Source organism: Perissodus microlepis, chromosome 1 (genome assembly GCF_051167445.1).
Source record: "Perissodus microlepis isolate ML-2025 ecotype Zambia chromosome 1, ASM5116744v1, whole genome shotgun sequence".
NCBI lineage: Eukaryota > Metazoa > Chordata > Actinopteri > Cichliformes > Cichlidae > Perissodus > Perissodus microlepis.
This window is the reverse complement of record NC_140461.1, coordinates 11,164,275-11,236,363: the sequence shown is the minus strand read 5'-3', so window position 1 is coordinate 11,236,363 and position 72,089 is coordinate 11,164,275. Positions and strand designations below refer to the sequence as shown.

The 72,089-nt window shown below is 39.2% G+C and overlaps 1 protein-coding gene across 2 annotated transcripts; it reads left to right on the top strand.

Moving 5' to 3' along the window:
• Positions 1-21,350: 21,350 nt before the first annotated feature.
• On the top strand, positions 21,351-65,626 carry insyn1 (inhibitory synaptic factor 1). 2 transcript variants are annotated; one of them, XM_084929893.1, is made up of 3 exons: positions 21,351-21,956; positions 22,457-24,064; positions 64,682-65,626. In XM_084929893.1, exons 2-3 carry the CDS (start codon positions 23,921-23,923, stop codon positions 65,498-65,500), a joined length of 963 nt encoding a protein of 320 aa, XP_084786019.1. In that variant the 5' UTR covers positions 21,351-21,956; positions 22,457-23,920; the 3' UTR covers positions 65,501-65,626. The 2 variants fall into 2 exon arrangements, with proteins under 2 accessions (XP_084786019.1, XP_084786022.1); XM_084929896.1 differs by lacking the exon at positions 21,351-21,956 and adding an exon at positions 21,963-22,198.
• The last annotated feature ends 6,463 nt before the right edge of the window (positions 65,627-72,089 follow it).

Genomic DNA, 72,089 nt, shown 5'->3' with positions numbered 1-72,089 from the left:
TTCTGCTGTTATTTTAACTGAATTATGAAAGTTCATCAACATATTATCACAAATAGACAAAAATGAGACAACTTGACCCCATTCAAATGCAAACTGACAGCAGACTAACTCTATCTTACTGCAGTTTTGTCTCCATTTTGACCACTAGTCACTTTGAAGATGACAAACAGAAAAGGTAAAAGTACAGACATTCTATTCTTTAGTGGAAGAGAACATACTTATATAATACTCTGGTAAAAGTTGAAGTACTGAGTCAATTCCTTTACTCAAGTAAAAGACAAAAAGTACAGCCTCTGAAATGTACTCAAAGTAAGAAAGTAAGAAGTAGCCCATTTTCAGTTTCTACCAGCTACTTCTGTACAAAGCAAACAGAACCGTGTGCTACATTAATACTGTAAAATATATTAACATTTGCATTCCCATGTATTATTTCAAATGCACTCTGCTTGAATCAGCTATATAGAATATGTGCAGTAAAAAAGAAGGAGACATTTTAAAAATAGCTCTATTTTCTGTTGCCTACATTGTAGAAAGTGACTTTGCCTCCACACCTAAACAGGAAAAAGAGTACAGTCAGGGGTTAAAGTGGGAATCAACAGGTGGGGGGACCCTAAAATCATCTGTAGTGGCTCAGCCGTGGCTCTCAATAATTTCTATTGTAAGCTACAGCAGATTTTCTTAGTGTGTAGTGATCAGTTAACTGTCTTTACACTAGACACTATAACGTTTGTATGAAGTTGGAATTAAGTGACTGAATCCAAGTATCATCAGCTAAAATTCATATTAATCTCTGCTACTCTTAATGTAACCTAACTCTGACCATGAAAACCACAACCACTATGCACAAGTCCAACACACTTTAAATCCATCACATTACTGGAAGCTAACCTGTTTATCCTGCACTAAACTGCACAGTATTTTCAGTGCTCCCTTTATGCTCGCTCTTCTTCTATAAGGCAATCTTGATGCTGAAGTACCGCAACAACAACTTATGAACATCTGCACTTATTCAAAAAAATGAGTGCAAAAAAAAAAAAAAGAAAAAGCCTGGCGTTAACCCCTGACTATGGCGCTATAAATGATGCATAAATTATATGATTTTTACCTCTTTCATCTCTTGATTTGCAATAACCCCTGGTGATTGATACACCATTAGGATTGCCTTTAATGCATTATTGTTTAGGCTCAAATCGGTTTGATGTTCAAAGGCGCGCAGTGCTGGGAAATAAAAGCTTCCATCAACTGTCTCAAATCAAAAGTGACGTGCCTGTTTTGAAAATGTGAGCAGTAGAAAGTAATGATATTTGTGTTAAAATGTAGGGAGTAAAAGTAAAAAGTAAAGAAATGAATACTCAAGTACAGATACCTGAAAACTCTGCTTAAATACAGTAACAAAGCATTTGTACTTAGTTACTTCCCACATCTAAAGGGCAGTGACAGTGAGTGGTTGCAGACCTTGCCCTGTCTTTGAAGCAACAATTTCAAAGGCAACAAGATTGCAACTCCATCGTCACACCGTGACAATAATGCCGCAATCTTAGTCTTTGTGAATGTGTGAGTGCATTTTAATGTGTTTGCCTTTAATCAATAATTAGTAATGTTAAAGAGATAAGCTTAGCATACTGGTACTTTGCTTTGAGCAGCACTTATATTTTGTCTAATTGCTTTCAGTGGAGGAACTGAATTCTTGGGGGATGTTGCTAACTCCGGGTCCGATAACAGGCACCACACCGGGAGTAGATGTGCTCGGTGCTCGGTCTCGCAGCAAGCTATCAAATATGGTGCATTTCTTGGCTTTTAAAAAAATGTTATGCATCGCCAGGTGTTTCATCAGATTCGAGGTGTTACCTCCTTTGCACAGTATCACCTTAAAGCACTTGTTGCAGGCTGCTGAATTTGCATCTTTTGCTGTGAAGTACAGCCAGACTTTTGACCACTTTGCCTTGGGCATTTTTAATCTGTAGCTCTGCTCTAAAAGAACGTATGTACATGGGCCCGCCTACTATCCTTGGAAAGGTAAAATGATTGGCTAGAATCCAAAGTGTATGACATCACAGGGGGAAAAAAAGCACTGAAATAAAGCACCGAAATGTGCGCTGCTTTTCGGTCTGGTTACTACCGTTTATGTCAGAACATACCGGTACCCATCCCTAGTCAACAAACCTATGTTCAGTTACTAGAGTTAACCAGACTGTTACTACTACTGTTAATACTAAACAAACAAAATGTATTTTTTCATATGCAATAAAATGCATTATTAAATATCTAGCAGACCAGCATCTAGGGGAAATGCTGATGTTGAATATTAACATTAATTTCTTAACATGGGGGGTTGTGCAAGTTTTGTGCAGGCCTGTATGCACACATGCCTGTCTGAGGAAATTTGCATGTGGCTGCCTCAGTGTATGTGCATGTGTGCGTTTGTGGGTACGCTTCTATTTTGCATGGTGACTCAATTCCAAGGCTGTGGCTGAGCAAAGGGTTGTCCTTGGCTGTCACTTCTCATTATTTGCTGGTCAGTAAGACAGCTGAGCAGAGGGCATTGTATGAACAGTGAGGAGATGAGTGACAGGCTCTGGGATTGAATGACTGCGCCCTGTTAGAACCCCTGTTGTCTTCAAGGGAAACCTGACACTCAAGTGGTTTATAAAAGATGAAGAATAAAGCCGCACATCTATGCTACACATCCCCCCGCTTACACCAGCCAACGCAGAGGTATTTGACTGCATACATGTAAATTGATTCGAATCCATGCAGAGATTTACACAGCCACACACGTGCAGGAAAAGAAAGAAATGGATGTATTCACTTCACAAAATCCCCATGAACACAGACCCATACCATCACCACACACTGACAAACAATCACTCCGTTGTCTCCCTGCTATTGATATTCCTCACAGCTGCGGCCTTCATGCACTTACAAGTTATCAGGGGCTGCTTTCAGCCACCACATATAATGGAACTCAGAAGCACTTCATTTCTCTTTTTCTTTTCCCTCTTATGAAGGAATAAGAATGCATATATGAGCACAGTGGTAAATCTAAAAATGAAAACCAACTCACATTAGCAAAGCTTGAAGTACACACCCAGAAACTCATGTATTTAGCACTTCAGCAATACAATAAACCATCTTTAAACTGAGAGGAGCTTCAGCTAAAGAGTTCTGTGATTAATACTAAGCATATAATTCAGAGGGCATTATAATGAATGGCCCTTTTTTGGGATTATAAGACATGAGAAAAACTAGTTTTACCCTGCGTGTCAGCAAGTTTCTCTTCCAGCCCAATCTCTCCACAGAAAAACCATGTGTCATCGCTGAGCATGCTGTAATAGACGGAGATCTGTGAAAAGGAAAGGCATACATGCCTGTTGGAGATTCAGCTGTTAGAAGGCTGACAAAACAACAGCGAGAACATTCCAGAATTTACTGCATGTTCCAGTTTCAGATAAAGGGAGTAGTGCTGCTATTAAAATTTTATGATCCCTGATTCGTAAGCTGTCAGGTGCAGGAGAATTAGGTAGCGGATATTTTAGATACGTAAAACAAAATTGGATAATGTTATTCTCCTTTTGGCCATTAGTGGAAGAAAACTGAGAATTTCAGCATAACCTTGAATGCTTTTTACATACCGTATTCTTCAGACCATAAGGTGCACTGTCAATGAACGGGTCTGTTTTCATACATAAGGCGCACCAGATTATAAGGTGCATTAAGCGAAACAAAACACTCAGATAAGTCAAACTGTACTCAACTCATTGTTCTTGCTTCCTCCACTTCGGTACCATTGATTCATTAATGTTGAATTCTCTCGCAGCTGCTCTATTCCGTGTTTTTGCAGTATATTAATAACTAACCTCGTATTTTGGATGGATTATCTCAATTGTTCTCCTGACTGAAGTTTGATCCGTTTACAGCATCCTGCCATGCGATTGCATTTGTCCCTAATCATAGGGAACCCTCACGTCAAGTGGAAAAAAGTTAGCGTTCAGCCTCCAGCTTCACGGTGTTTATGTTATGCTAGCATAGCTTTGTCGCTAGCCATCACGTAGCACATCATTATATACCAGCTAGCCCAACTTCAGTAACCCTACAAAAGTCACTGCTGGTTAGTTTCCTGTCTTCATTTATGTTGGAAGTGATAGCAGAGCTGTACATTTTATTTTTTTCAGAAATCTCTTAGTCAGAACTAGGGATGGGTATCGTTTAGGTTTTATCCGATACCGGTGCCAAACCGGTACTTTTGAAACGGTGCCGGTGCTTAAACGGTGCTCAAACCGGTGCTTAAAGAATGGAGAACACCAACTTTGTCCAAAAACCTCTCATGTTCAGCTGTTTTTTTGTAAAAAGATAACAATGTTAGCCTTTTCTGCAGCTATGGGGCATATATGGCATCACTCTTGGCTGGAAGCAGTGCTTAAACAATGGAAAAAACACAAAATTTATCCAAAAACCTCTCATGTTTAGCTGTTTTCCACTTTTTCTTTGGTCATTTTAGCCTTTTTGGCCAGGGTGAAGGGAGCATCTGCCATCAAACAAGAAGACAGCCGCATGTAGCTATGATGATGTTTGCTAGTTCACCTTACATGCATTAATGTAATAACGTGGTTAGCCTACTCAACGTAAATTACACACGAACAACATTACGCTACTCACGCAGAGAAGAACGGCTCCTGCTGCCATCATCATCCGTCATCATTTCTGCTACACTGGCAGGGCTAGGGGCCAGGACTCTATTCTTCGGGTTTTTGGGGGATGTTGCTCCGGGTCCGATAACTGGCAACCCACCCGCAGTAGATGTGCACGGAGTGAGGTCTTGCAGCAAGCTATCAAATACGGCGCATTTCTCGGCTTTTAAAAAAAACGCTATGCGTCGCCAGGTGTTTCATCGGATTTGAGGTGTTACCTCCTTTGACAGTATCACAGTATCAGCTTAAAGCACTTGTTGCAGGCTGCTGAGTTTGCATATTTTGCTGTGAAGTATAGCCATGCATTTGACCGGTCCTCCTTGGGCATTTTTAATCTGTAGCTCTGCTCTAAAAGAACGTACGTACCTGGACCCGCCTACTATCCTCGGAAACGTAAAATGATTGGCTAGAATCTAAAGCGTATCACAGCTCAGGAAAAAAAAGCACCGAAATAAAGCACCGAAATGTGCGCTGCTTTTCGGTCTGGTTACTACCGTTTATGTCAGAACCGGTGCCATGATGGCACCGGATACCGGTACCCATCCCTAGTCAGAACATGGTATACCATGTTTAGGTAGAAACTAGCGAGCTAACGTCCTGCTAACTTCTAACTCCGTTAAATTTAATAAATTCTGTTTTCATGGATATCTGGATGTCAAACTTAATTGTTACACCTGGTAAAGTAGCAAAACTGATCATTTTATTAAAGATGAAAGAATTGTTTAACTCTCAGTGATGCCACGGTGTTCGTTTGACTTTGGGGCCTGAAGGCTCCTGACTACGGTAGCCGTAATGCTCTGACAATTCATCAAACGGTGCGGCTTTGTAGCTTACCAAAGTTGTACTAAAACAGTTTTTGACAGATTTCTGAGCGCCGTGTACCACATAAAATCAGTTTGAGGTCAGTAAGCACAACCAGAATTCATACATAAGGCGCACTGAATTATACGGCGCACTGTCAATTTTTGAGAAAATTAAAGGATTTTAAGTGTGCCTTAGTCCGAAAAATACGGTAGGTGACAATAAAACACCTTAAACATGTGACTATAATAATACTATAATTAGCTTAATGTCAGTGTGCCAAGACTTCTTTGTATATGTTTTTTAGCTAAATGTCATACTCTACTCTCCTTCCATTCAAAAATGTAATTGTTTTTCATAATTCTTTAGCTTTCCACACCCAAAGTGAAGTTTTTGACTGTGTCGGATGAGCTCTGCATAAACAACTTGATAAGTCACTTAATTATTCAGTCTGCCTTGAAATATGATTTATAAGTAAATAAGCAGACTGCCAGTGGAATGGGGGTAATGTCACCTTTTTAAATGGCATCTCAGTTGCCTCGAGAGATTTCAAGAAAATCTGACTTTAAAAATAAATCAAAACTGCAAGATTAATTTTAAGCAGAACACTGATAAGGTGTCCCTAAGTGTTTTATATGGCTGTCATTGTGCAAGTGGCACTGATATTTTTTGTGGCTGAAAAATTTCACCCCTTTCTTCATTTCTCCAACCCCTATCTGTATATCTCTCTTGACAATCTGTACTGTAGGCAGAGATAAATCAAATTGTGAAAGTGAAAGTACTCTACTTAACTTATTGACTTTGCTCAGGTCACAGCAAAAAAGGAAAAGGCCTTAAAAATTACTTGATTACAATCTTGCTTTTATCACTTTGCTCCAAAAATCTACTCAAAATCAGAGGATTCCTTCTATGTGGTTGTTGCAACTGACACGATAACAACCAAGAGACTGCCAGTGGTTCCATGTCAGCTTGTTATCAAAAAAGCTACTGTAAATTTTTGGATGAGTATTATAGATAAGAACAAGAAAAAGTCCATCCATTTTGCTTGAAGATTCTACTTTCCTTTCCTGGCTGCTACATCTTTCAGCTTTAACAGTAACATTCAGCCCCTGTTTTCTCCTTCTTATTGTCTATGTTATTCATGCTCTTATTAGCACAGTGCATGCAGGCATTAATGTCTTCTCCATGCATTTAGATATTTAAATTTTCAAATCCCAAAAGACAACACACAGTGGGTATTAATCTTTTTGTTTTTTTCCTTTGGTTACCCACTGAGATGTTGTGTGTGAGCTTTGCATGTGTGTGACAGAGAGCGAGCAGTTGCATTAGAGAAACTAGGTAGAGAAGAGCATGAGAGGTATTTGTTTTACAAAACTGCCAACTGAGAGTTTGTTAACTGCATGTTTTAAATAAAAATACATTTGAAGAGATTAAACTTGTTGCCAAGTTAGTAAAATATTTAAAGGTGTCACTACTGTAGTTTTAATGATGTTATTGATGTTAATGACGAAGGTAATATACACAAAATCGGTGCTATACATTTGTGGCACTGTACAGAATGCATGCAAAATATCTATTAGAAAGATAGATTAATCCTCTATAAATTATTTTGCAGGAAATTACATTCCCACGGGAGCATCAACACACACATAACACCACAGATCCCAAAAAGCAAAACAATATTAATACCTAATCAAGTTAAAATCATACAAATGGGAAAAACATCAGTAATTAACACTCGCAAATATGCAAACATAATCATTGTCATCATCATCATTATTATTATTGTTGTTGTTATTGTTTATTATGCAATAAACAGTCTTATAGCAGCTGGTATTGTCCACACACACAGACATACACACTGTTTTGTCTGTGTGTGTATGGGCTCATGTGTTTGTTATTCTATACTATTCTATATTTAAAAGAAGCCACACACCATAAAAGCATGCAGCTCAGGATGACAAATCTCCTCTCACTATCTAAAGCCATGCAGCCCTCCAATGCATAGCCGGGGCTATGTTTCCTAGTCTCTGACATACAAGCAAGTGGCCTGTCTGCTAAACTACCCCAGCTCCCCAAATGGAGTTCTCATTTTCAAGGGGAACGGCTGCATGGCATAACGCACTTTGTCTTGGGAATTACTTTTTCTCTGCCTGTGTGGCTCCCCTGGATGGACATGGCTGGCTGGCTCTAGGGGAGACAGATGGAGGCTGCTGGCTAGCCTGACACATGTTGAGCGGCTGTGATGAGTCGGTGAAGAGGGGCGGCAGGATAGAGGGGCACAGCACTCTGTCTATGTGATGTGTTGATGAGAGCAGGGAGAATTGGAGGGTGGAGGCCTCACTTGGCCTGAAATCAGCTGCCGACAGACTGAAGCTTCACCAACCTGTATAGTGAACGTTATTTGGATCAGACTAACTGCAGTTTTTATCACTACTGGGGAGATTACCCAACTCTCAGGATTTTAACTGATATTATTATAATGAATATATAATGAAAATATTTATAAAACACTCTTTCTTTTTTTAGTGATGTCTTTGGCAAATTCAACTTAATTTGATCTAATGACTACCTATACAAGCATGTTACTTGATGGTGGATTACTTCTACTTCCCGTGCTTCTTGTCATCTGTATGTAATAAAGCACTGCAGTAGGTGCCGACTCTTCTGACACATTCAGTAGGCACTGAATTGTTGAACCCAGCTGTGATGATGTTGTTGTTCATGGAGGTGCTGTTACAAGAGTCTTAAACATTAATCTCCTGTTACCAGTGGCTATAAGACTGACGTAAACATGTTGTAATTTCAGCTGGAAATTAGTTAATGACACTGACAAGGACACCACAGACAACACCAGAAAGATCAGTGAGGTCGTTTACATCAAGCATGATCACTATTATTCATTAATAACTACTTGTTTTCCAGTTATGATCAAGATACACATCAAAATATATACTATATATGCCTGGTTCCACTCCATTCAGTGAACATTGACCATTATATATTGTTATTATAAGCTTAAAGTTCAAATTCTAGCAAACCGCAGGTGTGAGCCTCTTGATTGCAAGACAAGAAAAGCCAGATAAAGAAATGAGAAATGTCACAGCAACATGACAATTCTGTAACAATCTGTAATCTTGTAGTTGAAACAATTGGAGATATTTCATATGCCCCACAGATGCGTCAGATCAACATTATTCAGAAATATTTTAGCTTTTTTAAGCTATGTTTACAGCTTTGTAAAGCCTTTACAAGAAAACTGCAACCATGTAAGTCCAGCCAAGGCAAAGATAATACTGATGTAAAGGAGCATATAGGCATTACTTTGCTTGTGAACATCATTAAGAAAAAACTTTCAAACAAAAGATTTTCCATGAAACCATAATGAGGCGGAGTGCGTGAGTAAAAAGTGAATTTGAGATGATAATGAATCCACTGATCCACTGTTCTACTGATTAATGTAATTCATGGCTGCCTGCAAGCTAACAGTGCAAATGTTTATTAGAGGATCACACTTTTGGTGGTGTCTGGTGTTTCCTGCTAGATTCCAGACCATGGCAATGAGAGAAAAACTTGGGGTGCCTTAGGCCATGAAACAAAACTGGCAGTAGACATCAGGGTTGAGCTGAATAATTTAGCCTCACAATACATTTTCATATTCACATTCATTTTCACTGGCACGTTCACTTGAGAAGCTACCTCCTCTACTGCCTGACTGCGTCTTTCCTTTCAGACCCAAAATAGCTGAATTAACTGACTCCTCTTGAGGAATAGAAAAGGCACCACCTAAAGGTTTGGTGTGATGTACTGTGAGGACTTTGTTGATGCTGATTAGGAAAACTGTCTCAGGGGTTGATCTGTTAGAGCAAAGCCATTAGTAATGACACCAGGTGCACATTTAATTTACAGCATTTCCCTGTGCACTTGTGCTTTGCTGAATAGTGCCAGCAAATTATTATTGCTGATATAAGACAAAGAACAACACAAAGTCAGAAATTCTTTAGCAGTTAAATGGTAATTATGGTATTTCAAGAGATCAGTGAGGCAGATAACACAATTCTACTGAAAAAAAAACCCCTCAAAAAGCCAATAAATACAATAACACTGGACGAAAATATAGTTTAATTATCAATTAATATTTTCTGTCTATCTACAATTACTAACAAAAAGACCTTTTAAAGTTTGATGCTAATTCTGTAAGCTTCAGATATTCATACTTGCAGTGGTGAGAAGTAATGAAGTGCAAATACTTTCTCTTATATTGGTAAGTACTTTTAAATTTTATTTAACTTTTTACTTTGAATCCCTAAATTTTAATATAAATATTTGTACTTTCTACTCCTCACATTTTCAAACAGGCTTGTTACTTTAGGTTTACAACATTTAAGGGGAGGTATTATTTCCCAACACCTCACCCCTTCAAACATCAAACCGATTTAAGCCTAAACAGTAACACATGAAATCAATCACGTGGAAAAAGATGAAGGAAGCAAAAACATATAATTTATGCATAATTTAGAGCTACAGTCAGAGTGAGCTGGTGGCTTTTTTTATTTTTTTGGCACACCACCAGAAGGAGTGCAGATGTCCATAAGTTGTGGTTATGGTACTTCAGCATTTAAGGTCCTACTACAGAAGAGGAGCATAAAGGGACTAATGTTTTTAAGTGGCAAGTAATTTCAAATGCAGCGTTTCCATCAGCTTAATAAACATCAGCAAACACACAAACTGTTTGTGTGCAGTTTGTTGCACACTGTGTCTACTAGCTAAATGTACAGCTGCCGTGTTCACTAGGAAGAGAAAAGAATGAGATATGACTTCACTAAGAGATGGAGTAAGATGTAAGTAAGACAGGAGAGGAAGAAGAGAGGTTATAGTTAAATGAAAGGACTGCCCTGCTCAGTGGTATTTGATCAAATGGAAATGTAAAGCTTACACGCAAGCTCTCATTTATTAAATCGGATATTGGATTTATATATGATGAGAAGTTATGTTTTTTTAATATTGGGAACGGTCCTGCAAAACAAACTGAGGCATACAAACTTTGTGTTATTCAAATGTTGAATGTCAATGCTCTTCAGTTTAGTGCAAGATAAATACTATAGGTTAGCTTTCTGTACTTGGAGGAATTTACAGCAAAGCACTGTGTTGGACTGGTGCACAGCTGCTGTGGTGTTCATGATACGAGTTAGGTTAGAAATGATTTTAATTTAAACTGCTGATGCTTAGATTCATTCATTGTATCTATCTTAATAGCATCTAGTATAAAGACAGCATAAACAGTATACTGTCAGTGTAGTGGAAATTAGCCAAGACAACTCATGAAACATCTGCTTACGTCGAGTTGATTCAGTTGAGAAAATCCAGAAAGAGCGGTAAACCTCAGAGCACCTCAGTGTCCTAATATTATTTTATTAATATATTAATTTAGCAAAAGGTTCAGTTAGCTTTGCACAAAACACACATATCTATACTTCTAATAACTGCAGATGCAGTGGTCCAATTAGTCAAATCTGTTTATTGGCATAAAAAAAATCTGAAAACTCAAGCTTGATCTAGAAAAAAAATATCATCTTGTAAGATTACACAGTCAGAATGGCAGCATTAAGAACAGGTGAGTCTGAAAAATATTTTTGACGCACATAATATTTGCACAAATCTTACACATCCAGTCTGTAACTCTTAGATAAGACAAAGACTGGACTATTTCCAAATAGTTCACAATGACAAGAGGTAGGTTTGGAGGAGTAAAAGTAAGGTTTTCAAATCTTAATCAGACCTCATTTCATTCTGTCCCTTAATGCAAAGGATAAAAGATCAACACTGTTCAACACTTTTTTCCTACTTTTTATCAACAAAGATATACCACGTTTGCCACAGCAGCAGTGCATTTCTATTACACAGGTAATGTCTGAATACCTGGAGGGCAGAGAGGATTCAGTATGTTGGACAACAAATCAAACAGATCAAACAGATACGACACAAGAAAAATGACAGCAGTTCTCTCTCCTTCTGTTGAAGCTTTCCCCCCATAATATCCTACTTCAGAGCACTCTGTTTAATTAAGCTTGCTTGAACAGGTAACAAACACCTAGTGAGGATAGTGAGGATTATTTTCTCTTTGAGTGAGGTAGATTTACACAAGAATAATATTTGTCTTCTCAAGTCTTTTGCAGCAGTGAGACAAAACATACTTGTCAAATAGGCAAACAGGTGTGCAAAAAGAAAAGTATGACGAGGAAAAGGGAGAGAAGGAGGGGCAACAAGGAAAATGTGGAGACAGCAGAGATGACCCACATTGGTGCGAGTTGTTATGAATTCACAATGATGCTGCTGGGCTTGTTAGCACACGGCTGGGGAGCCAGGGGTGATGGGAGATGCACAGTCGGCTACCTCGGCTAACCCCTCTGCAATTCTATTACACTTGTTTATAGCTCTTGGCAAACCGAACACCAAAGATACTTTAGCTTCTCAGAGAAGGGCAGGGTTAAAGGGGGATGACTACTTAGCATTTCACAAGGAGACACAGAGGGCATCCTGAGCAAAGTGAACACGCGGGAGAAGTGAAGAAAGACTAGAAAGGAAGATACAGATAGAACTGGGCTGACTTTTATACTGATGCATGATAATAGGACAAAACAGTGAAACAAACATTATGGGATTAAATATTACTTTGGCTTATGTTTTCTTCTAAGCTTTCTGTAAATTCGGGCCTTTATTACGTATGCTGTGAATGTTTTGGTAAACATGTCATTGGTTTCCATGAACACAATGTTTTTGAATGACAAATGGTCATCCAGTTTCTGTGGACGTATGAGAGATACCAGCTGTCACAGCTAATGTAAGTGTTTCTGGGCAGCAAACTGGGGATGAGAGTAGCACCTGCAAATTAGCAACTCTTGTCATACACATATGCACACACACAAAAAAGTGTTTTTTGTCTGTTTACATCTGCAGGTGTCAACAGTTTTTCCCTATTAGTTAAACTGTGGCAGTTTCTTTACATTGCAAATGAAAGAAAATGACAAAAAATACTTTGCTAGATTAAACAGCAATTTAAATGAATGAATGTAAATTGCATAACTTTATATTCAAGGTATTTTGTATGACCTGTAGCTTTGAATTCCTCTCCTTTAGATATCCCATTCATCTTTTGGATCACAGACAAAAGACAGACAATGGTTTGACAAGACATAAACACATGTGACAATGTAAAGTTTTAACACCATCAGAAGTGCAAGATGAAGAAATTTTCTACTGTTTTGCTAAATTGCTCAATTCTACATTTCTTAGAAACTCATTCAAAACTCACTTTACAATTAGTAAAAGTAAGTAAAATAAATCAAAGACAATCTGCTAACACAAGAAAAGATGAACCAAGAAACCTACCAGTTATCTGCCTTAACCCTTTAATACACTATTACTAATGGTTTCAACTGTGTATGGGAAGAATTTAGTTGACTAAACTGTAACTTTTACATGATTAAAAAACATCAAAACACCTAAACAAACAGGACCAGTCTGCACATCTCACATATAGATGCAACATGGATTTTCAGTACAGCAGTAAATACATTCACAAGAGATACCTCTAACCATAGCTGGACTGGCCATCGGGCATACCGGTTTGCCCGGTGGGCCGATGGTTTTCGTTTTTATGGGCCAATGGGTTTTTTTTTTTTTTCTTTTTTTTTTTTTTCCCGTAACGGTATAAACACTGAAAGGTGGTGGATTGGCCAGATGCTGGGAGGTGTGTAAAAATAACTCAATTGTTTGGTGGTGGCTATTGCGGAGCTTCCACAGATTCAGTAACATTAGCAAGTGGTGGAGGCCAGCAGATGCAACACGCTGGCAGGTGGATGACGGAAAGGCAGGAGGAGCAGAGACCCGAGGCAGTGAACTGAACTTCAGGTAAGAAGTTATGACCTGCAGTCTATCTGGGTCAGATATAAACCAAGTTTAGGTGGAGTTTATTTTCGTTATGCTGACTTTTTACAGTCAGTTACAATAAGTCATACTGCGTACTAGCTAGCATGACGGAGTTTCTATACTGCTGGGCGGGTGCTATGATATTATTGATGTTGAACTTGTTTTATCTTATTTTATTTGTAAGGTTAGTTATTAGAGTTTCCAACCGTCCCGTAAAAAACGGAATCGTCTTGTATACAGAGAAAATATTGCGCGTTTCGTGTTGAGGTGAAAAGGAAGGCAGTTTGTCCCGGACTTCAGCTACAATGAAAAAGACACAAAGCTGGAGTTATTCTGTGTCTTTGCTGCACAGCTGTCTCTTCTTCTCTCATTCTCTCCCTCTCCTGTTTCTACTTCAATCATGAAACTGATCAATGATCAGCTGATCGGCTTTTCTCTCGTTTGTTCATTGCTCACTTTGCGCCAGAAAGAAGAAACCAGCGGATGTCGCGCTAAACAACAGCAGCACGTTTAAGCTTGATCAGCTGTTGTTAGAATTTATTTAATATTAATTTCTAGTATCAGCTGATGTTTGCTGGAGCCACAGCTGTAAAAGCTGCTGGTCATGATACCGGTTTGGTTATCTGGTGAGAGGGAAACATGAAGATGAAACCAGGAGATGTCCTTACTGAATCATCAGAGCTGTGATGGAGAAACACGTTTACCTTTTAGGTGACATGAATGGGTTGAAGGGAAGTTATGAACTGTTTCTGAGAGACAAATAACACCAGGATCCTTTTCTAAGTAGCTGACAGCTGGTAACTGTGCAGGGGCGGGTCTAGCAAAGTTTTGCCAGGGGCCCAGGTAGGGCATTAACAGGGAAAGGGGGGCACAAAGAAATACTTTTCTTTCTTATTCTCATTTAAAATGTCTCGCTTTTAACAAATAATTATCTGAATCTTACAACAAACGTTTTCATCTGATGTAAAATGTATAGAGATCCATTATTGTACATAGTAATGTTTTTTAGGGTCCCATCAAATTTTCTTCAGAAGTAGCTAAGTACTGTATATGATGCCAGTATTTTCCCACATTTTCTAGATACTGTACCAATACTGGGTGTAAAATGCCATCAAAAAGTCAATTAAGTTTTATTCTTTCTCACCTGTCTTTCTGTCTCCTTTCACTTTTTAAAGGTTGTCATGTTAGAAAAAATATTTTGCCCTGCCATGCTGTTTATTGATGTGGCAAATGAATGGTTTATGAAAATATATCTAAATCTGTCAGTAATGATCATGTCTCACCTCTAGTCTTCTCTGTCTTAATTTCAGGTTTTCACCATGTGTTCTAGATAGTTCAGGAGGTTAACTCGACCAAGCAGTCTACTTTCGGGTACTGTTTAGAATACCAGAATAGGGAGGATGGTGTAGGTTTAAGTTTATTAGATTGATACATATATACCAACAAGACAGTGTACATCACTGTGACAACAGCGTTTGTTTTCATTCAAAGGCTTTATGGTTTTTCCTATAATACCTGGTGGGCCGGTCTCTAGTCAAAATGCCCGGGCCGATTTTTTGTCCCAGTCCAGCCCTGCCTCAACCAATGACAGTTACTGAAGGAAGAATACTGCAATCATGTTTTTCAGCGCATATGGCTTTCTATCCTTAAGGCAGTGAAAGCATATATAATGGAAGCCACAGTATGTCTCAACATGCTGGGCTCATTTCTATTTCCACTGCATCCTCACAGGAGGAGATAACCACAGTGACCCATAATAAGCAGGGAAGAACCATGACAGTCCCCATCCTCAATCGTGCTGTGTTCAAGTCACAGTTAACTGATGGGCTCGTCATGTGTGCTCATGCTCTTGTGGTGGAGTTAATGGGAGCTGAGCACTTTTTTGTTGCCATTTCACATTAAAAGCTTCAAGTACAGTTTGAGGTACTTTGGGAATTCATTTGATTTAAAGCTCAGAGGCAGATGTGGTACATTTCACTCAGCTACAGTTGCAGTCATTTACCACAGCGGTCCCCAACCTTTTTTGCGCCACGGACCGGTTTATGCCCGACAATATTTTCACGGACCGGCCTTTAAGGTGTCCCGGATAAATACAACAAAATAAAACTAGTACCGGTACCGAAAAAAGAAGATTTATTCATAACACACGTGAAAAGACCCAGAAAAACCGAGTTAATGATAAAAATGATAACAAAATAACGCTAAAAACCGATAAAAACCCTGAAAACCATACATTTCACACCTGAGCCTCAACTCTCGCGGCCCGGTACCAAACGACTCACGGACCGGTACCGGTCCGAGGCCCGGGGGTTGGGGACCGCTGATTTACCACATACATTTCTGTTCAAAATGTCACATAAAAACTTAAGATAAGCTTATGAAATCTAATACACTACTAAAGCCCACATCACAGAAAAAGCAATATGTAGCTGAGTTGTCATAATAGTTTATCTATAATATATATCAATACTTAACTTAATTTTCCACTTTATTTTCTGAAATTAACAGTAGCAACATTATCATATATTTCAAGAAATAAGGAACACACATTAATTTCAAGAAACCCCATCCCGCCACACCATGCCCCCGCCCGCCCCATGGCAATGTTTACCACTTTGTAGCATCCTTTCTTCTTTTAGCAACAGTCAGTAAATGTCTGAAAGCCAAGACCAGTTGTTGTTGTTTGGGAGGGAAATCCTGTCCCATTCTAGCCTGATGTACAATTATAGCTGCTTTACAGCCCCCAGGGCTCTTCTTTCTCCTAGTTTTGTTTCATGATGTGCCAAATTCTTTCAGTTGGTGAAAGTTCTGGACTGCAGGCAGGCCATTTCAGCACCTGGAGGCTTCTACTCCAAAGCCATGGCGTTTTACTAGATGCAGTATGCGGTTTAGCACCGTGTTGCTGAAATAAGGAAGGCCTTCTCTGGCAAATGTTGCTGGATCACAATTCAGTTCAATTCAATTCAATTTATACAGTGGCAAATCAAAACAACATCAGAAGAAGGCTTTTTTGCAGTGTGGTGAACCTCTGTTATCTTTACTTTTTAGATATTCCACCATTAAAAAAAAGCAAACAAACCCAGTAATGTTACTGACCTGTTGCCAATTAACGTGCTTAGTTGAAAATGTTCCTCCAGGTGTTTGTTTTTAGTACTACTTACATTTTAATCTTTTTGTAGCTCCAATCCCAATTTGAGACATGTTGTTGCCATCAAAATTAAAATGATCTAATTCTTTTCTCTAAATAGTAAAATGTTTCACTTTAAACTTTTGATGTGTTTTCTGTTTTATTGTGAATAAAATATGGGTCTGTAAGTTGCAAGCGATTGTATTCTGTTTTTATTTCCAACACAACACAACCATAGCATGCAAAAAATTTCATTTGCTTTTAGCATGAAATTTATCATTGCTGTTAATGGCCCCACCCCAGCCAAGCCACACTGTAAATAGTGCATGGCTATAATTAAATACAATTAACAGACATAGCACAATTGAAAATTTCAACTCCAAACGTGGCTTGAATATGAAACAGGGCTATGGTTTATAATGAGACAACAGGTTTTCTCTTGCCAAGGCCCCTAGTGTAGCTGCATGCAACATCCACACTTTAAATAAGAAAAATCAATCAAACACTTAAGCTTCATTTCACTGTATGAGAGCATTGCTCCATCACAGGGTTCTATTGTCTACATGCACAGTTCTGTAGATGGGGGAAGAAAAACAACAAAAAAAGACACACACACACAGACACACAACACATACACCCAGAGATAGAACACACACAGGATGCCAGATGAAATATCAAAAGGTCAGTAGACAGGCAAGAGGATATGGTGGTGCCACTGTAAGACAGGCTGGGTCCTAGCTCTCTGTCCCCGAGTGTTTGTCTGTTTGAAATCAAGGACAACACTGGAAATTGTAAAGAAGCCTTAATGTCTATGTTTATCCATGCATATTTTAGATGCCAGATGCGCCTTCCAATTCCTTAGATTCTCAAATCCGTCTCAGTCACCATAAAGCTAAAAATCCAAATACAGAACTATGATTTGCAGAGATTACATAGAAAAATACTTAAACCTCTTAGAGAGTGTGCAAATTATCAGTTGAAATGCTATAACTATACATACATTTAACAAAATTATGCTAGACACAAACTAAGTGCCAGGTGGTGCTTAATCCATGAGTATATGGTGAATGTGCACTGAAAGTTCCATTAATCCCCAGAGTTCGTGCATCGTGGTTTCATCTGATTTATTAACACAGTGGATGTACCCTGTAACAATAATTACTTCAGGTCATTAGTCAAAAAACAAGAAACGTTCAACTTTTTTAATGTCTGTCGACCATTTTAGTCTTTAATCAAGGCAAATAAAATGCAACATGTCACAACTGCACAACAGCGCCACACAATGGTCAGGAGAGGGAAAAGCATAATGGATAAGGATTAATTAAAGGAACAATACCTTAGATTGTAGCTTATCACTTGGCAGATGAGGAAGGAGGCAGTGTTTTCTCATATGTCTCCAAGTGATTAAAAATCTCAAAAATATTACAACAAATCTATCAGAGTAGAGTAAAACACCAGCTCGGGATTCATTTGATGAATGATCAGAATGGGGGGATCTCTACCAAAAGAAATCGATTGTTACTGCTGAGGTCCAACACACAAAGTAACAAACATAGTTGCTAAAAAGAGAATAGAATTCTGCTAGTTTATTTAAGCATCAAACCAGAAGGACCACTTTATTATGAATGGGCAGCTGCATAATTACATACTGTATTCTGAAATTCAATGGAATGGGAGAGGGACAATGTCGGCTACTGCTACGGTAAAAAAAATGAAAGCATTAAGAGTCGTGGTCCACTAAAAAGCAAGTTTTGTTTACGCACCTAAGACTTATGTCTTTGCAGAAGGCATGGCTCCGTATCAGCAGTAAATAGATGATAATTAAGGAAAAGAAAATGATTGCTAGGGAATGGAGGGTGTGCAATCAGAAGCATAGAGGGAGCACAATACCATACAGATCAACAAGGTGATACACAAAGTTACTTTTAAGATTTTTTCAGTATATGTATCTTTATTAAAACTTAATAATATGTAAATATATTTTCTAGTCAAAACACTTTGCCATCCAAGTTTTTGATGGCTTGATAGTTTTTTTGGCCACAACTGTTTGCACATCTGTTACCTTTTGGGGCAGTTTTCTCCGCAGATGTTTTTCATTATGCAACTAGAGCACTGCTGAAATGCAAATCTTTTTTTGTTTTTTAGTAAAGTATTTTTTTCCAGAGAGTGCTAGTGTTTTATCCAAGATGGGGTAGCCTATATGTACTTTAACGTTTTGGAGTTAGGTGCAGTATTATTGTGTAAAACTGTGAATATGAGAACAATTACAAGCCAGGAGAAAGTTTCAAACAAATATGGAAAACTGAGGAAACAGCTAGCCTACCTCTATCCAAATGACAGCAAGTTCTTGAAGTCTCTGCCAATTTCCTGGCAACCTCAAGGTGATGACAAGACTGCCAAGACTGAACCTGGCCAACAAAAAGAAACAATGCATTTGTTTTTTGTGGAAATCAAAGAAAGGAAAGACAACATATAATTTCTGTGGCACTGGTAGGTTGAATTCATTATTTTAGAATATAGCCAACCTCTCTGTTTCCTCCAGTTATATATTTTACTCCAAGATACTATAGTATTCCTCCTACCTAGACATCCAACTGTAATGAAGATATCAAATCCCCTCCACAGCCTGAAAAAAGCATCTTGAGTCTTTTAAATGAGAAATATTTTGACTTTACTGGGAGATAAACTTGTTTGGAAATACACAATGCAATGCAAATAAAATTTCTCCTGGCTTCATTCTTATGGTTGGAAACTATTACTATAGTTTCTCACAGATAACACCCACTCTGTTGTTTATATATGTATTTGGTGTGTACGTTTGTGGGTCTTCGCCTGCACGTATTTGTGTGTATCTCTGTGTATATACATCTTTGTGTTTGTCAGCCTGTGCCCAACTAGAAAAAAATTACGTTCCATAAAACGTCTCTATAAACAGCATGGCACAATAAATCCAAGGCAGAAATATTAAGTGGAACCAATATTTTGCTGGACTCACTCCAGATTTCTAGTAAAACTCACAACTTGTGATGATCTTAGCATTAAAAATATATATTTTACAGGGGGGAATAATCCAACTCCATTCCAGCCAAGGCATCATTGTCATGGAGCTATCTGCGTTGTGCACCTGTGCCTTTCTACTGAGAGGTCATTAGTTTACATTCTCTCTTTTAGGCACAGCTCTATTAAATACACCATGCATACCCAAGCAAAAAAGGATTTTTGCAATGTCACGAAGAAAGAAAATGACTGGGGGGGAAAAGTGCTGCAAACTGTTGCTGTGTTCTAAGAAGGAAGCCTCCCATATGTGCAGAGAAACGAAGCAGTGAAGCTACAAAGGAAACATGCTCAAGGACACCTGTTCGTTGCAGGGAGCAGTTTGTGAGAAGCATCTTGTCTGTGCAACACTGCATCAGTCATGTGTGAATGAAAAAAGAAAAGGAACAGGATCCACTCCCTTATCGCCACATGGAACCACAATGTACTTTTGAACGTGATGACATATTAAAAATTTGATGAAGTCCTAGGATGACACAGCGTGACTGTGTACTTAGGAAAGTATAATGCAGACTTTGAAGCATTTCTTTATGACATTATTTTTAAGCCAAACTAGATCACTTATTGATCAAAGAAAACAGCAAAAGATAATTAATACTGTAATTAGGATTACAGCAACAGCATAATGTCTGTGATGCTGGTACTAGAAACCACAGAGGACTTCAAAACAAATTCATCTGCATGAAAGACCCAAGTACCCTGAATCAACTCGGCATTTCCCATGACAGTTATACCAAAGAATGTGAAGCCATACGAGTATACTGAACATACCAGCCTATATATACCAGTATAGACTGAAGAAGTCACTTGGATGAGCGACAAAACGTTTCTTCCACTGAAAACGCTACGTCCAGATGAACAGAATCAACTTTTGGGGCATACTACTGTAGGTGGAAGTGATAGGGTTGAGTTGCTTGGTTACTGTAAGGCAGGTGTGTGAAAACAGTATCGACACTATGATTATGATGACTAAACTAACGTTATATGTTAGAGGTTACATTAGCTAGCTATAAAAACAAAAACAAAAAAAGATTGAGGGCAACATCATTGCATACATCTAATGTGGCTTAAAAATGCTCTGTAGACACTGCAGCTATTATCACTTTTTTAAATCAGCGTCACACAGTCACAGCTGATGATTTTAATTATTTTTTAAATATAGTTGCTCTGGTTGTATTTCCGTTCAGACCTTATGTCTGAACTCTAAAAACAATTACCAGACCTCTGTGACCACAGAGCTATATATCAGCATCTGCACAGAGCCTCTGTCTGTTCGCCACAGCTATCTGCCAAAAACTGCATTTTCAGGAAGCTGACATTTTCATTTGGCTTTTAAAATATTAGTTTCATTTTAGGTTGATTCTGGTTGTGTTATGTGTGGCTATGCATTGTGTAGAAATATAAATTTTGATAAAGAGGACAAGGGAGGGGGGAAAAAAGTCAGCTTGGTCCTCCCTTCCTATTTTTGTCTCTCAGCAAGATGAGGTCATCAAACACCAACCTGCTTTGTATATTAATGATGCAACAGCCAGGGTTCTTTGGACACCCTGTCCCTGGAGACTGCTTGTCTGGCAGCAGAGGAAGACTTCATCTTGATTTAAGAGAGATAACACCCTCGACAGAACTGTGACAAAGGCTAGATAGGCAGTGTGAGAGGAGATAGTGAGGGAGTGTCGACACCAGTAGAGAGGAGAAGACAGGACAGGAGGGAGGCAGAGGAGGGACTGTGTGATACACTGTGCCTTTAAAGCACCAAGCCCCTCCTCCACAGAGCCAAGCAGAAGAGCCGAGTGGTGCTGGCAGGAGCCTGAGCCCAACGATAAACTCTGGCATCAGCTTCCCTTCATCCGGCAGTGAGCGAGGACACAGTGAGGGCGTAGGGGCAGAGGGACAGGGATGGAGAAAGAGTGACAGAAAGAGAGGGAAGTGTGAGAGAGAGGCAGAGAGAGACAAACCAGGCCGATAGACAAAGAGGGAGAGGCTGTCATAAGAATCACACAGCTCCTTTTTCACAGTAGCAGCTCAGTTGATCTGTCTGCTGCCTCCCGATGCAGGCGAATGCTGAAGGGGATGACGGGTGGTGTGTTACGGCAGCATAGCTATCTGAGTGATGGTAGCGGCCGCAGCAGCATCACAATCCGAAGCAGGGGCTCTTCTTGCCACTCTGGCTCTTAGTCATCTTGGGCGTCCGCTCTCCCTTCTCAGAGTGCTATCAGGGCCATTCATCGTTCCCATCTCATGCCTCCTGCCTCCTCCTCCTCCACAGCTTCATCCTCCACTTCTACTCCTCCTCTGATGAGCCACAGCCTCAGAGTGAAATAACCCTGCTAATAGAAGCTTCTCCCTCTGTCAAGACAGTAAGTACGGGAGGAGGGGGGAGAACTCTCTGTGTGTGTGTAAGGGAGAGAGGGAGTGTGTCTGCGTGTGTAAGACAGAGAGGAAAAAGAGGGAGTGAGAACGGCAAGAAGGAGAGAAGATGTTGGTGTGTGCGACACAGGGACTTCTAAAGAACCAGCAGGTTGTGTGTAGCTTCAGTGATTCTGCTGTGCCTGGACAGTAAGCTCTGGGCATAGCAACAGCAAAGTGATGCACAGAAAAGGTGAGTAGGTGTGCGTCCCAGCGGATGTGTGTGAGCGTGTGTGAGCGTGTGGAGGTGAGGCAAGTGCTGCTGAAGTACGAGATGCATTTTAACAGAAGCAAGAAATAATCAGCGCAGTTAATCCCTGACCATATCTGAGTCTTATTCACCCGACTGATGCTGCTTTTCATGCTGCTATGATTTAGAGCAAGCTTTAAAAAAAGAAAGGAAGACGAGACATGAACGAATAAGTGATTGCTTTCCTTTCTGTATGACCAGGTGCCATGTGTGATTGGCCAGCATACCCTGTGGCAGTGGCATCGCCCTGGATTTGGCGAGAAGCTCTCCCCCCTGCTTGTTCTCTGGGGCTCCTTTGGGAAGCTTTCATGGGATTTATCTTGTCCTGCTGGATGGCACGGAGCTCTCTGCCTCTCTGAAAAGAGTCCACAGAGAAAACATACATTACACGGATAAGAAGTAAAATAATTATCCAATCACAGCACAAGCAGGCAGACCGGGTTCCCTTAGCAACAACTGAAGGAGACGAGAGAATCCTTTTCTCTTTCTGCTCCTTTGGTTTTTGGGCACACCCCTGTGGACTGCTGTGGGTCAGTCTTTTGAGAAAGGACTTCAAAAACATTTTTACATAAGACAAGCTATCACCGAAATTCCAGAGGAAGGTGCTCATTTGCCTTCAAGTCAGCTTGTTACTGTGTCTCATTGGCACAATGAGTTTTTTGTTATGCCTCCACAAATTCGCATCGCAAGTCACACCGCACTGGCTTAGAAATCACTTCATTTTGATCCCACGCCACCTGGAATGAGCCCTGCATTTTGGGGGAGATTTGACACTGTGTGAAAAGACCCACTTTTACATTTCTCCCTGTCATGGACAAGAAATGAAGGACAACATGATTAGGTCATCAACTGCAAAGAAAATGGATGAGAAGCAGAGTTTATTTTGATGTGAGTTTCTACTGAGAGTCTTTTTTTTTCTCAGAGGAGGTTACACCACACTTGACAGAGGAATAATCTCTTTTTTAAACAGGAGCTGTCCTTTCTGTCTTTTAAACAGTAGCCCTCACTAATGGACTATTTTTAGAAGGCAAATCTTGGCCCGCTACCAATAAAATAGAACACGATCATTTTGAGAATCGAGCCACTGCTGGGAGTTTTCTTTTTCTATTTCAAAAAGGTTATCGTGAACCCTTTTCCTGTTTTCACTTTTGTATGTTAGCCTGCCATTATGCCACTGTGTTTTACATGTAAAAAAGAGTGTTCAGGACAAATGGAAGGAAGAAAAAGTCTTTTCCCTGTATAGACAGGCATTTTAAATAGCATCTCCTTGAGAACAATTTCAAATATATACACTGACACATGAGATGAGTTGGCTCAACATGATTATGTAAGAGTTTCATACCAGCTTTAGCCCATGAATTTTCCCTCTTCTTTTTCGATGGATTTACAGCATTTGACTTTTCCCATGCTCCTTTTCTCTTCATTTTTGGAAGTGTCTTCAAGAAGGCATGGATGCCAGAGTGTGACCCTGTGCCGAGAGTGCTGGCGAGGCAAGGTGTTTTGGCTGCCGAGGTGCTTTTAAGATGTTGAGGTCTCCCTGCGTGGCCGGGGCCCCTGTTCGGATCAGTAGCACTGAGGCTCCTTGTAGCCAAAGACATGGACCCCGACTCGGCTCCCCCACGCCCTCAGCCTGTTGGCCACTGGCTCCACGTCACCCTGTAAAGGATGTCCCTCAGCAGAGCTCCGGCCCGGGACACCTCTGAGACCCCCAGCCCGAGAGAACGCATCCGCAGCCACATGAAGATGGTGATTGATCAGCTGGAAGGAATTCTCAAAGAGCTCAAGGATGTGGCCAAGGAACTCCGGGAGGTGAGCATCAAAATACGTTTACAAATATCAGGCTTTTTCATTTAGAGAGGACTATAGTAAGGAAGACAAGCAGGCAGGGAGATAACAATGGGTGCCAGGTGGGCGTGCTTCTCTTGTAAGCTGCATTAAATTAAGTGTAAAATTCTTTTTCTAGCATAGAGATATTGATTAAGATTTGACAGTGATGAGATCTAACTTTTCTGTGTGTTTGTAACAAAAGAATGTTGTTTATTACAACCACACCAAGGCTTTTCTGCTCTTTCAATAAGCCCACAAGAACACAGTTGCTTATGGGCAATTACAAATGTCCTTCATGTGTTCACTGGCGTCTTGTGGGAGGTACAGTAGATGTGAAAAGCTGCTGAAAAGCAGCAAAGCCAGGCTGAAAGGAAATACAGACACAGGCTTAGATAAGATACATGACTTAGCGCTGCAATAGTTACATAACCATTTTGTTAAGAATCAGCTGGATTCTTACTGTATTTTTGAAACTGCCATGGTAACACTGTAATATGTGCATTTTAGTGTGTGTGCGTGTGTGTATACACCACAAGGTCTGAACAAGGATCTTCAAAGAGACACTGTGAGTGTTGTTATATGCACGTACAACCACGTAGACTTAAAAAAAATCTGTGTGATGTTTGATAATCAGTAGTACATCTGTTTATGTGGGAAATCTCTGTAGGATCCTTCAGTGTCCTCAAAGATGTGAGCTCTTCTTGCAAAGCTCTTCTGCAGAAAGAGATTTAGGCAGATATAGACAGAGACAAATGAAACCTGAGTAAACAGTTTTGTCCGACCCATTCCATATCCTCCAAGCTCATGACATGATTAGCCTCCCACCTGCTTCTGGGATCGACACGTGTGTCTAAATGTGTTAAAAAGGCAAAATGGTGGATGTTGGTGCATATAATCACCTGAAGAAGGAGGGGTGTGGGTGGCTATCATAACTTAGTTCATCACCCCACAGGAACCTTTCCCCCCACATTCTCCCTGATTCCCAGCTCTGTCCTACTCACTACGCTCTACTTTATGTACTTGCACAGTTGGAGGTGCAAGGGCACCGCTTGCAGTGCACCTTCTCTCTGGTGAACAAGAGAAGTCGGCCCATGAGCAGAAGTGATTGATGGTTATGGGACAACTGCAAGTGGAATAATGCTGGCTGGAGCTATTTATAAACAAAAACACAGGCTGTGCCTCTGCCAGCTCCAGTGCATGTTACCATTCTTATCCCAGACCCCATTAGAGAAGGCTCTGCAAAGTGGCTCAAATGTCATTTTTTATTGGAAGAGCACATTCCCACATATTAAAATGGTTAAGGAATCATGTCAACTGAAGTAGCAACTGTGATACCGGTATAAATATCCTACAATTAACTGACCTTTGGGGTGGGAGTCTGTATCAAAGGGAAATGGAGAAATAGAATCAGTGTCGTGCTATCAGATGCATGGAAGCCTAATGTTCCATAAAATCTCTCATTCTTGGCCACATGAAAGGAACACTATAATAGACAACAACTGTCATATAAATAAATGATGAATTGCAGTGTGAATGTAGTGAAATAAATAACTCAGTGGAGGAGCGGTAATGACTGATTATCACCCACAAGGTCTTTGGGGAGCTGAAGATAGAGCTCTGAGGAGTTAAAGCTGGCATTCTAAAGGAAAAAGCTGCCCAGATATTGGGAACCTACGAGTGTGTTACTAAACTTACTTCACGGTACCGCTTTCAAAGCTCAAGATCACATATGTACCATGTCACTGTGCCAGCTGGTCAAAAGCTGAAACCAAGAAGCGATTAAAACATCTAATTTTAACACATTATTAGTCATGCTGCCAAAAAAAAAAAAAATCTACCTACATTTAATTTTCTTTTCCTCCATATTGCCTGCAGTGGTCATTTAGATCATTTAGTCAATGACGTTAAATGTCACATGAATTAAAACACTTACTTTTGGGAGGTTTTCTAATTATACTGTCTGGATTTTAGAGCATTATGTACCTACAGTTAAATAATGTATCCTCTGCGTTTTTAGTCGATTAAAGTAAAAAGGAGAACACTTTCAATACTCTATATAAAATAAGATTTAAAAAGCACCGAGGAAAATCCAAGACAAATTCTAAGGGGAATCTCTTCGAGAACAATATAGGTTTTCTTTTAAAAATATGTATCACTGCAGAATTGTAGCCTTCCATCAAGAGACGTCATCACTATCTAGGTTCTCAACTCAATATAACACTAGATAATTGGCACGAATAAACATCCATTAAATTGCTGTTTAAACCCAGTCAATGTGCTGTTATACACTAGGAAAATAAGGCACAGTTTAAAAATGACTCAGTGCTTTTCTTCACCTTCACTCAGTCTTCCCACGAGTGACTACCATTTCTCATAAAGAGAGAAAAAGACTTAACATAGGGTCACTTTTGGGTCTTACTGGTTTTGACTTTCAGACCTCACCATCCCCATCAATAAGCTTTCTTTCAACAGAGGATGTGCTCAACATCTTAAATGACAGCAAATATAGGCTCACAATTGTTGCTACAGTTTGAGCCCCCATACAGCCTAAATGAACTCACCAAGTTTAATGTAAATCTGTATTATGCAAATGTACAGTATAGTGAGTGCATGCCATTCAGATTTTTTTTTTTTATTTGTTATGAAAACAAAATATTTCTGGAAACAAATTTCACAAAGATGGCGCTATTTCAGGAAACTTTCAGGAAAGACTCAATGATTGCTAAATTAAAAAGCAATCTCAAGCAAATTTTCATATAAAGGCATGCTTCTACAAAATCTTCACACAATATACAGAATTCTTCTCCACGCTAGTCATTTGGCTCAAACATTAACACTACAATCACCTTTAATTCATAAAATAACATGGCAGCCAGTGAAAAAGCACCAGCTGCACACAGAACAATACATATAGTTCCTCAGATCTTGGTTTAAACATTTTAGCAAACCATGCCATATGGTTATATACTCACATAAATATAACCGATTATGATAATACTACTAAAACTACCCATAAGCACCTTCCATTATAACCGTGAACTTATCCAGTATAAATTCTGAATAATCCTAGTGTACATAAAAATGTGATTATGGTACGAATCTTGAAATTGGAAGAGTATAAAATATCAAGGTTTTCCTTTCCATGCTGCAGCAATGTCTCAGGCAGCAAATCTTCCTCACATGTTGAAGAAAAATGTAACACAGAGCACGGGTAGTTTTTCAAGATTGCTCCCTTCAAAAGCCTATTACTGTCAACTGCAGCCTGTCTTACTTGTGAATCCCATTAAGGCTCCATGACAGGTAAAATGAAAAGGACCTAAAGGAAGGACATTGGAAGGTAATATACTGATAAACTACTCCATTTGTAGTAATAATACTGGCAGGAGTGGCGAGACTAGAGGAAATAATTCATTTGGACATCATGTCAACCTTGGACTTTTTGCGAAAATGGCAGCAAACAGAATGCAAAGTAACCTCTGAAAGTTATTGAGTTCTTACTTTTGCTCAAATAAAAATTTAAAAAGAAAAAAAGGCAAATATAGAAATGCAAATGTTAGAGTGCACCCGTGATGGTTATTGGAAAAATTGGGAAATTGGAGATTAAAATTAAAAGAATTTAATGAAGTGCTACAGAAATAAAAAATGAGGCACAGGAAAAGTGTATTGTATTTGTTTTAAATGCACTTATGTTGGTACATGTATTTTGACTTTTGGTGCCATGACGTCTGCCATGAGTCACTCTTGGAAATTAGATTTTTTTACCTGGATAAATAAAGGACTAATAAAAAAGCACCAGTGGCATCAACTAACGTAAAAGGTTTTGGCAAATTATATTGAAGCTCAAGATATTTAAACACAGGAAGCTAATCAGGAAGAGAGGAGAGAATATAAGCTAGAAAAAAAGGCAATTATCAGAAGGATAACACATCCAGAGAACTGGCCTCGATCAGTCAGCCTTTTCAGAATCAGAATCAGAAGACTTTATTTATCCCCAAGGGGCAATTAGCAAACAACAGAGCAGCATAACGTTGAAGATAAGGACAAAAAGAACAGGCAATAAGAGTGATGGTAGCTTTTGGTAGCTTTATGCATATGTTCATGTAATGCTTAAGAGCGACTAACTACCCTGAAGGAGGAGGATAGAGGCAGCAACAAAAGGCAAGCGTCAGGTGAAATCTGTGTACTCCAAATGTCAGCTTTTTTTTCCCCCAGCGATGATGTATTGAGTAACAGTTCCATTAATGGGACTGGTCACTAAGCCGTTTCAGAATCATATAATAGAGATTTCAGTGTGTTATTAAAGGCTCCAAGTGACCAAAAACAAACAAAAACAACAACAAAAATCAGTCAGCACCGTTTTTCCTTGTGATTAGCACCAGCATCTTTTACTTTTAATTTTTGCTGGTTTTTTAACAAGAGAACTTGTGCTCAACAAGCTAAGTTTGCCTCTAAAAGGCAGATGCATGCGGCACAAATGGGTGGTCTATTTAATTTCTATTCATCACTCAATACCATCTGCATGATCCCTCTGGCCTGGCTGTCAAATCAAGACATCTGTGCTAAAATGGAGTCTGTCAAAGAAAACTGCCATGTAAATTATCTGATCGGGAAGGCTACTATATTGTTTTCATGTGCGAAGCATACGTAAATGCCATGTTATTAAAGCCTGGTGTGGATAGTGAGGTAACCAAGCACCTGGCCTCAGCCTCAGAGCCATCTGCCAAGCCAACAAGCCAGTTGTGTCTCCTGATCAAGTCTGAAACCAGTTATGACACATGTCGAAGTGGGGGTGGGGGCACAGTGCCCCTCTGCTGAAGCTACCATGCTCAGCGCTGAATGAAATCTGTTCCAAACCCAGAGGCAGCCCAAGGGAGACTCAAACCAAAATCAAAGGGCCTTTTTTTCTCTTTTTTTTTTTTTTTAGAAGAAGAAGCCATATCCTCTCCTCACTCTGTTCCCTCCCCTGCTGCTGCTGCTACTGCTGCTGCTGAGCAGAGCAGGGAGCAGAAAACTGCTTAGCAAGAACACTTCAACATTTAACCATAAGAGTGGCTCTTGCAATCACTAGCACTTTAACTCAGTGAGTAGAACAATATAGAGGACAGTGGTAAACACACTCTCATACCATAACATTGTTGAGCCTTTTACTAGAGAATATTTGCAAAATTTAAGGGCATAGCAATGGTATTAGGAAATCCCTGTGTGGAAAATGGGCCACTGCAGAGTGATAAAATAGATGAGTTCCATTTATTTCTAAATTTTAGATCTGACCCCAATTGACACGTGTCTAATGAAATATCTTTACAACAAATTAAAAAATATAGCCGTAATGATAAATTAAATCTTGGGAAAATTCAGGATAATAACTAAAATGTTTTTCTAAGACATCCATGCCATCACGCTGGACTTACTACAGAGCAAAAACCCAAAAAACAGTCTATTTCTATTAATACTCATGATAACTAATCAACTTGGCATGTGGATGGGATTCATTTTGTTTGTCCAAACAGACGCCTACACTAAGAAATTACAATGTAATAAGTCACAAAGCTGTGTTCTGATGTATCATTTTCCACAAAACAACCATTTTGACTTGGCTTACTGCATTGTGGATTTTACTGCCCAGTTAACCACAGTCCAGTGATCTCCACTGAGGATGGCCCAGCCTGTTCTCCACTACAGAATCCATTTACTTTAGATTGAGGCAGGGTTGGGCCAAGTCTCTGACATGCGAACATGCCGACCAGCTGCTCCTTGCAGGTCAACGATACTCAGTTGCCAACAGTAAAAGCTTAAAAACACACAGAGAGAAAAGTGCCCTTCAACCTGACATACCTGGGCCAAAGTGTTTCATCTTATTAAAAGCCATTTGGAAGAAATGACAAGTACCCGCCTGCTGTGTCTGTCAATTTGTTCTTCCTTGACTGACCTCTTTTGTGTGTGCAAATTAAATTCCTAAATTAAACTTGGTGACGTGCCTCCAGCAGAGTTCTCCTTGCTCAGGAAAACAAGAAAAAGCAGGTACCTTTTTTTCGGGCTGAATTCAGAACACCCTGCCATCTCCACATCTGTGTTGCTGCCTTGAGCTGAGCTCCCCATGAGTTTGTCCATTCCTGGAGGAAGCAAGGGTTCAATTACTCTCAGGACTGAAGAAATTGCTCTTTGGGATTCAGTGAAAAAACAGATCATCTGTTGATTGTGTTACGACCCGGCTCGAAATGACCGTAACAAGAGCGGGGTGTCCCGCGACTTCCCATGCCCAAACATACACAGCCACAGCATCGGACTTTTAACAATAATTTATTCACAGCAATGGCACTCAGTACACGGTAGTGGAAGTGTATGATTTCAGGGTGAGCTAAGGCCAACACAACAAACAAAACCCAACCTAGGCTTCGGTTCCCCTTTGACCTGTTCAAGGAAAAGAAAACAAAGAAATGACACAGTCTGACCTCCCTGGTCTAAGAACACAGGAGAAAAGAAGGTTTCCCAAAATAATCGGCAGCTCACCCCTACTTGCTCCGCACTTCACACACATGCCCGACTTTAACTAAGTAGCTATGGCTGCGGCTGCTCCGTCTGGACCTGAGGCAAGTGCACTGGAAGTTTTCCACAACCCCCACACCGCAGCTCTTCAGTCGTCCTTTTATAGTTACGTCCACAGCAGGAACCAGTTACGTCAGGCCGTTCCTTAGGTCCACCAATCACAGCCGAGCCCCTGCACAGGTGAATTTGCATACACACATTAAGAAACAAACCAACAACACACGCACGTAACAATTGGCTGATTTTAAATGAATTCGGATATGTCCACAGTTGTTAGCAAGTGACAAAAAGATCACTGCTTTAATAAAAGGACATTACCTTTTGTTTTTATTTTAATTCCACGATCACAATATTTAAAAGTAAGCGGTTTTGAGAACTGCAACGGGATCAAAGAAGGAGAGGACTAGTGGTATACAATGTGTTAAGACTTAAATGGCATCTAACCTTGAGAGCTGCGGAAAGAATAAAAACTGCACCACGCAAAGCATTCCCCAGAGACTCTTTTACCTAGCTCTGCTGTGGAGCTCCAGCATTCTTTCGGATGCAGGCCCAGCATATTGACTAGCCCACCGTGCCTATGAGACCCACTGGATTAGTTGGCCCTTTGAGCTCTGCCTCCCTCCGTGAACCCTGCACTCAGCACAGACTGTAATGAGGGCTTTAGGTTAGACCTCTGCTGAGATAAACACTCCAAAAATTGTGCTTGTTGTGTTCAATGATTTTTATCAGCTAACACACCTACTGTGGGCTAGTTACAGTGAAAATTTTTACCATGCATGTTTGTACTTTGTGATTCAGCCACAAACCCTTTTGCTTGTCCCAAGGCAAGGATAGAGCCGAACAGGATGAAAAAAGGGTGTTACAGGCAAAGCAAAGAAATACTGAGGGGAAAAAAGAGAGAGAAAGGGAGAGATGAAGGGCGGATGGAGATAATGGTTTCTCCTGCTGCACAGAATTGCGATAGACTGGGTGGAACAGCTTAGATCAATTGTTGCAATTGTGCTCGTTCGTGGGCGTGTTTAGGATTGTTTTGGCCTATCTCTGTGCTGTGAATAAAACCAGTAGACTGTAGTTAATGGTGTGAAAAATGGCATCCATCGAAGTGCACAAGCAGCCTCCAAGAATAGCTACATCATTTCATTGTGTCAAAGCATACTGTATGCAGAGGGACAGCTTTCTCTCCATTAGGCCATCAGATTGCATTTTACTAAGGTGTGGATATGTGATTTTATAACTGTTGAGATACACATAATGCAAAATAAACCGATTACTATTATGATCAGATTTTGAAGAGGCGCTATATTTTTCTCTATTTCCATTGCCTGTAAAAACGCTCAGGGCAGCATAGACCAACCCACTCACCAGCGGTGCAGCTTAATCCAGCTACAATCTTTGGAACTGTGTTATACTGAGGGATCATCAGGAGGCTTTTTTTGTCATTCCTTTTATTTTTAGCCATAGTCTGTGATGCATCGTAGATCAACCCAGTTTCGAATGAGATTGTTCAGTTTTCACTAGCAGAAATAGCTCAAGTTAGATGGCACACTACTAAGCAACTGGACCATTTCTAAAGCTTTTTAAGGGCTCAAGTCTTTACACATCCGCCCTGACACATAACACCAAACAGGTTCTCTCAGATAACACACAACAGGTGTTTTAGTGCTATTGATATTCAGCATTTCTGATATTTCCACCATAGGAAAATTATTGTGCATCTGGTATTTTGTTATGCATGTTAGAAAATCCTGCCAGAAACTGTGTGACAAGTTACAACAGTATGACTCACTTCTAATTCTGGCTTGGCATGTGTAATGTTGCACACTGTCTTAGTATAATTAAAAATGTGTTGTTTACAATATAGAGCCAGGATGCAGCTGTGACAATGCAATTGGGTGTTTTATTTTTAATCAGTATCAGCTATTAGTTTGTAAAGCTATCTAACTTGATTTTATCATGTGTACAAATATCAGAGGGACAGCTCAGGTTGAGCAATTTGGAAATCCAGTTCTGGAGACAAGACTGAGGTGGTTTGGTCATGTACAGAAGAGGGAGAGACGCCAGGGAGAAGGAAAAGAGGAAGACCACAGAAAAGAGTGATGGATTTAGAGAGAGAGGTACGTGCAGAGGGTTGGTATGAAAGAGGAGGATGCTAGGGTTACATGGCTGCTGTGGCAACAAGGTAAGTCAAGAAGAAGATCCCTACTTGACTTACTAATTAGTCCAAAAGTAGCATTTTGTACAGTGGAAAGTTTACTGAGCAAAGTTTTTAATTGTAAAGTGCTCGAGCAACAGCCCACTTAACTGTATCACTCAGAATGAATCATAATAAAAAGGATTCTAAAATTTGGCAGTAATTTGTCACAATTAAACAAATAAGGTCTTGCACAAAAAATAATTATATAAAGAAACATTTATCATATTCAGGGACAAGTCAGTGTTGTCTTTACTTCTTTCGCTCTTTTATATAGTTGATGAATTTACACTTTGTGAGTTTAAGAAGGATGAAAGTTCTCTGGTAAAGCCAGGTTTTATTCTCCATTATCCCATAAACACCTTTATGTGATAACTTGTACAGTTTTTAGTATCACAAAACACAAATGGTCAATTATTCTGTAAGAAAGTTATTGAGTTATACATTAATTTTGAATCTGGCCATTTTATTACCATTCAAACATAAGTTTCTGACAATATGTACTCAAGTGTATTTTTTTCCACTATCTTTTTGTTTTTTAGATTGCATATTTTTAATTTCATTACTCTTACACAAAATAACTTTGGATATGTGATGAATATAGGTACAGAACCTGTAGAGAAATTTCTGGGAATAAATGACGGCAGAAAAATTACTGCTTCAGTACTATGACAACAGAGTGTATAAAAGAGGCATGTCTCCTATCGAAGGCTCAATTTGGCTCTTGAAAAGCATTTTGCCAAGGCAACATGAGAACACTATGGGAGTAAAAAGTCACTGAAGACACCATGTGCTTTTCCTCAACAAAACTATCAGACCCATTTCTAGCAACTGAGTATTTAGAATAGAAATAATTCCTCACTAAACTATACAATTTAAAAATGCTACGTTACTGTGCAATACAGGCCTCATGTTCTTTTGAACATACACAAAGATCTGTTTCTTTTACTGGTACAAATCACAGCAGATGTGTACTATATACAGTCAAACAGATTACAAATACTATAAAAAAACTAGTTTAAATTCTTAATTCAGTGTCTGCTCAACAGGGAAATTAAATTACATCTTGAAAAATGTTCTCAGAGAAACACCCTTATCCTTTTTAATGTTTAAACACCTCAGCTACTTTATTTCCCCCAACGGCTAACTAGAAATGCAAATGTTCTTGAGGGATAAGCTTATGCCTAGTGTCATCCTGTTTGGTTCTTTCATGAAGTTCCTACCTAAAATGGTTGGTTTTAGTCGATGTTTGTCTCACTTTGGAAATGCTTTGTTTAAATTTGAAGTAGAAGAGCTTGTTAGGGGCTTTTCACAGTCTGCGAGTAGGTTTTTCTTTAGATCGGGATTTTAGTGGCCAGTTAAGTTTGTCTGGTAAGGTTGAAATTTAATTTAAGACTCGTTTTAAAAAATTTTTTTATATTGTTTCTACTGTTTTGGAAATGCAGCATAAAACTGACACAACTGTGTGTGGTGGCAAATATGATTAGCTGAATTTGCATTCAGTTCTGTGATTGCAAGATCACAGGCTCTGGGAATAATAGGAAATGCAAAGGTAACACACCTTGCAATGTGTGCATCGGAACTCTACAAATACCATAACATTAAATTCTCTTACTGGGATTATTTTGAATCCCCTAATTAATGCCAACTAGCCCAGGATCCATTTAACATTTAAATGTCATTAATTACTTCACGTTGTAAAGAGTTGATCTGTCTGAATATTTAAGCAGGTGGCCTACAATGTCTGATGCTATGCTAATCTCCATTGTGGACCTATGCAGAACCTTCTTATCAAATAAATCTTAATTTTTTGTTTTCATTTAGTATGCAAGTCAAGTTTTGTATTTCACAATGAGAAAGAATGCAGATGTCTACTGACCTTAAGTGATGTGCAGTTTTTGGGATGATATCATTACCTTCCAGCTACACAGTGCCTCAAGTACTACAGAGCCAACCATATTAATCATCACAAAAACAGTGAATCCTGCAAAGTTGCCTCATAGACATCTTTACTAAATCTATGAATCACAAAATCTAAGCATTCATATAGAAAACAAGCCAAGCAAAACAAAATGACACACAGATCTTCATCAAGGCGTAGCACCTGTCCACTCAGGGAGCCTTTTTGCATGCTGAGAGCCGAATGAATTAACAAGTACTTAAGAGAGTCTGTGTGTATGACTCTACATTCCTACATTAATGCGTTTTTTTTTTCTCTTTGTACTTCTTTGTGTACTACATCTTTAACGGTTTTGGCGAGGTGGCTAGTTGTTGGCTTGCATACCGGGTAGCTGGTATTAGGTTTTGTTGCGGATGGTATCCAAAGGGAAGCCATCTATCCAACATAGATTGAGGCTTGTGCCAGTAAGTGTTGGTGGAGCAGGTGCTGAGGCTGCAGGTGAATAAGTTGGCCATGAGAATGAGTTAGACTTCCAGAATAAATTCAGCTCTTCTGTGATAGAAGAAACACTTTGTTCTCTGAAAAGCAAGATGTAATGGCAGGTCATTACATCTCGGCTGTCTCATAATGTTGGTAATGTTAACACATACTACAGTCATTCTAAAGAACAGCACCTTCAAATCTCTTTAAATTCAATGCCTTCAAAAGCAGCTCTGTGTTTTTTGGAGCCTTCCTCTGACTCCGTTTCTCTCATTGCTTTGCACTGGCAGCTCACACTGACAGAAGCACGGCATGGATGGCTGCCACCACTGTCATTGTCAATAGCATGACAACACACTATCTAATGCAGGGCAGGCAAAAATGAAACACGCACAGCAGAGAGGACAGGCTAATTATTCAGACACACAGCTAAGAGCAGAAGGGGACATAACTTGTCAACAAACTGTTTGGGTGATTAATTTTTTTTGTCATTTGCGCAGTCACCTGTGTAGTTGGCGGTTTATGGTGATAAGATGACGAAGAATACGGACTTTTATGCAATGCAGCAAGGTGTAAGAGGGTAAAAATATAATGAGTCTTTAGTCTGCTGTTATTTTTAAGGATATTGTCTGGCGAGGGGACTGCAGGTTTGTGTGGGCTGTGAGGACCATAAGTTACAAGGTTCTGATTAGAGAGATAAACACTGGAAAAATACTCATTATGATTATGCAAAAATAGATTAAAAAATAACAATTATGTGTCTGCTCTATTTTCATAATTGTGCTATGCCAATGATATATTTTCATACATTTTTCATGTGAAAAAAAAACTATATATATTAATTCCTAGAAAGAGGTTAAAGTAACAGGAAGATTAAAAGAAATATCATTTTTCCTTGGTTTATATCCAGAACACAATTTTAATAAAATCGTGCAAATACTGAACCTCAGCCTTTTTTACATGGCATCAAGCAAACTCACATTTGTAATTATCCACAGACCCAATGTCTGCATTATGTCAAATGTTTGACTATAAATAAAACCGTACACACTAAAGGACAACAAAACCCCTTTTTGAGAAAGTTGGGCACAGTAATCATTTGTTGTAAGCATTTTTATTCTTTTATTTCGTGGACTCTTTTTTTGATACACTAATGCTCATTAATGCATTTTTATAGAAAATATCTTCTGTCTCTTGCCCTGAGCAGGATTCAAATGATCCGGCGCTTCATTTCAGTGTGAAATAAGTGACAGCTGTGTTGTAGTGTCACATAAAGAAACTGTTTATGGCCACTTGTCTCTCCAGTGATCACAATTTTTTTCAAATCTCTGGGAAGCCCTTTCTGTTGTAAAATTACTCTATTATATACTAAAAGGGGTTAAAATGCTAAATGCCCAAAATTAATCTCTTTCAGCCTCGTTAGCTAGATTTGTAATTATCAATTGCATGACCATCCAGCTATCTAAATTATTACTTAAACCATTAATGCATTTTAACATCTCTGAAATAAGGATTTGGAGAATATTAGGCATATAATCACTCAATGAGGTATCTTAATTTAAATAACTTACAAAGAAAGGAATAAATGCTAACGTTAATGAGAAGATGCTGATTAGTAGTACATAGAATGTCCCCAAACTAAATGTTACTAAATGTTTTACATGACCAAATGAATTCAATAAGATCATCTTGTGCTCTTGGGTACTCAGGTAATTTAAAAATATTTTTCCCAAATATTATATATTAAACTGAAAAAATTGTTGCTAAGTGCATGGGCTGATGTAACCCATGCACTTATGCATGCTCCAATAGAAAAAACAGTGAACCCTTAATAACAACAGCTGCATTTTAAGGTCTTCTGGATGACTAAGTGTACTGATTTTAAGATAAAAAAATAAACAGAAAAGCCACTTTAAGATTTTATTGATGTGATGTTCATCTTGATACCTGTCATTAAAGCTTGACTGACTGACTGATTAGCAGGATTGTACTGACCTCGTGTAATTAGTACTTTCATTTATTCTTTCAGCTTACACTGAAAATACATCGCACAATATAATCAAACCCTCCACCTTGCTACGGTAGTCCATGGTTAACTGTGGTCATTTCATTAGAGAATTCATTATGCATGACACATTCATATTCATAAACACCAACTCAGGTGTAAAGCCATACATAACACATACAATACATTCACTTTGACACAGTAAAATCTATATTTGCATGCTGTGTGTGGTAAGGAATGTAAAAAAAGAAGAGCCAAGTGACAGAGACAAGTAGACCCTCTCTCCTGCCCTCAGTTCAACTATGAGTCACAGTTTTGAGGCTTCTAGTGAGACATACAAATACAGATGGAAATCAGATGGTTGGTAGAGATACTAAGAATGACCTTTTGGCTGGAAGAAGATATGGACGGGTTTTGTTAAGTGTTAAGTTACTAAACCACACTTGTTGCTATGGTGACATATGACAATGAAGAAATGTTATATCCTATATTTAATCCATTCTGCTGTCTTTCTTGAAAATAAAAATGGTAGATTTATAGTTTAGTCATTAAAACAGTATGATTATCAATGTGTGGACCAGTGTAAAAAAAATCCTTACAATCCATGTGATCAAGGACTAAGGGTCAATCATGACTGGAATGACTGTCATACATTTTTTTGTACTACCACATAAATCGTAAAGCTCATTCTGCAGCTTGAGGTTTATTACCAATTCTGTGTGCATCTGTGAATTCCCAAAAGGCAAACTACGTGACTAATTGTCCTAATGTTTAGAGGCCGTCCTTGTTTGGCTTTAGAGCCATTGATATGGATTGTAAGGAGGTGGTGAGGAATGATGAAGCAGAGTTGAGCTGCACTGATGACCTCAGGAGCGGCTGCTAAGGTCATAGCTGAAATTATAACTTCTAGAATCAGCTGTTCATTTTTGCAAAGAGGGCAGCTTGATGGAGTGGTTTGCCCAAAGTCAGGACTTTCAGAGTCAGGTGAGGGTGAAGACACAGGTCACCCGTTGGTGGTTTTGATTGGGGAGGCATCTGTCAGCACAAAACAAAGAAGACGAGGATACAGAACAGCACAGCATCCGACGTCCAAAACAGACTGTATAGGGGTCTGTCTGTGGAGAGAAAATATTTACAGACTAAAAATCAAGAGATGAAGTAGAGAAGGCGGCAGTGTGAAATCGAAGAGGAGAGAGGTGGAGCCACAGACAGACGGGGGAAAAAGAAAAGAGAGACAGACACAGCGAAGGCTTATCTCTTGGCCTGCAGACAACAGTTCTTTTTCAGAGCCGCAGCTCTGAAAAAGGGTGGGGGTGTCTCTTTGGGGTGCATGAGCCAGAGGGTCAGCAGTTCATCCCATAATTCTATGATTGCAAGTCAGTTGCAGATGCTCAAAAAATAATAAGAATAAAAATAAACAGCTATCCATTTAACACGTCATTCCAGCTTCTGACAACTAGAGAGGCTGTTAATCAAAGCATATTTGCCAGGGTTCACAAAGGAGAAAGAAAAAATCCTCTTTACCCATCTGTGCACTTGCTTGTTTGTTTGTTATTAGACGTTACTTATATTTTAACTGATACTGGAATTCACAAGTCCTTTGCCCCCAAGAAGCATCGGATCCATCTGTCTTGCGTCACTAATGCTTTGCACAGTCATTTGTAACAACCATAAATAGCAGTGGTCTACATTTAGTCAATGACATCTGCTATGACCTAAATGGAGGAAATATTAAATGGGCTGCCAGTGGCTAAATTTATGATAGCGCACACACACTTTAAAGGGATCTGTGTTTTCTGTACGTTTAAATTACAAAGGACAATGCAAACACTAAAAAAAAGCATTTGAAGTCACAATGACTTTTACTGGAGATCCTTTTTTCCTTTTAATATGTGATATCTATAAAATAGTAGTGCATATAGTACATACAGCACTTAACATACAAATTTGTTCTGATGTATGTGCCCTCTCATTCTGTTTAAGATAAAGCCCCAACTTTGCTGAGCTGTCACTATGATGCTCTAAAATGTATTAAAGAAAGATAACTTGGTGCTAATTCTTAACTCTTTAATAACTTGTTACAAAGTGTTTTTTACTTTATTGTCAGGTGAAGTTCGGGGAAAGGCATCTAACCATCAGGCCTCATATGTAAATAAAAGAGTAAGAGACATGTTAAAGATTGTCATCTTAAACCTTTTTCTTAATGCTCTGCTTTGAAACAAGCTGGAGACAGGATGACCTTTGAACATAACATAGCTGTGAATGTAAATCTCACACAACGCGCTTTAACTCCACTAATTGATGCCTGGAGCAAAAAGATTTGTTTTTTTTAATTGCTACTTTGACGTAACCACATGAAGGCTTTGTGGCACTCCTGTACAAGTACACCTCTGAGAAACGTGCACTCTGTCAACATCCCTATCCTCCTTTGACCAGATGCAGCCCATCCAGACACCTGGAGGAGGGCGACACCATTACTTCTCCTCAGCCTAATTGCAGGGACATAGCATTGGCAGTTGGGCAAGGATTCTGAAGCCAACTTCTGCAGGAGAAGTAGCAGGGGCTTGATGGGCTGAAATTCATTCTGACAGTCACTGCCTGATTGACAGATTGCTAAAGGTTGACTGCGGCCTCTATGCGCCACAGGTAGATGGGCCTTTGCCCCACCACCATGGGGCTCCAGGGAGATTGGCTTTGGGATTGGGAAGCAGGGAACAGCTCAGGAAACATTTAGTGTTGGATTTGAATCTGGCTATAACTGTTGGTGGTCAGGCAATTAGATATACACAGTGCAAAACACAGCCTCATGCTGTTCTCAGCCCACTCCTGCCTGCCTGCCTAAGCCTATACATATGTATGAGTTTGTGCTCACAAAGTGGAAAGGAGTACCAAACCAGCCATAAACTATGGCTTTTCTCATTTCTGAGGCTGTCTTAATAGATAAGATAATCATGGTGGATGGATGATAGATAATGTAGAGGTGGTTACTATTACTGACACGGGTTAATAGTTTTTAATACATGTTTTTTGGCTTAATACTATTCATCGTACATTTCTTTCATACATATCATCTGACCTGTCATGCTGTTTGCTGCAAAAATTGCAATCTGAGTAATTACTTAAAATTGATTGCATCAGATTTTATGCACTTGGACACAAAAAAAAGGGATAAAGATCAATAAATGCTACTTTCACTTCACAAATGTACATCTTTTTCTTTTTTTAAAAATCAGTGAGCCTAGTAGAGGCGGAGGATACACTATTGATCTCTAACTCTCGGACACGAGTGGATATCCTTGAGGAATAAACTTTGTTTCACAGCTAAACTAAGCTACATAGCCTATCAAAACACATCATCTGTATGTGGGGCTTCAAAATGCGTTCTACCACATCCCTGAACAAAATTACAATTAAATAAATAATGGCATTGTGAACAGTTTATTTAAATAAGATATACAGAGGTTGCAAATTATTTGATTTTTTTTTACTAACCTCTGATCCAAAAAGATCAATGTACTGGATTTTATTTTGCACTCTCAATATGCATGTAACTCATCTTTGATAGACAAAGGGAAAAGCAGCAGATAATTTCAGTTTGATAATCTTAAAAAAGAAAAAGAGGAAAGACAAAAACAAACAAATGGAGGCTGCCTCGGGTATCATCTCATTGAGGGGCATCGAACCACTAAAAGCGAAAATAAGCTTCAAGGAAGGATGGAAAAAGGAGCTTTGGCACTGCTAACAACATTGCCACACAGCCCACCCACCCACTTCTTACCCTCCTTTCACACCACATTGTCAAAATAACTGTCAGAAGTGTTTCATTGCTCAGAACTGCTGGAGAAAATGTTGGCCTTTGCGGGTGGTGGTGTGTGCTCACAATATTGAGGGCAATAAAGAAAGAAATAATCTGACATAGCAGTTCAATTTAGCAACATCATTAATTTGATGAAAGGTGCACCACACTGCATCTAAGCAACTTCTTATAGTGAGACTTCGTTTTAAAGCAGAAGAGAATTTTTCTCATGACAAACCTGCTATAAACTTTTGCGGCAGCCAGTGGCTGTATTTTCCATCTATTTTATACTTTATTGGATTTCCTGCCTTCATCTGCTATTGCTGTATTTAGTGTTGATGATTTCCATTGTGAGAGGAAAAATAGGCCATCGAATTCTCTTAATTCACCACATACACTCTGGCCCCTGTCATTTAATTGATAGATGGAAGCTCTTTCTTTTTTCACTTTCTCCCACTCCCCACATAGCTCTCCATTTATCGCCACTTTCATTACTCGGAGCAGAACGGTAAGTTTCTGAGATCAGTGCTGGATATCTGGAGGCTAATGAGTTGGGTGGACTGCAGTGATTGCATGAGGATATGCCTTTGCTATCTGGCAGTAGTGACATGTTCAGGGTGACAATAGAAAGATGAGTGACTAAAAGCTATGGCTGCTCTGACATTACATAGAATACTCTGATTTCTTTTTTCTTGCATTTATTCCATTTGTCCTATTTGCGTACTGTTAGGATTGTATCAATAGATACTTCTCACTGACATTCTTATTGGTACTAGTCTAGACATCTCACACTAAGCTTAAACTATTTGGGGTGGGCACACACACTCTTGATTCAATAAGCCTAACAAGCCATTGCGTTTGTGTAAAACAGAGTAGCATTTTGGACCAGGTAACTATTTAAGCGCTATTGGGCAGGTGTTGTGAAAAAAAGATTTTTACTGGCCTTTTACTCTCAAAGATTTTTGTAAAAGGAGTAGTTGTTAAGACGTGAAGAATATCATTGTTGACTTTTTCTGAATTCATTTTTCTGAATGATTCATCATCTCTTCTATGCCTGTGATGTGTCAGAGAGAGGAAAATGATACCTGCAGAAAATGTCATCAATTAGAACCTTTCCGCTGGAAAAACAAATGTCTTCTTGAATATGTAACATTCTAACCCTAACAGATACCCGTTACTGTTGTCTAGGTGTTTATCAGCAATTTAGTGCAGACAAGTCTGGTACTGGAACCAATTTAAAATTGGTTATATACAATACCTATCACTAAGTGCTGACTTATTAATGGTTGCAGTTGTAAACACAAGTTTACCAATCACAATCGTCTGCATACTGGAGGTCTTGAGATACATTTTCAAGTTTACTTACTAATCAGTGTATCTCAATAATGACATGCAGCTTGAGAGAGTACGTATTTATTAATGAGCCATCTCTGAGCAAAATCCCAGCAATACAACAGTAGGATATGCTGGTGTAAGTGTGGGCCTGAAGCACCCTGCCAACAGCACTGAGGCATGTCATTAGAAGCACCCAATCCAGTCCAGATACAGGACTGTTGCTCAAGTACCGGAATTATGACCACAGGCAAAAAACACAAACACTGGTCCTCCAGCAGGTGTGGGAACAATGCAGGTCTGGTCAGCTCTGTTCTCTTAAAGATGGTGAGGCCAGTTCCTTATATTTTTCTGGTTAAATTTAGACCATTGTCCTCTGCTGCAGACAGAATACTAATAAGGCCAGTGCAAAGCCAAAGAGAGCTGCAAGAGACTCCGCTCCTGTATTCCTCCCTCTTTTTTACTGCATTAAAGCGTTCAGGCTTTCAGAACATCGTACAACTAAAGTAACCCGAACCATAAGTTTAACTGTAGCCCTGAGATATATTGACTCCTTCTCACACAATTATGAGCAGCTTTTGAAACACCTTAGGCATTTTAGCGACACATTAAAGTCACTTAATGGGATGCCGATTTTCACCACTGGACTATCCAAATAAAGTGTAGCCCATTAAATGAATATTTCATACGCATTTTGATGGGATCTATCAGACACTCTGCAAACATTACCTATTATTTATTGCTCCACTAGCATACTATGATTTCCTTTCATTTTGCATTAGATGCAGTGAACATTTCTGAAGCCCAGCCATTTGTTTGACTATGTAAATAATTGAGCAGATACAGTATAGTCACATACATCATTGAAGAGTTGCAGATGGAAAAAAATCAGCATTTTGTTTTTCCCGATCAATCGTATTTCTGAATGCAGATTTTTTTTGTAATCTAACATTTACAGACACTGCTGGTGTAGACAAACTTTTTACATAATAAAACTGGTGTGTTGTGATTAATGGTAACCCTTTGTGCATATTAAAAGACTTGTCAATCAAACATAGCATGTTTTAATCTTTGATTTTTAATAACATAAAATAACACATGGATAATTCATTCTACTCTAAGTGCTTGGATGGGAACCCTCGCTAGTTATTCGTGCAGCCTGAAGCCCATAGGACTTTTACTGTTCATTTCTGACCAAGGCCTCAGTTCAACACCAATACCAAGGCCTCAGTTCAACACCAATAACAAGAATACTCCAACAACTACAGGAAAAGCTAGAGTAACATTAGTGCCTGACCGAACACACCAACCCCCCATCTTGTTCTCTCTTCCTTCTTTTTTTTTTTTTTTTTGCTCTGGTAATGAGAGCAGATGCCAAATGAAACCACTAAGCTAAGCAGAGCAGTGCTGAAATAAGAAATAGCTGTAACCAGGACACACTGGGTGAATATTTAGAGCAATGTACATATTTTAGCATGCCCTTTCATGTGATTCCAGGTTAAAGCTGATCATGACTGTGCCTTCACTGATTTAACTCCAGGTTTGAGGGCAAGTGCAAGTATAAGTACAGTAGGACAGTGCCAAGTAAGCACTGTTGACACTATGTGTTATTCTTTTCAAAGATGGGACGTGGGTTATGAAAGGGCATGGTTTCTGCCTTCTGCAGTCTCTCTCATGCTCTGCTTTTCTTATTATCATGCTCTTTCAGTCCTTGAACTCCCCTGAGTCAACAGAGACACTCCATCTGGGGTCTGAAGTCAGGGAGCTGGTACAGTAGGATAGTGCCTACGTGTCAGCATGCTTGCTTCGGTCTCGGCTAGTGAAAGAAGGGTAAGGAAGGGTAGAATAAGGGCGAGACAAGAGAGCTGCAGACAGTGAAGGAGGGAAAATTCAGGGTGCTTCATCATCTTCAGCGACAACTGCACACAGAGGGAAGCAAAGTACATGTCCACTTACAATCTGCAACCTTATCCAGCAGCAGGCTGCCAGCTAGCGGTCACCTCGCAGATGTCTGGCCAAACCCATCTATTAACCCAGAACAGCTGGCCACTTCCCAGCTTGCAAGACTGTGCCTTTAATTGTGCTTGTGGTCTAAGGAGAGAAGAGTGGGTGGTCTGCAACGATTATATTCTTATTCCAATAATATATTGCCCAAGAGACTCAGTCTGACAATCATCCACAGACCACACGTGGAATACCTCTCATTCCAAAAAAACAAATAAAATATGAGACGAAAGTGTGTACTGTGAAATTTGATGTGTGCTTTACTGTTAACAACCTTAACTGCCTAACCTCCCACCCCATCCCTAATACCGCCGTCTCAACTGCTGAATCCTGCCGATGCTGCAAAATGAGCAGGCATCTACATAATACAACAAAACTAATTTCCTCATCTCCTGCTGTTCTTGAGTCCTGGGAAGATGAAAATATTCATTGCTGTTGTCCTGAACACAGCATAATCATCTAGGATTTACGCTTCTAGCTTGTATCAAATTAATTGTGCATGGAGTGAGGAGGGTCGAGAGAATATCTCATTGAAATGGATTTCACCACGTCATCACACAAATGTATAAAGTAGAACTATAGTCTTTGTTTTCTTGTCTTTGATCACAGCAGAGTGCACATGGTCGCTGCCTTTACTAAAACACGGAAAAGCAGAGCAAAGATATGATGCGGCATTGTATATGAGCTCGTTTCCAGGCTTGTCACCACAGAATAAATAGGGGTGGTATGTACAGTATTTACATTGAAACAGCTAAAAAGGCAACACATGACGAGACCACTGCCTTAGGATTATCTAGTGGCTTTGAAGTCTTCTGCTGATGCAGTGGTTACTTTTGCCTGAACACTTAAGCCCCTAGATGAAACTTAGCAGGAATTATTAATGGAGGGCTACTTGCCTTAAATGACAGAAACAGACTAAAAAAATGTGCATGTTGGTTTGATGTTACAAACAAATTTGTATGATTCAGAATCTTTATTCGCAATTGCCAATTGTTTGTTTTTCTGGGATGAAGAAATCAAAGTCTGAAAAAATATAGTTTAAGAAATATTGCTTTTCCTGCCAGTTTGCTAATTTATTTTGGAGCATAGACAGTAGGTATTACTCCTCATAAGGCATTTCTACAGTGACTGCACTTATTTATGGCCAACTTCATGTCTGCACCTTAGTTAAAGCCAGTCTCTGCAGGGCTTTTAAAATCCAAATTCCAAAAGAAGTTGGGATGCTGTTAAAATGAAAATAAAAACAGGATGATTTTTAAATGTCATAAACCCATATTTATTTACAATACAAAAAGAAAACGTGAAAGATTTAACAAGAACTTTTTGCATGAAAAAAAAATCTTATTTTGAATTTGATATAAGAAAAGCATTTTAGAGTCATCATCTAAAAAACATTACATCTATAAAAAATCAAAATCCAGAGAAATCTCTGCACATAAAGGCCAAAAAAACAATAAAACAGGCATGATTCTGTCATGGGAATCATTGCATAAGTTCGGGAACACTTGAAACACCAGATATCCCTGTTTGTGAACACAGTTCACCTGCATCCACAAATGCAGGTGAAAGCTCTATCATGAAAAGAACCCATACGCCAGCATCATCCAGAAACACTGCCATCCTCTCTGTGGGAAAGCTCAATTAAATTGAACTGAAGAAAAGTGGAAAACTGCTCTTTGGTCAGATGAGTTAAACTCAGAAATTCTTTTTGGAAAACATGGATAAAGTGGTGAAGGGCCCTCTCACTCAGACAGAACCTCTCATGGTACAGGGGTGCATTAGTGTCTATAAAATTGGCAGCTTTCATATGAGAAAAAGCACCATCAGTGTTGAAAGATGTATACAGGTATTAGAGCAATATATGCTCCCATCCAGGTGGCATCTTTTTCATGGAAGGTTTCCCATATTTCAGTGAAATAATGCTAAATCACACAACCCATGGCTTTTGCATTAGAAGAGTCCAGGTGCTGAATTGAACTCCCTGCAGTCCAGACCTTTTACCAATTTAATCAATTTGGAGCAACAAAAAGAAAATAAAAAAAATACAAAGAAGACTGTTGAGCAGTTAGAATCCTACATCAGAATGGGACAGCATTCCTCCTTGAAAAGTCCAACAACTGTTCTCTTTAGTTCCTAGACAATTACAGACGGTTGTTAAAACAAGGAGGGATGCTACACAGTGGTAAGCATGCCAATGTCCCAAGTTTACTGAGATGTTTTGCTGCCATCAAATTTAAAATGGCCTTATTTTTTTCTTAAACTTGTACATTTTCTTATTGTCAACATTTGATTTGTTTCTATATTCTATCGTAAATAAAATATGGGTTTATAAGATTTGCAAATCATTGCATTCAGTTTTTATTTAAATTTCTGCTCCCAAACTTTTTGCGAACTGTGGCTGTGCAATAGTAAACCTGATACTAAACAGTGACTTAACACAGATTATAAGGAAAATATCTTACTACTATAAAATGATAGCAGCTTTTTGACTAGAATTGCATGGCGCGAACAGTTTGTGCCATCATAATCTGCAGATCTGGTCATTTCTCAGCCATATAAGATAACAAACCTTATGTGCGGTTCCACTTAAGGTGCTTCTTCTATCTAGTATATGAAAAATGTGCAACTGAAAATGTCAATTTTACCACCACTTATTAATTTGCATTGATTATATCTGACAAGTGATGTTCACTGCAGATTTTAGGATTTGCAGCCTAAGGGAGCAGAAGCTTTACATTGGTGTCAACCACTCAAGTCCTCCAAACTGACTAACGAAATTACTGCCCTTCAGAACAACAACTATTTCCTGATCTGACACCCGTATTAACAAGATGACATTATTTGTCATCGCTGTTGTCAATCTCCATTTGGAAAACAAATACATATTACGATCTGCCAAGATGATAGTTACATTTTGGCTAGGTTTAGTTTGATTTAAAATGAATACTTCATTAAGGTTAGACCTACGTTATCATTTTTATTACAGAGTAATGAGAGAATTGTGGTTTTTACTGATTTTAAAGGGAAAAAAGAGGCACTCTCTTGTATTAAGGTTTAAAACGCTCATGAGAACCGTTAATGCATTATAAACTTTATTTATTAAGAAAATTTTCTACTATATCATGTGCAGATTAGGACATATTATTACGTTAATTTTGGAAAAGAAATGCTCAAACAAAGAAAAGGCAGTGTCAGTGGAGTGGCCCAAAGTGAAGAAGGAACAAGTCATAATGAAGGGATAGATAGTGTGGAAATAAAAGATTGGAAAGAGAAGATTGTGCCACATTCATAAGCCCAGAAAAAGGGAGGGGTTGACAGTAAACCCTGTAAATCCATTTGGTTTTTCAGACATGGATGGAGAACAGAACTGACAATAGCTTGAGGGGCTAGTGCTCCATGGAGTGAATACCAGAGCGGAGGAGAGCAAAAATAAATAAAGAATGTGTCACCTAGTGGGAGGAGGCACCAAGGCAGGATCTGTCAGAACTCTGCTGCTGTCTGCAGATTAGATCTGGGGCTATTTAAAGAGGGAGAGCACGCCAGAGCCCCCAACACCAATGTCCACACTGCACCTACCACCAGTATAACATTACTGGCAGCCATCACCTTTTGAGAAAAAATATGATTCATGAGCGATGACTACAAAGGGCCAAGGGATGGGGACATTTTTTTCTGTCGTGACTGACCTGATCACATTGCGTGTTCTCTGAGTCCGTGCAGATAAATCCAAGGTCACGTAAGAAGGGAATTTGCATGATGATGTCATAGATGCAGTCAGGGCTGCCATATGCATTTTTTGGGTTATATCTGGTCTATTAAAAAAAACATCTCAATAACCCTGAGGTCAGATTGACATGCTGTCATTCAAATAATCACCATTTCCCATCAGGATCAAAGTAACATGAGCCAGTCTGGCAGTCAGTCTGACTTGGCGTGCACTGTACATATATATATATCCGTTGTGCCTTTATGACAGTGTTTTTTTTTATTTTATAGGGGAAAAAAGAGCTAGTGATTGATGCATGTGTTTGTGTGGGTGTATGAGTATCTGCCAGAAGATATGAGTTTAGCTATGAGTATGAGAATGTGTGTGTATATACTGTAGTTTTGTTTTTGTTTTTTTGGGGGGGTGGGGGGTGTTGTGTGTGTGTGTGTGTGTGTGTGTGTGTGTGTGTGTGTTCTGTGAGTGCATGCTGTTTGTGTGTTTTCTGTCCTCCCACAGTAGATTGATTAGATAGAATGCTGCTGGCGAGGCCCTGCTGTGTGTTTGGTCACATCACTCTGACTCTGTGATGTTTCTCTCCTCAAATAAAGCAACATTAGCCCAGTCATGTTTGCCTCCCAAACATGAGCCAAGGATGATGAAGCTATGTGCACTACCAAACTGCAAGGCCTCATTTACCCTGTGATACCTTCTCCCTTTCCTGCTCCCTCTCATTCTTGCACTGCTGTCTCTTCCTCCAGGCTGCAGCAGACTGACTCTGTGCTACAGACTGAGTCATTCTCAGCCAGTCAGTTATCTCTCCATCCAGCCCTCAGATTTCACCACTCCTTTTGTTGTCATCAATCAAAGCTCGGCTGCAAGAAAGAGAGCGAGAAACCCATGAAAGGTGTCAAAACAGTGGCCAACTACGGACTTGCACTTGTAGGTTGGCGCCGCATTTATGCATGAACACAAAATCCATGGATTATTAATGAAGCCCCTTTTCAAATGTTTCCAGGAACCTTGTAGAACGGTGTGTGTGAAAAGCGAGCAGAATGCATCAGAAGGTGCTTTGGCGAACACCGATTGTTGTATCATGCAGAGTTGCAAACAGTAGATTTGGAGGATGGGATTTGCTGGCAAGCAAAGCATATAGGAGAGGGGGTCATGGACAAGTGCAGGTGAAGACAACAAAGCGACAAAATCTCAGTCAGAACGATCCTCAAAAATGTTTTCCACAGATGGCTCAACAAGGCCCTCGTACCATACCTCTACCAACTAATTACATGCTGCGCCTGACTTCGCACTCTCTCTTCCCTTGCCAAAGCCAAGTTTATTGAAAAGATGAATATGCTTTACGTAGAACAATACATCTCCATTCTTCACTCTTTCCAATTTGTGTCAACACAACAGTACAATGGGCCCACTGTTTATGGACTAGAAATTCAACGCATGAAACGGAGATGAAGTGAGAGGAGAAAATAATGGGAAATTGCCTCTCCTGTCGTTCACCTTCACTGTACATTGGTTATTTGTCTGCTGTAATTGCCCCTTTTAATGTCCCACTGCACTGTGTGTTGGTTTTATTAATACCACAGCAAAACCAGGGGCAGTATGAACGACTGACATAGCTACTGTGACATCACAAGTTGCTTTAAGCTTTAAGATGTGGTCACCATCTTGGTTGCAAAAAACTGCATGTGATAAGGTGAGGTGGGTTTGACTGTGAAACAATTGTGGTTGGCCAGTTGATAGCCAATGGACAAGTTGAACAATACCACTGTTAAGTCTCCATTTTCAAACATTATTAAAGATTTACAAAACATATTTATTTTTTTTATTCAATGAGGCTCAAAATGAGTGACTAAGACCAAGAACTCAGCAGGAGAGTTTACAGAGGTCAATACAGACAGCATTTCCCCCCTCAGACTTCAGAAGATATTTGGGTTGGGTAGCCGTGGATTTCTTGCCCCTAAACTGTCTACTATGCCGTATTTGAGCTTGACAGTCCACAAAGGGCACGAGGGCAGACTTCTGGCTTAGTATAAAACAAATAAGTCATGCATATATTAATTTTAAACTTATTCTTTAAATTTTTTATTTATTTAAATATGCAATAAAATACTGTTCTAGTTAAATATTTTCTTTCCTCTCACTTTTGTGAGATGTGTTTACCAGGCTCCTTTTGCCCAAAGGGGTTGTGTGACCGAGGTAACGCTTCTCCAAACACCATCGTGTTTCCCTGCCAACTCGGCAGCATATAATTATCAAGAGACACACACACAGAAAGAGATAGACACATTAAATCACAAATCAAGAGAATTGTTAAGTAGAAAATAGGCTGTGATATTTCTCCAAGGGGGACATATATGTATTCTTGCCTCATTTCAGGCACGTAATCAATATGTTTTTGGGCTTATGGGTAGTATTTCAATGTGTAATTAAAGGAACTGATCCATGCACATTGACTAATTGTTCTCTTGATGAGACGCCTGATAAAATCTATCCAAAACTGAGAGAGAGAGAAAGAAAGAAAGAGAGGATGTTACAGAGGCTTTTACTTAATGGGAAATAATGACAAAACATCTGGATTCTGATGACTAATTCATAGGCTGTATTTTACATTGGAAGTTGTTTAAAGTTCAGTATTGCTCTCAGATGATAAAACCTTGGATTAGGAAAAAAATAAAGGGGAGGATATGTGAAATGTGCAAATAAATACATGATAAAGAGTGCATGGAGGCAGAGAGAACATCTATTAGTCAGGATGAATTTTGCAGTTTTTATTTGCTTAAGTTCAATTACGTTTGACATTTCAGCATTCAATCAAAGTAGTACATTGCTGTGAGTGTCCTTAAAGCATTCAAAACGTAGTCACTAGGGATGGGTACCATGGCACCGGTTCTGACATAAACGGTAGTAACCAGACCGAAAAGCAGCGCACATTTCGGTGCTTTATTTCGGTGCTTTTTTTTCCTGAGCTGTGATACACTTTAGATTCTAGCCAATCATTTTACGTTTCCGAGGATAGTAGGCGGGTCCAGGTACGTACGTTCTTTTAGAGCAGAGCTACAGATTAAAAATGCCCAAGGAGGACCGGTCAAATGTCTGGCTGTACTTCACAGCAAAATATGCAAACTCAGCAGCCTGCAACAAGTGCTTTAAGCTGATACTGTGATACTGCCAAAGGAGGTAACACCTCAAATCCGATGAAACACCTGGCGACGCATAGCGTTTTTTTTAAAAGCCGAGAAATGCGCCGTATTTGATAGCTTGCTGCGAGACCTCACACCGTGCACATCTACTGCGGGTGGGTTGCCTGTTATCGGACCCGGAGCAACATCCCCCAAAAACCCGAAGAGGAGAGTCCTGGCCCCTAGCCCTGCCAGTGTAGCAGAAATGATGACGGATGATGATGGCAGCAGGAGCCGTTCTTCTCTGCGTGAGTAGCGTAATGTTGTTCGTGTGTAATTTACGTTGAGTAGGCTAACCACGTTATTAAATTAATGCATGTAAGGTGAACTAGCAAACATCATCATAGCTACATGCGGCTGTCTTCTTGTTTGATGGCAGATGCTCCCTTCACCCTGGCCAAAAAGGCTAAAATGACCAAAGAAAAAGTGGAAAACAGCTAAACATGAGAGGTTTTTGGATAAAGTTAGTGTTTTTTTCCATTGTTTAAGCACTGCTTCCAGCCAAGAGTGATGCCATATATGCCCCATAGCTGCAGAAAAGGCTAACATTGTTATCTTTTTACAAAAAAACAGCTGAACATGAGAGGTTTTTGGACCAATTTTGTGTTCTCCATTCTTTAAGCACCGGTTTGAGCACCGTTTAAGCACCGGCACCGTTTCAAAAGTACCGGTTTGGCACCGGTATCGGATAAAACCTAAACGATACCCATCCCTAGTAGTCACTGTGGACCATATCAAAATACTGCAAATGTCTAACAAGCTTGCAAGTGCACGTCTGTTTCGCTCTCAGTATTCTTTGCTCGTTTGGGAATGCACGTTCAATAACATAATGCCAATAATCAGAATGCAACCTACAACGCTTACAGAAACACTAATTGCTTTATTGATAATTCTGATACTTCAATGATGGTTGACAGCTGACTTCCAAAATCATCGCAAATTCTGCTAAAGAAAATCCAGAATACACAAACATTATATTATACACGGTACCTTCAGTTTAGGCGTTTCTGTCATTTTCACAGTTTGTCTCACGACTTAGAGCCAAGCTAAATATAGGAGAAGAGTTCAGATAATGACAAAGAAGGTCACTGCTGGACTTGCTATCTCTGCGAAGTCTGGCAAGAAGCCGGCTGCTTGTTCATTTCCATTGTTAGCGACAGCAGACTGTTAAGAAGATGTTATCCACACATTAAGGGGGAGATGTGTTGACATCTGTCACCCTGATGATTGATTGCCTGAAGGAATATCTACAGTTTGCTAGATTTTAGTTGCTGTTTTACAAGATGCATTCTTTGGGTGGGTGGACAGGAGAGTTCCTATAAATAGGAAACCCGGTGGTGGCAAGGGAGTGATGGAGGCAGGTATATGTGGCAGCCAGATGGTGCCTTGTGGGAAATGTCTCCCAGTGATTTTGTTTGCAAATAGGTCTCTGTAAAGTCACCAGCTCTTTTCCTCCAACTTGCCTGCTGTTATAGGCAGAGCTTTAGGAACTGCCATATCTGATAAAGGTGCTGCCAACTCAAAGATGTCCTGCCGCTTGCCAAAGAGAGAGTGAAAGTGACGCACTGTGACAGGTTTTGTCACTCTCTGAGGCGACCGCCCTACAGATTGTCACAGATAGAAATGGCAGAACCCTGGAAGCAATGACAAATTGTTTTGAGAGAAAGAGGTAGGAGAGCAAGTCATGCCAATATCTGTGGCCTACTTCATAACCACGGTGGGGAAGGAGGGGCGCTATCATCGTTCAGTCATAGCATGTGTAAGTGCATGGTCTTAGCTTGTTTGATTTCCAGCATAATGATGCTGCTGTTACACACCTGCAAGAGAAACACTGGGCTCTACCTTTGATGGTAAAAGTATTAAATGGATGTTCACAAGAACAATTCTATTATAAAAAATTATAGTCAAAACTCTCTCTAGGTCATCAAGAGAGCAATCATTGATTTGTTCCACTGGACATTGCGAACACAGTAACAGAAGCCAGGGTGATTTCACAGAGATATTGGCACATTTTCTGGTTCATAAGTGCTAGCACCTCAACAAGTAAAACTCATTTGGGTGTAAGAGCTCAAACAAACATTTTACGAGTACACAAATTTAATCTGCAGTGTCTTTCTTAATAGAGCAGGCACATGTTTTTATATCTTGAAGCCTTTAGTGCTGAGGGTTCTCTGCTTCAATCTGTGATTCAGGGGAAACTAGCACAATTATTAAAAAGACATTTCTTTTGAAAGATCACGTATTTACTGTGGAAATGTATTTGTACTAAATGAGATGTGTCTTTTTTAGATGTGTGTTTTTGGAACTATTTTAAAGTTGAGGATTATGTCAATAACACCTTTAGATAATATATATCACTGTAAATAGGATAGCATAGCGGTTATTGTGGGAAGGTAAGATACCACGCTTATTTTAAACACCTCACTCCTCCAGACAGTGAGTCACAGTTAAAGGGCTGCGGATGAAAATGCTTTGTTGATAAGAGGTCAGAAGAGACTTTTTTCCCCCAGGTAAACAGTGTAGCCCCCAAAAAAGAGTTGATCTACAACAGGAGTTAAAAATGTGGTCATAAGATGATTTGATTTATTATGATAGAGATTAGCAGGTTAGCGTTTGTCATTCTGGCAAAGATTGTCATTGTCCATATTGTATGAGTTTGCTTTCAAACAGCTGCAAAGTTTTCAGGAGCTACAAATTATTCATCCTTGGCTGGCATAGCAGTTGCACCTGAACATGGTCACACTCTTTTAGTAGGACAATGTACTATCTGACTAAGCATGTATCATTTCAAGGAAACTCCAGGTAAGCTTGAAGGAGGATGAATGAAAATGCTTCTCCACAGAAATGTGTTTCTGCCCACTAATGCACACCGCATCATCCTCTGTGGTATGGTTCTGAGTAATAATGCTGCCACAAACACTGGCTAGCCAATCTTCACTAAAGGCCAAAGAAGATGGAGCAGAAGTGAAACAGCAATTGAATATTCCTGAGGTCCATCATTGCTTCCATAAAGGCTCAGAGAGAAGGTTAAAATAAAAATAAATTGCATTAGTTTTTGGGGGTTTTTTCTCCTCTGTGCCTCAGTGTTTTCACAAAGGCCTGTAGATCTAGCTATATTTGTTGGGTAATGATATATGTGTTCACACTATAAAAGAAAATGGGAGCACACTCCCATTAAGATAAGCGCTGCAGGCCAAGGAAACCTAGAAATGCCACTGGCATATTGATTGCATGCCCTGTATTAATAGTAGGGTTAGCTGCTGCTCTCTCAGCCCCCAACAGTTCAGCCATTGTCAGACAACATTTAGCTGCAATGGAAACTAAGCTTATGTTAAAACAAAATGAAACGTAGAACAAGTGAACTGAAAGTCACAGTGAACTGAAACATGCAGCAAGTAGTCTGTTGATTTATCGTACTTTAGCCCAATGTTTGTTCAAGATTTCATATTTTAGATTACTGAGACTGTCATCATGGCAGATTCATTATGTAAAAATATATAGATAGTGTTACTGGTTATTTATTTATGAATGTTTGACATTTATAATCAATCGGACAGAAAAACATTACCATTTTTACTTTATTGACACTGATTATCAGCAATGGGCTTGTTTTAAACTACCATGCAAACATACAATAGAAAATGTTCTGTGGCCATACAAAGAAAAGCTGTTAAAAATCACTTAAATCACACACAAAGATTATTAACAAACACTGACCCTAACAAATCACATTTATCTAGTATGAGGCAACTAATTTCACACCAATAACGTAGCAACAAAGAGGTGGAGCAACATAATCTCCTGTGCTCAGTGCATGTTAGTAGACCTTTCTACTTTATAAGGCGTCCTTTTTATGTTGTTTTGATGTTGCTGCTTGATTTTATTTACTGTTTTAGACAGGATTGAAAAAAGGAAGAGAACATCTATGCACTGTCAGACACCACTGTTTCTCAGCTTCTTTTACTTTCTCAGTACTTAGTGTGTAATATATATTGTAGGGGTACAAATGTTGCTTGTAATGAATTTGGAATAGTTCAGAAAGCATTTCATGATATGAAAATGGTATTTCTGTGCAGTTTTCAGTAGGTTTGTCCAAAGTATTAATACATTCTTCAAAATATATACTACAGGTGTATCACAATGAACTGTCAATGCACATACTGCAGACTAGACTCCACCAAATGCTACTGCTAGTTGCACTCCGTATGACAGGAAGAGCAAACAGTGGATCGAAATCATTACTATATGGTGGTAAAGCAGGGCTGTAAGCAACTGGACTTTTCTCAGAGTTACATCATTACAAGCAGAAAATACTTTTATGAGGTTCCTGAAGAGTTACAAGCTTAAGTTACCTTCATTTTTGTTATGTTAAAGTTTTAAGCAGTTATTTTATACTTTTACTTAAAACTTCCGGGGAAAACACTACCCCATCTACGTTTGTGCTTAAATTTGACTTGTGCTGTATCGCTACTATTGCACTATAATGTTGCTGCTCCCGGCACCTTATTTCAAGAGATTGACACTTAAAATTAGGTAGTATGTTAATGGCCGTAGCTTATTGGAAAAGAAGGATGGAAATGTCCTCAATTTGCATACATTTATAAATGCTGCTGCCTGCAAGTTGTAATCACCTGTACTTGAAATATTGTGATATGATAAAGGCTTTATAGACCACCCATTGTCTTGGCAGAAGATGAGACATTTTGCAATAAAGTTCAGTTGCTGGCATACATGATACACGGGTGATTAACAGCAAGCTGTGTCGGTGGAGTCATTGAGATTTACACATCCACATATCAGATCTTTCAAAAGCTGACCACACATACAGCTGCCTGTTCTACTTCTCCACTAACTGAGCTGATAGATTTGACCACAGATTCTTGTAAGGAAAGAGAAAAAACATGTTGTCTCCTGTTTAAAAAAACCCTTTCTCTTCAAGGTAGTTTTTTAGCAACTTGGTGTGCTGGGTTTGCAATTCCATTTACACTCCTAGAGTTGGGGGAAAAAAAGTAACTCCTGCTTCATTACTGATATGTTGTTAGGCAATATTTTCAGCCACAACCCAGGAAAGACGACTGCATTGTAAGGACTTTTAATTACAGAAAGAGAGCAGGTGATCAATGGCAATGTGTGAATCTGCATGTCAGTGGTAATGTGAGAGGTGCAAATGGTGTTTTATTGTAGAACATATTTTTAAAGGTATGAATATGTCCTCACAGATGGATAGAAAAGCAGGAGTAAAGCAGACAGAAGAATAAAAAAATAAGTTAAAAGTAAAAATAAAACTGCATGAAGATTATGATTTTTTTCCCTGTCAGTCTTTCACCTTCTGCTTGGCTTTTCAATCTGTCCGCCCCTTCATGCATCTGTTTCCTGTTTCTTTTCATAAAATAATTTTGATTTTGAGGTGTTTTACAAGTGATTATTATAATTTACAAATTTAGATGATGCAGACTAACATGCAAATATACATCTTTGTTTGCCTGACTATTTTGGCCAATGCTGATCAAAACCATTTCAAACGATGTAAAGCTTGGACTACCACTGTTGCTGCTTATATATGTCGGTGCTCTCCACTAAAATACAGCACAAATAAATAACTCAAACCCCAAGATGCACCCAACTTCAATTATTTCAACATATTAATTCAGTCAGTAATGAGATGGGTATATATTTAATATTCCATCAACATTAACTGTTTGCTCGACTATGCACATCGTCTGATGCAAATGAGCTTTGACAGCCCAGAAAATGTGTTTATATTCTGCTGTGATATGTTAATGTAGTAACATGTTTACACCAATTTACTGCCATAGTAGGAATTACATGAGAAATTGTTACTGTAACAAATCAGATCAACTGTAAGTACGCTGAATCTAAATTTATTTAAAACATTGAAATTATGATTAGTCATTGGCATAAAATGGGATAAGCATGCAGCTATAGAATGGACTGTGTATTCCCCCCCCCCTCCCCCTCGTCGGGATACACTTATTATCTGCTTATTGGCTGGCATGGAGACAGACTTGCAGTTTGTGGTATTCTACCCTCTGCCCAAGAGATTCCCCCCATTTTCCAGTGCAGGTCAAATACATTTACCCTTCAACCCAACCCACAAAAACACACATAAACTACTATCGCTTTACACCTTCACTGGCCTTTGACAGAAAGACACCATGTTGCTAATAAAAACTCTGAGTCATTAAAATGGGTCAGTGTGGCCTGACTGCACTCACATGATCCATTTTTCCTTGCATGTGACCAGCATGACCTGACGGTACACAGGCCTAATCCACCTGCTATCTCAAGGAAGCAGACAGACTGAGGAGCCCCGTAGCGTGGCCCTACCATCTTTTTCTGGTCATTACCGGCACTAGGCCTCTCAACACGGATAGAAGCAATGAAGGAGAACCTCAATAAATGATCAGTGTGCTCTGCCAGCACCAACACATGCTGCATCTGCTACCTCCCTATTGCTGGAAGACAATCTTCCCATTTTCCTCCCTCACTGATTGTACAACCCATAGCCTCTCGAAGTATGATAGGATAAACCTTCCAAATTTGCCATAGAGTTCGAATATAAGACAGTCCAGTCTAACAGTCTAATGACCTAAATTTGGCTAAGGAAGTGGTTGATTGCCCAGGCCTACAGGGACTTCAGAAGCCCACCTCTTCTAAAGCCCCACAGGGATAAATGAGGCCCATTATGTGCTGAAGTTTGTAATGACGCTTTTGATTAGTGAGTTGTCAGGAGGTACTGGCCGTATGCTCATCACAGCGTTGTTTAGCACTTTAAGGCCTCCATAAAGATGAGTGTTTTTTGAGAAAAGATGAAAAAGCAGCAGGCATGTGCCTAATGAAGTCTCAAGCTTATAGCCCCTCTCATGACAGGATAATTACACCAAATGCTTCCAGCGAACACTTCAAAGGACATTTATCCCTGTGCCAACACTAAGCAATACATCTGAGCAATCAAGATGGCCTGACCCTAATCAGGTCCCCCTAGCTTGTCTGTAATGTCTTCTGCCCAGTGACTCATTGGTCTGCAGAGTGAACTGTATTCAAATCCGACCATGCTCAATATACTTGGCTAGTACAAAGTACTATGGAATTTTGTACAACGGAAATGCATGAGAAGCTAACCGATCTCAAGTAGGTCTTCTTTAATTTTTCTAACATGTCCCACAGAACGGTCCAAGATCAGTGGCACAATGATTCAGTTACACACTGGGTGATAATAGGTTTTCTGGGGTAAGATGTCAATACAGATTTTAGGGTAAAAATTCTGATGTTATAAATAAGCTGAAATTAGGTCTGTCAAGATACTTAATGTAATGTATTATATATCATACCATAAATCAGTGACACCATTGACTCTGCTGTGATTAGAGGGATGTACCAAACTGCACTGATTTGGATCAGATAACTATCTGCTCCAGATTCAGAACCATAAATAAGATACTGTAACAATGTGATGAACTGTTCAAATCACTGTTGTTCTTTAACACACCTAGCAGGAGAGGTGAGGAAACATGGGGGAAGCTAACGGCAAAGCAGCACAACGGAAGTATTTCACACCTGTTATATCAACAGATTTTCTTTGTATGTTTGAAAACATTTTTATTCAACTGTAAATAAAATAAAAACTGGGGGATCTGACAAGACAAAAAAACAAAACTGAGACTAGACAATGCTTTGGATCTTGTCTCTCATCCACTTTTTATGTTACACAAGATTTTTCAAGACCTTGCTTGCGTGTGCATATTATCTGACATGAAGAGTAACGGATATTCATTTGTCATCTGAATCACATTTGCAAACCCTCTGTTAAGCAGCCCCGTCTCCTTTCATGCATATGATTAGGGGGGAATGATGCAGCATCTATTCCTCTGCATTAACCTAAGTTCACACAGTCTGGAAAAATATATTCTGAAGGGCAGCTGAAAAAATGTTAAGCTTTATTAAAGTGATTCATAAATTAGTTTGTAGTTTGCTCCGTTTTGAAACAGAGACACTGTGGTTAGGTTGTTATCAATGGTACTGCATTATTCTGCCCCGATGCACAACCCTAATCACACTCCAAGCAAACAATGTCATGTGTAAAGTTCTGCCCGAAGCTTTTACTCAATGAAGTCTAAACTCTCAAGCCAAGCAACATTCTGTGCAGATATGAAATACTTGCATGTTCTTCACATACAGCAGGGTAATGTTCAGTACATTACAAATTTTAAAATGCTCCCAGAATTCCATTTTATCCAGTAGTGAATAAAGATGTCTGGAAGAGACTGCACAAGTTTACAAGTCACTGGACAATTTTGCTAGTGAATCTGGTAAATATGTCCTTTCAGCGTAAGTCGGGGATGATAAATTAGGTTCTGGGGGATAAGATAAACCATATCACAAAAATATGAGTGGCTTGGATGCCCCCCTCTTCTCGGCTTGAGGAGAATTCAATTGAGGGGAAATAAGGAGAGGATACAGAGTAAGAAGGAGCTGCAAAACTGCTGGAGTTAACTGCATTAAAACAATATTTGTGAAGCCTTTACTTACAAAGACAGCATGCAAGGCCATTTTGATAATTGCTGAGACTTCCTAACTGGCATTAACCGCTTTCAGTACTGAAAGTGCTGCACAGTGGAGGGCTGGAAATCTATTGTGACATGTTGAGAAAGAAATAACACTTAGATTTGTTTGAATAGCGCCTCTGAACATTTGAGATTGTCCCATGAAAAAAAAAGCAAAGCTATGCTAGACGCTGGATGCTGCATAATTAACGAACAAGCACTGCAAACTTCTCTCAGTCTGCTCTGAAAATGACTCCTGGAAGAACGGGTGGCACAGGAACAGATGGAGAGAGGCCACTTGAACACAGCGTAATGAAGTGATCCACAGAAAATTCACTCATACTGCGTGCATTTCAAATGAACCCAGTGAGGGTGTTATGTCTCATTTATTTTGGTAACTCACACCTGATTTATTTTTTACATATGTACAAACTGCATTGCTACTGATAGCATATTTCAGAGCTGTTTTCTACTTTCTGGTAAACACTAAAATATGTAATGCATATGGAAAACCAGATACCCTTTCTACTGGCATCATTAGAAACATGTTAAAGATGCACTTTTATGTAAGACTTGCAAAGAATTGTAATTCCCATCTGTTTACTAGACAGCTAACAAAAATCTTTCCACACAGAAAACCATCAATGCGCATCAAAACAAGCAATTCCAGTTAAACATCTGCTTAAAGACCAACTGAGCGATTAGAACATGTGGTAAATATACCCTCCTCATCAGAAGTAATTTCACACCTAAATTTTCACATTTGCTGATTTTGACCTCTGTCTGAAATTTTCAACAACATATTAAACATCAGATCTGGGAAAAAAAATGTTACAGTACTAGTGTTCTGGTACAATTTTAATTAGCCGTAAGAGAGAAAAGACACTCACTTTGGGAGAAAGAAATCAGGTGCCCAGCTACAATAAAATCAAGAGACCAGGTGGTGCTGAATATTACAGAAAAATCACCACTCCTGAGGGGGGGCTTCATTAATAGTTTTTACACAAATCTGTGCTAGATAATCCTTGCCTGTCTTTTCCGTCACTCTGCCTTTCTGTTACAGACAAGGCTGGAGGGTGCCCTCTTTCAGTCTGACCCTCAATTACCCAGACCATCATTTCAAACAGGTGTTGAGGTACAGTAATAAAACCTTGCCTGATGCTACTGAGGCAGCCTCTCTTTTAAAGCACCTCAGAGAGCTTTGAAATGACTCAACTCTCTGTTGATCAGGTGATATGCTCACAATTGACTTGTGACTGCTGGCTGATAGTGTGCAATGAAAAAAAAAAAATCACAATGCCATTTATTACTCAGTTTGTGTGTGCGATTCTTCCTGGGCAACCGTTAATCTAAAATAAACAAATCATGTTCTGCTTACCATTCACACACAGAAAGTCATAGTTATTGTTATAGTCATGATACTTTTTAATAGCTTCTATAAGACAGCATTTACAGTAAAGCAAGTAAGTGAAGTTGTCAGCAGAGGCATGGAGAGAAAATTATAGACTGAAGTTAAAGTCTAATCCCCAGCACTTTATATCCATGCTTATACTATACATTACTGCTTAACTGTGTTGCAAATGGAGTCTTTTCAGTCACAAGGATATGCCATCACCGCATCATAAACTTTGTAGTATGAATGTGCCGTGAAGTCTGTTGGGGATACACAGCCTGACTCCAGAGGTTTATCACAACTTTAAGCTTCCAGAATTTTTACATTTTTGGAGGAAATAAAAACAAAAGAGAACTCAAAATAAGCACCTTATGAGCTAACCACTATTTACCTTGTAGGCCTATGTTTCAGACAATAAAAACCATACGCACATCGGGGGGGTGTTTATAGCTTGTTTGTGTACATGATCTCTGGAATGCTTTCATTTATTTATTTATTTTTCCAGTATATGATTAATAACCCACGTGCAGTGATGTCCACATGAGATAAAGTTCCGTGTTACACGTTTCATAATTACTTCATAATGCATTCTCATAATGCATCTGTTATTTCCAACACATTGTGCACAGTGTTAATAACTTGTTCCTGATGTGTTCATTCATCCTTTGTGCTAAAATAATCTTCTCATCCAATTCCATCCATAGATCCTTCATCACACACTCTGGAGGAAAAAAAGCAGAGACTAGACTTCTTTGTTGTTGCATTGAGCATGTGCAGCATTGTGACAAAAAAAAAATCAGCAGATCCTTCAGGCTGAAACTGTTATCAAGCTAAATTAGCCCGCTACATACTGCAGGGAGAGGTCATGCTAAACAGTTGAAGCATGCAGGAACGCCTTTTAAAATAGAAAATAAGCAGGTTCAGGGTCACTGCAGAGGTACAACAACACTCAGTATGTATTTGGCAACTAGAATCTCGATTTGTGCATTACCTGTTACCTTTCTCTGAACTTACCCCGGTATGCTGTAAGTGCTCCATCTGTTTAAACGCAAATTAGAAGATTTATAAAAATGACTTGTTGCTCATGGCAATAACTACTAACCAAACAATAATAAATTCGGGTTTAATAGCAGGGTTGAGAAATACATCTGATAGCTATTCTTTTAACACACTGATTAAATTAGGTTTTGCAATCAAGTAAACAAAGCTATTCAGACTCCTCGGGCCCTGAAAACATCTTACATTAACAGCTCCATGAGTAAAAGTCTGCAAATCACACAGCAAACAGGTGGAGTAATTCAAGGATTAGAGGATTCATACAGCCTAGTTCCCTCCGGGCAGCATGCCAGTGGAAAAGCACAGTCCAGGTACTCATGAGGTGCACGACGCCATAACTGGCAGATCTGCAGAGAAGCTCATTGACAGATGAGCCAATGCTGTGCGTGCAGAGGTATACAGCCAGATTCAAAATGCAGGTGCTTTGACTTATCAGCACCAAGAAAAATTCAGGATTCAGATAAAACAGCAGCAAGGAGAATCTAACTATGCTTGAGCCAAATTTAGGATGGAAGATTTATTCAGTTTTATTCTTAAGCTTTTTATTGAGCACACGAGCAGCAAGTTTGAATTTACAGCTTTTAAAGTTGGACAAAGAATGAATTACAATAGCAATTCCACATACAGAGATAAGACTTGGAGTTTTTGATACAAGCATACTCATTTTGTAGTCATAAGAGTCAGAAAGAAGCAAGCACTGCAAATAATTATAGGGGGGCGAAAAGAGATCATATTCAACAAATCTCAGGGTGAAACTACACTTTCTCTGCTGTTCGGCAGCAATTACAGGGCAAATCGAGGTGTACAAATTCTAAAAAAAGTTTTCTGAGTTCAAAACACTGTGCTTAATTGCTGAATAGTTTGGGGAAATGTATCATTTACAAGCTACATGAATGCTGAGTGTTTTCATTTCACAATAGATTGTTGTTGAGAGCAGAACATGCTGATTAAAGGTGCTAAAATGTCAAGTATAGAGGGCTCGGATTTTAGGTGCTGTCAGCAAACCAGCATGATTTCCACTGAAGTGCTTTCTATTCATCAAACACTCAACACTGCTGCTGATGACAAAGGCATTGAGGTTAATTTTGAGGTAACAATAAATGAAATGCTTTTGTGGTACATTTATGTGCAGCAGGTGAACATTTGAGTTTATTTTGTTTGACATGGGCATTACAATAGCACTACAATTAACATCAAAGTGCAGGCATCAAAAGCACTGGATTAGGGGTTCATACTGTAAAGCTATAGGTCTAAGAAGGTTTATCTCATTTTAAAATGAATCAGCTACTGGATTTAGGATACACAGCTTGGTCTGAGAGGATTCTTTGGTGCACGTCTGTTGCCTTTTCTGTCTCAAGTCTCTTTAATGCTACAGGCTCATTCCAAAGGATTGTTTAATTTTGACTTAATATAACATGAAGCAAATTTTTTAACACCTGTCTGAGGAAAACCTTGGTGGAAATAAAGACAATTTCCAAACTATGAACAAACAATTATAGATTTATGGATGAAAGGAGAGTAATGGCAAGCTGTAAAGGCAAACTGAGTAAATGTTGGCTTTTGTTAAACTTCCCAGTGGGGGGCAATTCAGGGGCATGCGAAACATCTAGAGATTTCATATAATTGGAGTCGGTCTATTCATGTACTGTGTCTGCAAAAAGTAAGACCATTATCCCTCTTTGCATTTTTTTCTACAAGTGCAAAAATATTTCTTTTTCAATATGCATTTATGACATAAATATGCAAAAATGGCAAAAGCGCACATGCTATGTGTTCTAATTATGTTAGCATATAAAAGTCCAGCCAAAACAGAGCAGGTGATACGTGCACTTTTTTCTATGTATATAAAGCTTAGTATACATTATTACACATTATTTTTTCAGAAATATAACTTTTAGCTTTTATCCTAATTATTTTGCCTTCATAAGCTTACCTTTGGACACAGAGGCCTTTGGAGGTAAATGATAACAATGAGATATTGGAGGTAAAATGCACTTTATGCTACTTACTATAGGACTAAACATAAAGTAAAGGTCAAGTTGAATTTTTGTAAGCGCTTGGTCGTAAACTAACAAGAAGTAGAATTAGATCTTGATTCCAAAACAGGAGTTAGGAAAGTAAATGCAATTCAATCTAAGAGAGACATAATTGCACCAGATATTGCTTCAACTAATCCATTAGCTTTAGAGAAGTTTATCATTAACTTGAGGTCATGAGGTAAAAGTCACTACAGTTGGCTATTGATTCATTCTCTGGAAATCTTGGCACAACATAAAAAATTTAGTAGCAATTCTTAAATATATGAACCATTGTTCAGAGATTTATGATTGGATCTTTGTGGCTGTTAAGGTTAAAAAATAATAATAATATCTGGATCAAAATAATCTCTCTTCCCATTCTATCTTTTACCTAAAACTGTTTATTCTCTTTCACAGGTGGTGGGTCAAATCGATAAACTAACGTCTGACTTTGACTTTGACCTGGAGCCAGATGACTGGACCGTGGCCACAGCCAGCAGCACGTCCAGCAGTGAGCGGGGCTTGGGAGAGGCCTTCCGATTGGACTTCCTCAATGCAGATGTCCTTTCTGACAGCTGGGAGTTCTGCAGTTATCTGGAGGCTGCTGGTGCAGCCGCTCGCAGATCTTGCGGGCAACCAGGAGATCCACAGCAGGAGATGGGTCGTGGGACCAACCTCACCCAAACACAAAACCCCACCCCACCCCCCACCACTGCGTCTGTCTACTCTCAGATGAATGGCGGGCTGCCCATCCCCAATGGGCCACGCATTATTACTCCAGATTCATCGAGCGAGGAGGCCAGCAGCTCCACGCACAGCCACAAGACTTCCCGTACCTCTGGCACAAGAGAAAGAGTCCGCTTCAGTGACAAAATTCTGTACCATGCATTGTGCTGTGACGATGATGAAGAGGAGGAGCAAGAGGAGTTACAAGAGGATAAGAGTGGCTATGCTACACCAGATAGCCATACTGAGCCCAGCCTCCTGGCCAGCTCAGTTGCCCCCAAACGTTCTTCCTCTGAGCACTCACTCCTCCATAACTGTCTGGACCCTTCTTATGTCTCCTCACCTGTGAAGGGGACGACAGGAGCTCACACACTACCCAGGAAAGGTCTCTTAAACCCCGGCTGCCGCAAAAAACTGTTACGAAATAGCAGCACACAAACTGTCTCTGACAAGAGCACCCAAACTGTACTGCCCTATATTCCAACCAAACAGAAAACAAAGGACCACTGAGAAAGCCCGAAGTTTATCGTAAAATCTCACGAAGGACTGTGCATTATTTAATATTAAATACATAGCTCATAGATTAATACACAAATAAATTAATTACTAAATAAATAAATGATATATGGGAAATCACTTGACTACATAAAGTCATTCTGAGGCTCAGGGAAAACATGATGAATTGAAGTCAAACAGATCAAAAGGGTGAAAAGTTAGAGGCAGATCAAAAGGTTCTAATTTTAAAACACATAGTGAGTGGACTCAACATGTTGGATTATTTCAAATGATTTCAGAGATTTAAAAAAAACAATCATTTTTACCAGAACATTTAAGTGTTCAAAATCACAAGAATAAAAATATGAAAAGTTTATTTTCCACTCCTCACACCACACTATAACTTAAAAATTGCTATAATGTGGATACAGAAGGTTGCTCATTCTGTACTGAATCTGTATAAACACTGTCTTTTTTCATGTTCCAGGATTTTAAATGTTAATGGGATGGTTGCTTCCAGCAGGGATATGTATCTGGATGCACATGTCAAGCCTCTTCTTCTCACTGATGTCAACAAATGATTCTGAGTGAAGAGCCAGAGAACAACACTATTTATCTGCCCTTGATTTTATAAACACCAAATTCGGTGCTCTTCTCGATCTGCTGGAGAAGCTGCAACACATAACATAAAACTGACAGAAAGGGGGAAAAAGAAAAGAAAAACAGATATATACATTGTCATTTCAGAAGGTGCAGTTTACAAAGGTGCCATTTTCAATTTTTTTCTTCCTACCGGTGACGTCATTAGGCTTAGGATTTGAGCTGAATAGCAGTCCACAAAAAAGTGCTAAAGGTTTTTGTCTCTTCATTCAGTTGCCCAGTGGGGAACTGAACTCAATAGAGCAGCATTTTATTCACAGGGCTGACGCCAATAAGCATTCCTGATCAATATGTTCGAGGGAGGTTGCAGTGAGAAGTCTCTCTGCTGAGCATGCATGCCACTCTCCTGGGATCTCTGAACAAAAACTCAGTCAGATCTATTTACTTACACTAAGCGAAACAAAAATTAGAACTGTTGCCCTAAAGAACTGACATTTCAAAAACTGTGTCCAAGAGTGAGAGTTGATGGTGAAAAAACAGAGACCGTTAACGTTCAAAGATTTTCTTCTACAAAGCAATAATCTACCCTGGGGAACAGCTTTGTGAGTATGGTCCCTGACTTGGAGTTTCAAAAGAAAAAGTTAAATGTTGCAGTCTTTATAGGAAAACCCTCTTTGTCTCCCATGAAGCTGACCTTTTTGCCTCTGATGACCATAACCTTTCACGGTAGGAAGACTCTGCTTGCAGTATACTATTCTACCATACACTCTCTTATTCCACTTAATAAAAAAAACCAAACATGAAATATTGCAAAAAATATGAAGTAAATAAGCTTTGTATTCAAAGGATTACCCTAAAAGACTGACTTTATAAAGAATTATTCAACATTCCCAAGTTGGTGTTGTTTATTAGCATAAACAAACAAAGCTATGCCACCACACAGGAAAGACATCAATTACAGGAAAACAAACTAAGCCCTTATTTTGATGCCTATACACCTGCCAGATATTAAAATGCATTTCCACTCTACAGGTTTTATAAGTCACATCTGCAATGAAATCACTTTTTCAAATATAGACCTGTTTGGCACAGGCGTAGAATACATTATCATTGGGGACAGATTTTAGATTTTTGGGCAAAACATTAGCAACGTCTCTTTTGCCAACAGGCTCATTATTCATCTCTAATAGGACAGAGCTTTGTCCTCGGTTCTCTGTAGGACAAGGGTGGGAGGCATCCAAAGGTTATGAAAACCTGAGCACACTGATGCCAAATCATCTGCCTACCAGGAAGTTCATTTCATGATGCCACCAGACACAAAAACAGATGATGTGTGTTTGTGAATGTGTGTGTGCATGTGCGTCTCTGTCTGTATCTTCATTGCCTTTATGTCTACACACTCTCTGAGGAGATGCATGGTATTTTCTGAATTACACCTAACATACAATTTTATATTTCCCTGTCATAGCAATTAATGGGGATCAATACAAATAGACACAGCACATCCCTCTGGAAGTCATTTGGCCAGACTAGTCCATAAGACAAGATTAAACAAAATCTCCTTCAGAAGGCTGAAGTGAGTCATGCCATCTGTATTATGACATTAGCAGTGGGCATGCATTAGTTCAAATCCCTGATCAATTTTCTAATGATAGCCAGCGGGACACAGTTGAATGACTGACAAATAATGTGGGGAACAAAAGACTTTAAAAGGTCATTATGGCAGAAATATACATGGGCCACAGTTTCCTTACCCACCCTTCATATATAATTACTAGGGGTGCAACGATACTCGTATCGATATTGAACCGTTCGATACAGTGCTTTCGGTTCGGTACGCATATGTATCGAACAATACAAAAAAATTTTATTTACTTTATCAACTTTTCTTCTGACGATGCTGCCTGTGTTGTCTGCGTTCGACTACTCTGCCTAGGCTGCACTGTCGAGTGCAGATCCACTGAGCACAGCGCAAGCTAGCAAGACAGAAGCTAAGCTCGCTGCAATATGGCAACTGCCTCAACGCTACCCGAAATTGAACCTCCCCCACCCTCATTCAGATCTGGCCTTTGGAACTATCTTGGTTTTCATGTGAAGTATGACCCTGATGGTAAGTGCGTCATGGACAAACGTAAAACAGTATGTCGGATGTGCCACGCAATGCTCAATTGGTGGGAACTAGTGCGTTAGCGCAGTTAGCTTGTTAACGTGTTGACACCGTCCAGCCCCATGCACGGGGCGATCCGCGGTAACTCGTTAACGGAGATTTGCCGCGTTATGGCGTTAATGTCATTTTAACGAGATTAACGCTGACAGCACTAGTGGGAACACAACGAATATGACTGCACATTTACGCTGACATAATCCTAGTGCAAAGACAAGTGAAAGCAGACAAAAACAAAAAGCACGCATGCTACAAATTTTACCCGAGTCATTTAGACAGCCGTTAGCACATGATTCTCCTTATGGGGACCAGATATGTTTAATATGCTGCTGAGAGTATAGCCCAGAAGAAGCGTATAGTATAGCTTTTATTTTGGAAAGAGACATTTCTCTGTAATAAACTCTCTTTCCAAAGATGAGTGATTTCTCGATCAGATGGATATTTTAAATTATTATTATTTTGTTATTTCAGCAACATTAAATTTAAAAACTGTAATTTTAAGTTAAAATCTATATTTATAATTTTAATAAATGACAAATTAAAAAGGCATGAACATTTTTTTGTATCGAAAAAACATCGAACCGTGACACCAAAGTATCGAATCGAACCGTGGATTTTGTGTATCGTTGCACCCCTAATAATTACCACACTTTACTCTCACTGGCCTTTGTCTCCATCAGTGAGCACAGGAAAACAGATGACAGATCTGTGTTTTCTTTGCTGATTGGTAAGGGTCCGTGAAGCGGAGAGCTCAATGCAGTCTCACTGATTACTATGGATTGGCTAACAGCCGGGGCTACCTAAGGTTGATTTGTTTCATCTTTGTGCCATTGATATCCTGCCACTACAAGAGCAAACTATTTCTATTGTATCTCCTTCTTTTTTTTTTTCTTTACCTGCAATCTCCTTCCATTGCACACACCATTTTCTATTTGTGGCAATTAGTCACATCAAGCATCTTCTAGTGATTGACAAAGAGATGGGATGATAATTTTGCATCTCAGTTTCTGGTCAAACTAGTAGAAAGTTTTTTTGTCAGTGAGTAGAGGATTATGGTCTCCAACCAATATTTAAAACACTTGGATATCAAAGTCAGGCTAAGAACACAACGCTCCTGATGAACAGTTTGCACATAGTTACATGGCTCAGTTTTCTACATATATAGGGGAATGCTGCTCTTATGCACACAGAAGTACCAGTAGCAATAGGCTGCAGGATCTATAGTGCCATGGTCAACCAAAAACCAATACCACCATCTGAAGGATGGCCAAACAAAGCCATGTTAACCATCAAGTACCATCTGATTGGAATCAGGGAATGATTAATGAATAGCCATTCAGGAGTAATAGATAAGATACACCTTCACAGGTGATGAAGGACAGGGCCTGTGGCCATGAGGGAGGATCTGGGTGATTCTTGGGACGAAACAGTGCCTTCAGATGACTTGGCACACTGTAATTAAAGTTAATGAGAGTCACTTTTGCATACACCATGCCATTATGATTTATCAGGATGATATATATGTAATAAAAAACAACGGAAGGTCAAAGGAGCCCAATTATTATTCTAGGTCAAAGAGACGATAACTATATGGCCTTGATCAAGTAAAGATACCCAATAAATTCTAGAGTTTGTACTAGACTATGGGTAGGAAACACTATATTAATGTGCACCCTAGAAACAAACTTGACAGGAAATCAAATTACTTATTGCCACTATCACTCTTAATTTTGGGTGGCAAATTGTCCTTTTATCATCTGCGATATGGAAAAAAAAGTAAAATTACTTGTCTAATGCAACAGTTATTTTTACAGGATGGAGTTACAACATTGCGTCAGTTAACTGAGGTTTGTGGGCATTTGTTTACAGTATGTACCGGTCCCTTTAGATCCCACCACGGCATTTCAATTTGGTTGAGGTCTGGACTTTTAATGGGCCACTGCAACACCTTGATTCTCTTATTTTTTTTAACCATTCTGTTGTAGATTTTGTACTGTGCTCATCTTCCTGTTGCACGATCCAATTTGACTAAGTTGTAGTTGTGGGACAGATGGCCTCATGTTTCATTCTAGAATCCTTTGCTATACAGAGGAGTTCATGGTCAACCCACTGATTGCAAGGCGCCCAAGGCCCTGTGGCTGAAAAACAAGCCCAAAAGATCATCTCCCCTCCACATACTGACAGTTGAAATGAGGTATGTTTGCCAATCTGTTGTGGTTTGGTTTTTGAAAGAGAGGTGCAGCCAAACATCTCTTGCACGTCCACAGGACATTGAGGACATTTTGTTCTCACCACCATGGGTATGTTAGCAAATCTGAATTGTTGGAACCAATAGCCTGTGGAATTTCCATACAATTTGCTAACTATCTGCATGCTGCCCTTACCCAATTTCTCTATATAAGGAAATGCATACATGCATACCTCCTGGTAAAGCTGAGAAACTGGTGATGATGTTGTAAGAAAGAAGACTGCACATCTAAGGCAAGTAATAAGGAGACAGTCTGACGGTAGAAAATTCAATAATATTGTCTGAGGTCCAAGGAAGAAGTTAGAAGAGGCACAAGTTTTCAAAGTATCTCCACAGGAATGGAAACAAAATAAAATTAATAAATAGAAACTTTCAGGCTAAAATAACAGGAGTTCTGAATATCATTTCCCCTTAGACACTCAATCTCAAGTTTTAAAAAATTGAATCAAAGATGATATGAAAAACACTAACAGACTAAAAGAAAAAGAAGAATATAGATAAAGGACAAGGGTCATGTAGTCTGTTATCTCTGTTAGCTCCACATGAGAAACTACATGCAATTAAAAAAAAAAAAAAAAAAGAAAAACGAAAAAAAAAAAAAAAAAAAAATCCAGATTCTCAAGCATCCATGGGATGAAGCCAAAAAATTATACCATAGATAACAACATCTAGCAATGACAGTCATTTTTACATGTAAGATACAATGATATGAGATATGGAATAACAGAATATGTTTAAACTGACTGGGGCTGCAATGCAAACGCTGCACAAGCAAGATAAAGAGATGGTAAAGAGAGCGCTTATCGTTAAAGAGAAGTATTTGATGTTCCACCAGATAAGCTTCAGGAAGTTGCTGGGGAGAGGGTCATTTGGGCTTCTGGGCTTATGCTGCTGCCCTCACAACCTGGTCCCGGATAAGTGGATAAAAATGGACAGAGGGAGGTTAAAGCCTACACCTTTCCGTTTAGTATTTTGTTTTCCCTACGTGCATTTTTTATTGTAATTCTGAGCATTTCGTGTGTTATGATGCCTTGCAAAACTGTAAATGATGACCAAAAAGCAAAATTAAGCATAATTATGCAAAAATATTTAAAAACACATTTTTCTGTGAAACACTCGTGTGGACAATTTACGCATAGAGTTGTTCATACCCACCATTAGTAATTCCTAAAGTTTTGTGGTTTGTTCAAATGCAACTTTGAAAACTGAAGTTATCGTTCAGTTTTCCAGAGAAAAGGCTTTTTCCCCACCTGAATATTCCAGACAATTAAACTGCTTTTATAAAGGTGGTCATACCAGTTATTAAAGACTAAATCAAGTGCATTTAATTAACAGTATCTGGCAGCTAGTTAACCTCCTAATTCCTATAGAAGCTTAAAGGGTGTATTTAGTTTTCAAAAGCTAACGAAAAATGATCATTCCTACAACTGCTCCATCTGGGGAAAGAGAAATACCAAATAGATGGATATAATTTCATTATGTAATGCACTTGACAATAATTGATCAGCACACCCAGGCTAAAGACAGAAAGTTACCATTTTCATCACATTACCTGACTGATAATTGGAATATCTTCCAATGTGAATTTAAAA

Excerpts from the sequence above, each read along its gene's own strand:
- insyn1 (XM_084929893.1), top strand. The coding sequence starts at position 23,921 with ATGTCCCTCAGCAGAGCTCCGGCCCGGGACACCTCTGAGACCCCCAGC. Across the intron at positions 24,065-64,681 it reads TGGCCAAGGAACTCCGGGAG|GTGGTGGGTCAAATCGATAA; the intron begins GTGAGCATCAAA and ends TCTCTTTCACAG.